The 60,948-nt window shown below is 40.9% G+C and overlaps 1 protein-coding gene and 1 pseudogene across 1 annotated transcript; one reads left to right on the forward strand and one right to left on the reverse strand.

Moving 5' to 3' along the window:
* Positions 1 to 5,396: 5,396 nt before the first annotated feature.
* On the forward strand, positions 5,397 to 5,835 carry LOC114208829 (small ribosomal subunit protein uS8 pseudogene; annotated as a pseudogene).
* Positions 5,836 to 23,559: 17,724 nt separating this feature from the next.
* On the reverse strand, positions 23,560 to 59,668 carry SOCS6 (suppressor of cytokine signaling 6). The gene is made up of 3 exons (XM_088019490.1): positions 59,610 to 59,668; positions 53,627 to 53,816; positions 23,560 to 25,911 (listed from the first exon to the last, which is right to left on the reverse strand). The coding sequence occupies exon 3, from the start codon at positions 25,784 to 25,786 to the stop codon at positions 24,179 to 24,181; it is 1,608 nt and encodes a 535-aa protein (XP_087875616.1). The 5' UTR covers positions 25,787 to 25,911; positions 53,627 to 53,816; positions 59,610 to 59,668; the 3' UTR covers positions 23,560 to 24,178.
* Positions 59,669 to 60,948: the final 1,280 nt, after the last annotated feature.

Consider the following 60,948-nt stretch of genomic DNA (forward strand, 5'->3'; position numbering starts at 1 on the left):
ACATTTCTCAGCTATTACCCAGAACTGTTGCTGCTTTTCATATATACTTTCCCTACAATTTCCTCAAAGAGACTCATGAACTATCAGTCAATTCTGAATCAACAAAGCTTCTACAAAAGGGAAGCCCTAGCAATGTAATGCAATAGCCCTTTCTGTCATTTGTCAAAGGGGACGTTGGAGTTTCACTACTGGTATGAGATTTTAAAATCTAATAGGAGAGGTCAGCCTAATACAAGCCAACAGCTTTCTGACACGTTATTCAGAACTGGCTGATGTGTGAGATCGTGAGTGCCTCCTCTCTGGATGTCTACATGCAGAACCCAGATAAGGTCATCTAGGGATCCTCCAGATGGGAAGTTAGGAAAGGTGACTCCTTTAAGTCTTGTTAACTTGAAAATTCAAATAAGATTTCTAAGACAAAACTTAAATAGGGTCGGGAGAGGGTGGAAGGAAAGAATAAGGAGGGAAAAAGGAGGAAAAGAATGTTCCAATTTGTATTATGGTTGGAAAAGTCTGAATCCGTACTGGGTCCGTTGGCATGGAATGCATGTTACACTTTGGGCGCCTGGGATTTGTGATGCAGTCAGCCTGGGCCACAGCATTTCTCTGGCTCTGTTAAGTACATTGCTGAGCTGCTGTCTCTGACACCATTCAGAGTGTTCCTACAGGGGCGCCTGGGTGGCTCAGTTGTTAAGAGTTTGCCTTCGGCTTGGGTCATGGTCCCAGGGTCCTGGGATCGAGTCCTACATTGGGCTCTCTGGTCCGCGGGAAGCCTGCTTCTCCCTCTCCCACTCCTCCCCTGCTTGTGTTCCCTCTTTCACTGTGTCTCTCTCTGTCAAATAAATAAATAAAATCTTAAAAAAAAAAAAGAGTGTTCCTACAGACCCAGATAGATGGTTGGGTTGGGCACAGCAGAAAAGGGGCCACTGATGACTCAGAAGCTACTCCTCAGCCTGAGGCTCAAAACACCTCCAGGTCTACTCAGCATTGAGGGGCTGGTTCCAAAGGGGAGCTAGGATGCTGGGACCGTGCAGGGAGCACAGCAGTCTTGAAATGAGTCCTAGACCCCTCTAACAATCGAATGAATTTGGCCTTTGCAGAACTCACTTCATCATCCCAATGAACCTTCATTTCCTCATCAAGAAACAAATATATGTAAAATTGTGCACATAAGTTAGAAAACAGAGCAAACACAAATGAGAAGACTATTATCGCTTACTTGCAAAAGAAAAGAAAATGGTGAATTCTTTTTTGATATCTGATCACATTCACCTGCACTTACGATGGCAACAGACATTGAAAGCAATGTCTAACAGGTAGAATCACAGACTCCATCGTTTGCCAATGATGACGGGTGTGGCATAGGTTGCTAGTTGCTTAGATAATATCACTTCCTTATTTCATCCTCCTTAAGAGAATGTCCACTTTTCCATCAATATCAGTGGGTTTGGCTAAGAAACTCTAGTCACCAGACTCCCTTGCAGCTAACAGTGGCTGTGGGACACAGTTCATGGCAACAAGACACACATTTCCTGAGATTTCTGGGAATGTCCCAAGTCCTGATAATAGTCATTTATCCCTCCTTCCTTGTCTTTCTTTGTGTTCCTGGAATGCTGACCTCATTCTTAGATGCTCGGCAGTTCTGCTTGAAGGACAGCAGAGCAGAAAGGCAACATGAGCCTGACCCTGGAGCAGCACCCTGTACCCCAAAAGGACGGCCCCCAAACTCTTTGCTAGAAAAAGTAAACCCTTTATTTCTTTCAACAGTATCAGGGCTTCTCAGCTAAATCCATCCCAAGGAGACAGTATCAATCAAGAAACACCAAAGTTTTCCAAAGTTCTTTGGGCTTTATCTATATCAAGTTGTTCCCTGTGTTTTCAGATCAAGGAGATCATGCTCAGAACAATGTGCTGGTCACCTTCACACATCATTACAACAACCTGACCACACTCAAGGTTTGGGGTCCTGTCATCTTGGTGATAAATTTGACTGTAAAGACAGTCAAACTTTATCTCACTTCTCTTCCAAGGTAAACTGCTGAATTGCACATCTTATTGAATACAATAAAAACAAAGAGACATGTCCATGAAAATGATGCCAGTAGATGTTTTCTATATTCCTGCCAATGAGAAACTCTTCTAGAAATAGTACATAGAGTTGCCTGTATTACACATTGCCTTACTACACAGTCATCTCATGCCATTCTCCAACTATTTAGAACCAAAAACAGACAAATTTTAATATAAATTCTAGGAAATGAAAAAAATAATTTAAAAGGAGAGATCCATCTATTTCAGATGATAAACTCCAACTATCAATGGACGTATGCCAACTGTGTTGTGAACAGAAAACTTACAGTCTAGGCACCTTTGGTCATTCAGAGCCTGGAAATAAAATTGTTCACACCCAGCTCCTAGAATTAGAACTGCTACCCCTTTAACTGTTCATCCTGTATTTATAAAATCAGCAGTATTAATGACTGCATGCTGCCTTCACAAGGCAGTTGTAAGAAACAGACCAACACTCATGCAGTCTTTCTCCTTGATTCCTCAGCTTGCACAAGTCACGGTGCTTTACTGGGTAAACTTCAAAGCAACATAAACAGACCTATTCCATCCACTCATGCACAGAAGCTGATTACCTTTCAAGAATAGTGTAACAAAGTTTGGAGCTCCATCCTTCCATCCTCGATGGGATACAACAGCTGTCATGATGGTAAGTTTGTCAGAGTTCATTCCCAAGACTGGTAGGCTGTTGGCAGGCAATGACTTCTATGAGCAGAATAGAAGGGAAAGAAAGAAAAAGAACTTGTTAGTGGTGACAAACACTTTGGTTGGTCACTCCTCATCCCTTCTCCTTGCCCACCTCCCAATGTAGATATTGAAAAAGCAAAATACACCATTTCCCAGCCACCCTTGCTGCTCAGAGAGGCTATGAGACCCACTTCTGCCCAAATAGATGTGAGATTGAGGGACTTGGGACAGATTTTTCTTCCTGCATAAAAAGAGACAGGTATATGAGAACACCTTTCTCTTGCCATCTTGATAGACCCCCTACTTCTGCACTCATACAACGCCTTGTGAAGACTTGCTGTCAGTATGGCAACCATTTGGTGACCAGGAAGCATCAAACCTAAGGATAAAAACTAAACATGTTAGAGGTTGGAGCAGAAGGAAAGAAAGAGCATGGGACCCACATCATATTGTCCCTAGCCACTCTCAAAACACCTTCCTCTAAACATCTTATTAAATTTACAGTAAAGTCCTTTCTTAAAAGGTAGATTGTTCCACTCTGCTCTAGTATTCTACATCTAAAAGAACACATATGGACTCAGATTAAGCATCAGGACCTATAAAATTATAGGGGTTCTAAAAATATAACACAAAAGTAACTTAAGAACAATGCAATAGTAACAGCCAAGTCTATGAATAACCAGTCTACCACAGCTTGTTAGTTCATGGAAATATTTACCTGGCAGAGTTTGAACCAGCTGGAACAACTCCAGGGCTCCTTAGCCTCCAGGTCAATTTAGAATGAATGCCAGACTTCTTTGGAAGGAATTTCAAAACGCCCCCTTCATTGAGAAAGTGCTTACTTACCCTAACAGGCACAGCCAGAAAGGCCAAGGAAATCATGAGAATTGTTCTCTGTATATATGTGGCAAACACCTCTGGATAGAATGACAATTTCATTTTGTTTTTAATAATAATGAAGTTTTGCCATTTCCTGGTGGGGGGGTGGAGGGATAAAGGATAATTATTGCCGTTTTTTGAAAGGAAAAGCTACAAACAACATGAAATTAAGTGATTACCTATAAACCACAGTCAAAATGTAGCCCCATGTAGAGATAGCCAGTGAGCCGGCAGAGGTCAGAATCCAGAAACTTCAAATCTCAGTCTAGCTTCTGTCCCTCGGGCATCCTCTTTCCTGATGACACAGCAGATGCCGTGGTGAGTCACTCCGTTCCTTGCACCTTCCAGAAGCTGGGCCAGGATACAGAGAGAACACAGATTAAAAAGGCAAATCAAACCAGCCCATTCAAATCATTGTAATTAAAGTACCCTAGTGATTTTTTACTCTCATTTAGAATAAAAAGGACCTGAGGAAAAAATATAAAGAAGGCACCAGTATAAAAGAATATATGAGAACATTAAAAGTCAGGGTGATTTCCAAATAGTGTCTACAAAGTAAGCAAAAATGGAGTAACTAGCAGTAGCAGAGAGAGAAGAAATATTCTAGAAATACATCTATTATTCAAGACTTAACTGGGGCTAAGTCAGCATTTTATTTTCATTTGCTAATAAGGCATGCTATGACTTTTTCAAAATAATGTGAGGTGGCTTGAAATAGTCTGCATAAAGTATAGGGTCTTTAGAATATAAATAATACTGCTTGAGTGCAAACCCTTGCTCAGCCTCATGCTAGCTTTGTGATTTAACCTCTCATTGTCTTGGCCTTGCTGATCAAGTTTACTATGGGAGCAATAACGGCACCAACCTCAAAGCATTCTTACTTCATTTAAGTGGGGAAGCTGAGAGAACACCAAGCAGGATAAATGCCCAAAAAACTACGTTTCATATATCGTTTTCAGATGACAGAAAATCACAAATTAAAAAAAAAAAAAGACTGAAAGAAATTAGAGAAAAAAAACACATTACCTATAGAGGAACAAAGATAAAAATCACATCCATCGTGCCCTCAGAAATCATGCAAGCAAGAATAGAGTGACATGAAATATTTAAAGTGCTGAAAGAAAAAAAAACACCAAACTAGAATTCTGTACCTTGAGAAATTATCCTTCAAAAGTAAAGAACAAATAAAGACTTTCTCAGACAAACAAAAACTGAGGGCATTTGTTGCCAGCAGATCAGCCTTGCAAGAAATGTTAAAATAAGTTCTTTAGAAAGAAGGAAAATGATGTAGGTCAGAAACTCAGATCTATTGAAGAAAGGAAGAGCATCAAAGGAGGAATAAGTGAGGGTAAAATAAAAATTTTCCCTAATTGACCTAACAGATAAAAGTTTGCTCAAAAACACAGCAACGATGTGTTTGACTCTGTGTGCTCTTGTCAATACCTTGTGTACATACGTATGCCTGTATATGCTGAATGAACGACAGCGATGGTTCAAGGGTTAGGAGGGAGGATTAGCATTATTTTGTTGCATAAGGCACTCACACTGCCCAGAAAGCAATAAGCAATTCCGGGTTATTTAAAGGCGAACTTGAGTTGGTTGTAAGAGTACATGGCAAACTCTAGGGCAACCGCTAAAAAAAAGAACAATAAAAATAAAAGTAAAACCACAACTGATGTGTTAAGAATGAAGAGAAAATGGAATTACAGAAAATGCTCAACCAAAACCACAGAAGACAGAAAAAAGAATGGAAGATACTCTTTCCACCATCTTTCCGTGCGGCCATAATGGTGCGCATGAGTGTCCCGACAGATGCTCTCAAGAGCATTAACAATGCTGAAAAGAGAGGCAAACACCAGGTTCTTATCAGGCCGTGCTCCAAAGTCATCGTCCGGTTTCTCACTGTGAGGAAGCATGATTACATTGGCGAATTTGAAATCATTGATGATCACAGAGCAGGGAAAATTGTTGTGAACCTCACAGGCAGGTTAAACAAGTGTGGCATGATCAGTCCCAGATTTGATGTACAACTGAAAGATCTAGAAAAATAGCAGAATAAACTGCTCCTATCCCGTCAGTTTGGTTTCATTGCACTGACAATCTCAGCTGGCATCATGGACCATGAAGAAGCAAGACGAAAACACACAGGAGGGAAAATCCTGGGATTCTTTTTCTGGGGATGTAATACATACGTGCAAATAAAATGCCTCAGTGGAAAAAAAGAAAAAAAGAATGGAGGACAAAAATAGGTATAAAAAAGGGATAACAAATAGAAAACAATAATATGGTAGATATTAATCCAACTATATCAATAATCACTTTGAATGTCAATGGTTTAAACACACCAGTTAAAAAACAAGATTGTCGGGGCGCCTGGGTGGCTCAGTCGGTTAAGCGTCTGACTTTGGCTCAGGTCATGATCCCGGGGTCCTGGGATCGAGCCCCGCATTGGGCTCCCTGCTCGGCAGGAAGCCTGCTTCTCCCTCTCCCACTCCCCCTGCTTGTGCTTTCTCTCTCGCTGTGTCTGTGACAAATAAATAAATAAATATTTTAAAAAATAAAAAACAGATTATCAGAGTAGATCAAAAACAAGACCTAACTATATGTTGTCTACAAGAAACCCACTTTAAATATAAAGATACAGGGGCGCCTGGGTGGCTCAGTTGGTTGGGCGACTGCCTTCGGCTCAGGTCATGATCCTGGAGTCCCAGGATCGAGTCCCACATCGGACTCCCTGCTCAGCAGGGAGTCCGCTTCTCCCTCTGACCCTCTTTCCTCTCGTGCTCTCTATCTCTCAAATAAATAAAAATAAATAAATAAATAAATAAATAAATATAAAGATACATACAGATTAAAAGTAAATGGATGGGGGCGCCTGGGTGGCTCAGTTGGTTAAGCTTCTGCCTTTGGCTTAGGTCATAGTCCCAGAGTCCTGGGATCAAGCCCCACATAGGGTTCCCTGCTGTGCAGAGAGCCTGCTTCTCCCTCTCCCTCTGCCTGCAGCTCCCCCTTCTTGCTCTCTCTCTGTCAAGTAAATGAATAAAAACCTTAAAAAAAAAAGTAAATGGATGAAGAGTTAATTTATCTAAAGTTTATAGGGCAATGCCTCACCCTGAGTAAATGCTATATAATTATTTATTATTATTGAAAGAATTAAATAATATAATTAACAGATTTTTAAAAAATATATTCAATATATATTTATTGAATATAAACATTTGTAAGAGTTAAAGAATTGGTCATATCTTAAGACATTAAGTACATCTCAATAGACTCTAAAAATTATACAATGTAAAACATTCTCTGGCTACAGTGCAATAAGTAACCAATAATTTTTTTTTTAATTGGTAAAATTTAAACATCCTCTCCCCACCACCTAACCCTAATTCTAACCCTAGACATCTTATTTTATGAAGGTGGAGAGCTGGTTGATTATCGGTGATGGTGTTTCTCTTGCCGTGGAAACATGAGAAATTTTCCCTGTTTCTTTTTTAAGCAAGATAGTTGGTCTTAAAGTCCTTGAGTTCTGGGTTTCCCTGATTAGAAATAAGGCTAACTTTGTTTTGTGAGATGCATTCAGGGAAATGAGTTCTGCTTGGAGAGTAATAGAAGAAGGTGACCCTTCTTGGAAAGACTATTTGATTCTATAAATTAAGGCTTGGGGGCTTCTGTAGGACTTGGTTGTGGGCAGGCTCCTTGGCCCTCAGTTAGGAACCAAGCACCATGGGTTTTGGAGTTTCAACCAGGATCTGCAAGACCAAATAAAATGTTGAGGGTGTGGAAGCTACCATTAGAAGTTGCCTTCTAATAAAATATTTTACAGTCATCTATTATTACATAATAAACTATCCCCAAACTTTAAATTGTTGTTGACTTAAGACAAAAATCATTTTATTATATTGCACAATTCTGTGGATCTGGAATGTGAGTAGGGATCAGCTAGGTGATTCTTCTGTTCCATATGGGTTTGACAAAAATGACTCTGGAATTCAGCTGGCAGATGGGCTGGCCTGGAGGGTCCCAGGATGGCTTCATGTGCATGAAGACTCATGCACACATGCCTGGACAAGGATGGCTAAAGAACCAGTATAGCTAGGTGTATTAAGTACAGCACCACGCATGACCTCCCAGCATGTGATGTCAGTGTAACCAGACATCGTACCTGATCGTTCAGGACTCCAGGAGTGAATAAGACAAAAGCAGCATGGTCTTTTATAATCAAAGCCCACATGTCACCTCATGTCACTTCTACTATTGACTGGTAAAAACCATCATAAGCCAGCCCAGATAAAAGCAAAGGGCACATACCCCCATCTCTGACTAGTGCCAACAACTTAACAGCCACTATTTGAAACCACCACAACTACATAGACATGGGCTTAGACCACTGGGAACATCCAAAATGGACTGAAAATCAGGGGCCCTTCTCCAATTTCAGGAACTGCGTAAGCCACCAGAATTCATATATAACATGCCTAATGGAAACAGAGCCAGAAGGAGGCTGACTGTGGCTTAGCTATATGTTTTTAATTACATTAAGAAAATATCAACTCTTATTTTACTAAAGCTTTAAAAATGTTACATATTTAAAACAGATTTATTCACTTAAAAAGTAAAACGTTCTACAAAGCTGAAAAAAAATCTCTTGCTCACTGTATTAGTTTTCTATTGGCTTCTATAACACATACCACAAATTCAGTGGCTTCAAACAACAGGTATTTATTATATTACAGTTCTGTAGGTCAGAGTCCGGCATAGGCCTTGCTAAGCTATCATCTTAATGTCCACAGGGCACTTCCTTTCTGGAGGCTCTAGGGGAGAATCTGTTTCCTTGTTTTTCAGGTTGTTGGCAACATTTAGTCCTTCAGTTTGTAGAACTGAGGTCTCTGTTTCTTTGATGAGGGTTGTTCCTGACTCTTAGAGGCCACCCATGTTCCTAGGGTCATGACCACTCCTGTGGTCACATCTCTCTCTCTCTCCTCTCTGCCCTCAAATGTTCATGTGATTGGATTCACTTAAATAATCCAGGATAATCTTCCAATCTCAAAATCCTTAATTAAATCACATCTGCAAAGTCCCTTTTGCCATGCTACTTAACATAGTCATGTTTTCTGGGGATCAGGACAGGAGCATCTTTGGGAGGTTCTGCCTACCACAATCCCTACTCCCCATCCAATTCCAAAGTCTTTTTTTGTTATATTACCAGCATATAGCATGATTTCTGGATTTTCCTTTTTAATTTAAACCTTAACATTAATATAATGATTTAACTCTTTTATGTGCCCACACATTCACACACACATACATATTCTCCTTCCCTCATTCTCCCCCCCCCAAAAAAGAGTTTTACCACAATTATTGGTTAAATCATTATCCCCCTGTTTACAGTATTATAAGTAAATTTTTTTAAGATTTTTTTTTTTTTTGAGAGAGAGAGAACACAAGCCTGGGGAGATTCAGAGGGAGGAGAAGCAGACTCCCTGCTGAGCAGGGAGCCCAATGTGGGGCTTGATCCCAGGACCCCAAGATCATGACCTAAGCCGAAGGCAGACACTTAAACAACTGAGCCACCCAGGTGCCCCTAAGCAAAGTAAATATTTTTATAACGAAAAACGTGCTATGCTATGATTATTTATTTCCTGCATAATTGCAATGACTATTTGTCACCTTTCTTTCAGTCACTTAATTTTCTATATATTGATCATCTTGGAAGTTTTCATCAGAATTGGAAATCATTTCTCAATACATTTGAACGCAGCAAGAAATCTATCAATTGTTCTCCTTGCTTGAAAACATTCCTCCTTGGCCTATTCCCTTTCGCTGGAACTTGGATTGATTGCTGTCCCATCTATTATAGCTATTGAACTGGAAATATTCTTTTAGTATCCTTCCTTCCCAGGATTGCCTTTTCTTTTCTCCTATGTTGAGGATCACCTGTCTCTTGGTCTCTTCCCTCTTTTTGCTGGAGCGCATGCTCCAGTAACTCTCTGAGAAAAGGTGCATGATTTTTTTTTTTTTTTTTTTTTTTTAGTTTGCATGTCTTAAAATCTTTTTTTATTCTACCCTCACATTTGCTTAATGCTTAGGCTTTGTATAGTATGCTGGGTTGGAAATCTTCCTCCCCCAACTCTAAAATGATGTCAAGATTTGAGTGAGGATGGTGTGGGGAGTGGCCTGTATGGTATCTTATAGCAATGGAATAACAGAGAAGGTCAATTGTGAAGGGGGAGTTAACCAGAATGACATCTCCACCACAAGTATGTTCTCAGGCACATCATTTTTTAAGTGCAGATGATATTTGAGGATCTAAGAAATGGTTCCTTTAATCTACTATGCTTGCATATTTTAGAAAAGTTTTCATGTACTTAACCTCTAGCCTTTCATATACTTAACCAATTTGAACATTTCATATACTTAACCAATTTGAACACTGCTGTTCTAAAGCATCAACTCTTCCTGGAAGAGGGGTACCTAAGGGGTAGAGAGACAAAAAAACACTGGTTGTCTTACTCTCTCCTTCTTTTTCACTTACCATCCCTCAAGACCAGAAACAAAAGCTTTAGAAAAGTTATTTCTTTCTACTGTATCACATCCTCCTTCCACCCTATAAAAGTGGTTCAATGGCCTCTTTGTGATTCTGATGCTCAATAACCTAAATTTCTCTAGAGTCAAGAATACTCAAATAAAATCACCAATAATGACAATTTTCATTTATTTTTCCTTTTAAAATTTATATCAGAAATTTATATGGTCTGCTTTGCAAGATATGAAGAATTTAAGAAACATATACATTATAAATGTTTTTAAAAGACTCATGAGTTTTAAAGATTCAAGACAAGAGAAAAAAGAAGGACTTCGATGATTTTCTAATCACATTTATCATGAACAATTTTGGCCTATGTTTCTACTAATGACAATTGTTATTAATTTTAGTCAAGTTTTAAAGAAAGTAACCAAGTCCCAGACACTGGATATTATGGCAATGTTATAACCTTATTTTCCAGGCTTGTGGAAACCAGAGAGTTTTACAGTGAACAGTTAAGCAGTCTATGATTAATTGCTAAAATGAGAGCTATAAGCATATATCTGACTCAGTATCATGAAAGACCTAGGCTATTAGCAAATGTGCTCCAGAACTTTATCCTGTAATCTACTTAAATAAAAAATAAAAGTTACTAAGCTGTCAGTTGGTGAGAAATGCAATTGAAAAATTCATAGTAAAACTCAAACAGATTATCTTAATATATATTCAACCTCAGGGTCCAAGCATATTCATTTCTACCACAAGTTCTGAATAGAAACAAACATGATGATATTAAAATTGAATTTTTACCCTAAAACTAACATGGAAATGAAAACTGAAAAAAATAAGTACATTTATTTCTTTTACCCAGAGTTTTACTAAGAGTTTTAAGTTATTTGTACATTTAGACCTCTTGCATTTTAACTTCCTCTGAGAACAATAGAAATATATTCCCACCCTGTTACAGCCTTATCACCTAGTTCTATTGAGAAATCCTTTCAACTAAAACAGTTAACAAGGTTAAAATCCAGATTCTATCAATTAATGATGAAGGTTAGCAATTTAGTAGTTGATCAATGTTACATGTTTAATGAACTTAGATGAACACTTTCATGCCTTTGAACTAACAACTCATATTAATTAGTTAAATGCAGAATTCACATTTGATCTCCCTATCACACAGCAAATGTAGACAGCTTGAAAAGCCATAAATGACTAGAAACAATGTAAATGTGCAGGACTTTCAGTATAGAAAAGCAGAAAGGAAAAAAATTCAAGATCTGGTCCAAATTGTTCTAAAAACTAAAGTTCAGATTTCCCTTTCTATTTGGCATTTGCTGAATTTCTGGATTCCACCAATTGTCTTTAAATTCTAAACAGTGAAAAACTGCTTCCTCAGTAGTAGTAGGAAAAAAAAAAAGGAAACTAAATCGCTTTTTAAAGCATTCAAAACCAACCATCAAACATCATTGCTGGGGAAATAAGCAGCCAGTATTTGAGTGAGACCTCAAACTATAAATATGAACTTCTGTAGTCCGTCCATGCCTTGGCTCTACTTCCCAGCTGAAGACTCCTAAAATTACATGGTTTCTAGTAAGTGAATTACATTTATATTTGTCCCATAATCAAAGGATGCAGATCAAAGTTTGATTTCACAATCTTGTTGCTTCCTGAAGAGGTATTCTCTCATGAAAATGAGGCCATTGCCTGGGTAAATTGAGAGACCAGCTCAGAAAGTGATCAAAGCCATGAAAAAACTCATTTTGTAAATTATTTAAGGATGTGCAAGCACATTTTATCGAGAGCCCCAAGGTCACAGCAAAGTACTGATGTATATTTTTGCCTCATGCTTTGCCATATTTTTTTTTTCATTACAATGGTTTCATTTGGAGATCCATAAGGAAGAGCAATGCTGTACCAAAGGAAGGAAAAAGGGGTTGTGCATTTTAACCTTTAATGGAATAATTTCAGCAACTTAAATTTCCTTTTAGCTTTAATCTATTCATATGCTAAGACTGGAGGACATATTTTGGGATTGAATCTCTACCCCCAAAATATCAATTATTGTTTTTGAAAAGGGACTTTTGTTAGATACTGGAAGATCATGTACAAGTGCAAACAGAATTAGTAAAAATGCTATCTCTGGAATAAAAACAAAGGCTAGGTTGGGGTTGAAAGACTTCTGGGAGGGAGTCCACCAGAGCACAGTAAAAGCAAATTAACTACAGGATGTTTTCCATCCAGAGTGGATTCATCTGCTGACAATGAAAGGGGAAAAAGTTCTCTTGGTTATGGATTGGGTTTTTCTAGAATTTTTAAACAACCAAAATACCATTGTAGGGTCATATGCCCGTGAGAAGTATCATTACAACTAAACATTTAAGTAAAGGAGGAAAAAAATTGATTGAAAAAAAAATTGCCCATTAGGCAATACTAAGTTCTTAAAATTGTTATTATAAAAGTTGCTTGTTTAAATAATCCAGTAAGACAATACTTTTCTTTATTTCCATGAATGGGTCAAAAGGTACAAGCAATACCTGATATTGTTCTATAGAGTTAATTATGGGCACAGCAGAATCTTTATATCACTGCAGACAATTTTTTTAGGAAAACAAAATGGGCAATGCAGATGCTATAGGAAATTTTATGTCTAGGGAATCTTGTATCTATTCTGCAATTCATACATCTGAAAATTGCTAGCTATCTAAAGATTGTTAATCAGAGTTGTTCTTAATTAAAATACTTTTGAAGTTTTAAATATGTTTTAATTTAGACAATATTTATTAAAATTTTAATGTAAAAACAGTAACAAAGTTAAGATAATCTCCCCTCTCTCTGTTCCTCATCTTTATGCTCCTTAAAAATCATTGAATTTTTAAATTAAGAATTCCCAATAAGTGTGTTCCCTTTTCTTCTCACTCCCTTGGCCCAAAGAATTAGAAAAGGCTTTATTTTGACATGATTTTTACATTTTCTTTTTTCTCTATCAAACTCATGTGCACTGAGTGATATAATCAACAGATTTACAAAGTTAATAAATGGTAGTTGGAGTTGTAACACAACAATTTCTGACTGGAGGGGAGCTCTTCTCAAAATGAGCACAGAAAGGAAACTTCAAATCAGTACATTTTTCAGCCATTAATGAATCAATAGAGTTTAAAAAATCACATGACACTTAAAAGATTTCAAATGTTTTCACATAATTTTCCAAGAAACAGTCAACAGTGGTATATTTTCTCACATCTCTACATTCCAGGTACTTTATTCCTTGACAAGCCAGATAATTTCACTATTCTACAAAAAAAAACTAATTATGCCTGTAAGTAGGTATCCTTACTCTATTACCTCAGAAAAAAAGAATGTGAAACATACCACAATATTTAAATATGTCTCATATAAAGTGGTCATATTTAATATGAAACCATTAGGGGTAAAGTACCTACATTTTTATACATATGTAAATGTTTTTGTTTTATTAGATTTTCTTTATTCATGAACATATCTACCTAGACTGAAACATTCAGATACCACCTTCCCCACTCTGCATAAAGAGGGAGCAATTCTCGGAACAGACTCCTGTTTCCTGACCACAGGAATAACTGTATGACCCATCATTCTGGCCATAGTGAAGCATGAACATGTGATCCAGTTTAAGCAATTTAGAGTCTTGGCTAGGATCTCTCTGCTGGACCTTAGTGGAAAGAAATTCCAGTTCTCTGCTGATGACAAAACTCTAACAACGTGACCCCAGGGCTGCCAGCCACTAGGTTCCCCACCTCATCGAAAAGCTTGAGAGAATAAAGTTGATGTGCAGACTATAGGCTCGGGACAGCACAAACTTCCAGGTTAGAGTTCCTGAGACCCATCCACCAAGCCACAAAATTAAAATCTATAGTTTGGGAAAGTAAGGGCATTCCTTCTTTAAAGATGGAGTAAACGACATTCTGCTTCCTGATAACCACCACCCCCAACAAAATCAAGTGAGGTCTTGCCGAACCCTATCTTTCCTTGACACTCATCTCCCTTACAATTACTTCTACAGTCCTGGCACATAATAGGAGCTCAATAAATACTTTGAGTGAATGAATGAATGAATGAATCAATGAATTCATTAACACTGAACTGTACCATACAGTTAGTGAAGGTGAATTAGTAAACAGAGGAACACAGTAATTTAGAGCTCATATTGAGAGGTGTCTTTAAATGGCTCTATAAGCATATAGTCTTTTCTGGATACTATATTCAGCTTAAGCACACAACACCCAAAGAAAGTGAGAGTCCCATGGAGAGAGGAGTCTGAGGCTACCCAAATGGGGCAAGAGACTTTGAGTTAAAAAGCTGGAGAAATGGGTCTCCCAGCTACCAAAGGGGATCTGAGCCACCCCAACTGTTATGGACTGAATGTCTGTGTCCCCCTAAAACTCATACGTTGAAACCTTAACCTTACCCAGTGTGAGAGTATTTGGAGGTGAGAATTTGGGGAGGTAAATAGATTTAGATGAGGTCATGAGGGTGGGGCTCCCGTGATGGGATTAGTGTCCTTAAAAGACCCCAAATAACTTGCTTCCTCTCTCTCTACCTGCACATATGGAAGAAAGGCCATGTGAGGACATAGCAAGAAGGTGCTGTGAGCAACCCAACAAGAGAGGCCTTACCAGACATGGATCCTGCTGGCACCTTGATTTTGAACTGTTAGTCTCCAGAACTGTGACAAATAAATGCCTGTTGTTTAAGCCACCCAGTCTATGGTATTTGGTTATAGCAGCCCAAACTAAGACAGATGTTCTTATCAGGATCAGGCCCTGTGTCTCAGAGTCGGCCTCATTATGGAATGTAATGGCTAATTTCAGCTCCCCGCAGAAGACTTAATTTTATTTGAGGCAAGTTTTACTGTGTTTATTGAGGCTATACAAAGCATAATAAAATTTACATTTTTGGGGTGCCTGGGTGGCTCAGTCGGTTAAGCATTTGCCTTCGGCTTAGGTCATGACCCCAGAGTCCTGGGATTGAGCCCCACATTGGGCTTCCTGCTCAGTGGAGAGCCTGCTTCTCCCTCTCCCTCTGCTGCTCCCTCTACTTGTGTTCTCTCTCTCTCTCTGTCAAATAAATAAGTAAAACCTTTTAAAAAAATTTACATTTTATAAAGTGACTACCATTTGTTCACTCTGAATTTTATTTGGCTGCTATTTCTCTGTTAGGTCGAGTTCCATGATTGACTGTTGAATACAGTAAATATTCATTATGTAACTTTTACAATTGGATTCATTCTGGATCAGGGGATATTGGACAAAATGCCTGTCCTCATACAGTTTACATTCTAGTAGGAGGGATGGGGTGGGGGGAAACAGGATAGACAGATAACAAACATGTAAACAAATGAACATGCAGTATGTCAGAGAGTGACCTCCAGTTCTGGCCATGACAAACCATTTCCTATCTGATTAACTATCTCATCAAAAACAACTACAGGAAAACATGAAGAAGGCACTGGAGAACATCCAAGTTTGACAGATTACAATACTCAAAGCAGGAGAACACAGGCGGTCCACATTTACACTGTCACTTTCCCTAAGCACATTTTCCAAAAGGCAGCACATAGGAAAAGTGTCCAAGCTGAATGGCAGTCTCAACCAGGTAAAGAGACAACAGTCAGTATTTGGGGCTGTCAAAGCATTTTGGACTTGAAGGGCAAAAGCAAAGAAAGAAGAAAATCACAGAGAAAAAGCCTAAAGATCTTCATACAAATTCCCCCCAAGTCATTGTTTTCACGGACAGTGTAAGAGAAGAAGAAAAAAGAAGAAGAAAGAAGAAAGAAGAAAGAAGAAAGAAGAAAGAAGAAAGAAGAAAGAAGAAGAAGAAGAAGAAGAAAAAGAAGAAGAAAGAAGAAGAAGAAGAAGAAGAAGAAGAAGAAGAAGAAGAAGAAAGAAAGAAAAAGAAAGAAAGAAAGAAAGAAAGAAAAGAAAGAAAGAAAGAAAGAGAAGGAAGAAAGAGGAAAGAAGAAAAAGAAGAAAGAAAGAAAGAAAGAAAGAAAGAAAGAAAGAAAGAAAGAAAGAAAGAAAGAAAGAAAAAGAAAGAAAGAAAGAAAGAAAAAGGAAGGAAGGAAGGAAGAAAGAAAGGAAGGAAGAAAGAAAAGAAAAGAAAAGAAAAGAAAAGAAAAGAAAAGAAAAGAAAAGAAAAGAAAAGAAAAGAAAAAAGAACGAACGAACCCTGGGGAAAAAACAGCAACAGGATGGCTAAAGACCCACACAGAGCCTTTAGCAGCTAACAGTTACTGGGGAAACAGGTTGGAGTTCAAGAGGGAGTGATCTTGGTAAACATTCAAGCTTGAAGTTGAGATCCTAGAGTGGCTGAGGAGCAGTAGCTATGTCAGAAAACTAAGGAGACAAGCTTCAACAGACCAGACTTAACAATGCTCACAATCAAGTTTCAAAAGAACCAAGACAATATGCCAATTTTCTAGCTGACTTCCAGAAGAAAATTAGCCCTCTTCAGAGGAAGATAGTAACAGTCCAGAGTTCTTAAAATGTTTCATCTACGATGTTCATCATCCAATCAAAAAATTATCAGAAATGCTTAAAAACAACAACAAAAACAGGGCCAAAGGACCCCAAATCAGGCAATATGGAAAAAACAGACAATAGAAATGGACCTGGATAAAAAATCTCAGCTGAAAATGGAATCTACCAAAGGGAACCAAGTCGAGAGTGGAATCAAAATGAATACCATTAAAAATTTACTAGGTAGGCCTAACCACAAACTGGAAATTGCAGATGGGAGGACTAGGTAATTCAAAGATAGATCAATAAAAATGATACAATCTGAAAAGGTGAGAAAATGGTTGAAAAAAGACTTACAGATCCATAAAGTACAGTAAATCCCAAGTAGGATAAATACAAAGAGAACCACACCTCAGCGCATCATTAACTGGACTACTGAAAAATAAAGACACAGAGAAAAACTAAAATATAAAATGAAATAATAAAGAGAAAGGGGAAAATCTTTTTTTTTCCCAGAGGATTACACATAATTTACAGAGAAAGGACAGTGCAAATGGCAGCTGATTTCTCATCCACAACAGGGTCCAGAAGACAATGACATGACATTTTAAAAGCAGTTACAGAGCAAAAGAAAAAGTCAACCTAGAATTTTATACCCAGTGAAAATATCTTTCAAAAATCAGGATAAAATAAAGATAATTCGGTTAAACAAAAGGTGAGAGAATTCATTGGAATTCCACTGGAAACAGTGGAAAATACCATTGGAAACATTGAAATGTGTTTTTTTGTTTTTTTTTTTTTGAGAGAGAGAGAGAGAAAGAGTGTATGAGTGGTGGGAGGGGCAAAAGGAGAGAATCTTCAAGCAGACTCCCCACTGAGCACAGAGGTGGATGCCAGGCTCGATCTCAGGACCCTGAGATCATGACCTGAGCCAAAACCAAGAATCTACACTTAATCATCCGAGCCACCCAGGTGCCCCTGAAATGTGCTTTAAATAGGATTTAGCTACTTTCAATTTCAGTTAATTGTCCTAATTCTCTAAATTTTCCAAGCTAGTCATATGTGCTGATAGGGTTTAGGACAACTATTCAAAGTTTATAACAAAGAGATTATGTTTTAATGATACTGGGCTAGGTAAAATATAAATGGCTATTTCCCAGAAGTGGGGAAGGGAATTTACCTTGAATTCATCCTAACAATTACCATAGGAACAGAGGTAGTGATTTTTTTCTATCCATTTAGGTGCAGGCAAAGAAGCTAGAATGTAGAGTGTAAGTATAGTTAGAACTACTTCCAGAAGGAAGTTCTTGTTCAGGTTGGGCTTACTACAAAATGACAGGAAGTTTAAGAGAACTGGCTGAGCATGGGTATAGGAAATGAGAAGGAAAGGGGGGATGGAGTCTTTTGTCTGCTATAAAGCATGAAAATGTGGCTCCTAGCACAACAGGGCACAATGAATGTCTCAGGCAATCTGATCGAACACATTAGCAATAAAGCAGAAGTAACATTTTCCTTTATGCACCAAACATGTGGAGAAGCCCTCCCAAGAGTTACAATTCAACTCCACCTAATCGTGTTCCCATATTAGTTTATCAGGCACTTTTCTTTTAAGTGAGCCTTTCCAAGGCCACGCAAGGGGAAGCCATGTTCCCTTCCTCAGGATTAAAAGATGAAGCCCATAAGACACACTACAAGTCAGGCCCCATAAATGGTTACCTGCCAGTGCCTAGACAGAACATCTTTTGTTTAAGCTAGAGTAGTACCCTGGAGGAAAAGCAAAAAGCAATTCATTTGCTTAGGCTAAAGTTTCCTCCTGATAATCAGAAATAAAAACTCTAAATAGAAAATACCAAGTAGAGGAAGTATATCATATTGGATGACAGCATGGATTTTGGAACCCAACTACATGAGTGTGTAAGTTGGTTCTGTCACTTATTATCTTTGTGACCTTACAACGTTCACCTTTGCATCTGTTTCCTTTTTATGATGCTCAGGTGCCTGCCTCACAGTGGGCCGTTTTGAGGATATAAAATATATGTTAAGTAAGAGTTAGTGGTATATAGATTAGCAAAATTTAGGTTTGCTATGATTATTAAGAGATGAATGATGTAAAATCCAGCTCTTCAGTTTCACCTCTTGATTCCAGAAGAACCCATGTATTGCAGAGCAATGGATTCTTCTGTATTAAGAGATATACATCCCTTGGTTTTCTAGGCAATTGTTACACCCCACAGCCACTATAAGGATGGTAATTCTCTGGGGCAAATGGTGCTCACCCCTTGCCAGCCACAAGAAAACAAGAATGCCAAGGACCACAGTGAGGAGAGGCAAATGGGCTGTGGCAAAGGCAGTAGGTAAACAGATGGCTTCAGAATGAGTTCTCAGTGGAAGGGGGCAGAGGTGCCATCTCAAAATTGTTAGGGGTGGGGCACCTGGATGGCTCAGGCAGTTAAGTGTCTGACTCTTGATCTCAGCTCAGGATTTGATCTGAGGGTTGTGAATTCTAGCCCTGCTAGAACTGTGGAGCCTACTTAAAAATTGTTAGGGGTAAGGCAGGGCCAGAGAGCAGAATATTTGCACAAGGGAAGAGACTTTCTCTAATAGGATCCTTGGGTAGAATTCCATATATGTGTGGGTGTATATCCCAGATATATATTCCATATATACATATTTTTTTAAGAGAGAGTGCGCATGTGCAAGTGGGAGAGCAGGGGGAGGGGCAGAGGAAGAGAGATCTTAAGCAGACTCCACATTCAGCACAGAGCCCATGGGCTCGATCTCCCAACCCTGACATCATGACCTAAGCTAAAATCAAATCGGTTGCTTAACCCAAGCCACCCAGGCACCCTGAACTCCATGTAATTTAAGAGAACATTTTATAACACTTGTGACCTAGGCCGGGTTTGATGGCCTGAAGTGAACTCTAGGCAAGGCAACTGGCCCTGTTCATAAACCGTATAGAAATAACCCCTGCTCTGGCCAACCTCTTTGGCTTTTACAATCTAAGGGAGTCTTTCCCAAGAGGACTCTCTTCTAACTCCTTAGAGGAGGTGGCAAAGCTGCCTGGTACTAAGTAGGGAAACTGCAGTTGAAGACAAAAAGTATAACCCCAGAAGTTTGGGTGCAAAGTCAAACATGCTCAGAAACAGATACTTACTCAGATGCCACTAGGACTGGGTTCTCTGCCAGTGTCAGGCCCAGGCGTTACCAGGCATGGGCTTTGGGGAGAAGGCTTCAGGGGAGGGACTGTGGGAAGAGAGCAACTGGTGCACATCACCCATTAGCAAGACAAGTCATGCAAAAGAAGAAAACAAGAGTCAAATTTTTTTAAAAGATATTTCAGCAAAACCCTCTTCCAGTGAAGTTTTATTACCATGCTCATTTCTAGTAGTCTTGGTCTAGTAGATGTTCTGCGAGCTCACTCCCACCTCTATGCTGAGAGCGTTTAGGACAGTAGAAACATTAGCTGATTCCTAATTCATTTCATGTCTAACATGAGTAACATAATTTCACTTTTTCCTAACTTTTACTAAATTTGGTGGTTCCTACCCTCTGCCCAGTTTATGGGGCATCCAGAAACTATCTAGTTAACCTGATTTAATTAAAATCAGACTCTGTATCCAGTTTATTAAATAGACTAAAAGGCAGATCTTGTGAACGAAATTTTTATTTACACACTGTATCTAGAAGCAGATACATAAATTCTTATACAATTAATTTCCAAAAATGTGCAAGAAATTACTATAATTTGTTTACAAACCAAAACACATATTAAAATCAATGGACTTTGGATAATTCATTCTGTGGTGTTCTCAGTACAAATGGTACACACCTGATTTGAAACATACAGAAAAAGTGTAAACTACAGCAATCTGGATTGCAATTATTAATTTCATGGCACTCCAACGACTATAAAATTTCTTTAACCCAACATGTATACTTATTACAAAATTCTATAAGAATTCTTCATCATCTCTGGATGTAGAGTTTGGATCTTTTCAGAAACAGCAACTAACACATTTACCATGTTATGACTGATCGATAAAAAGAATGCTTATTAAAAAAACCCTTCTTAAAAGGATTTTAAAAAGTTGTAAAAGGAGCCAAATTTGTGATTACTAACGTACCAATACTTTATTTTGGAATTTATAGTTATTTATGGAACTGGCAACTGTTTCTTATTAGGGTTTTCAGCAAAATGGTCTATTGCTGGTAGTGTGATTTCATTTTCAAATTAAGACTTTACATTTGATGACAAGCCATTAAAATTTAATATATATTATTTTGAATCATTCATGAAGCAAATTATCTCATATAGAATGTGAAATGCACAATGATTAAAAGTGGCGTTTCTGAAAGCATTGTTAAGATATTTAGATTTATAGCACTAGCAGGAACACTGCATATAACCTATTTAAGATTTTAGTAATTTTTATCCTGTTTCATTAATACTGGCTCAGAAATAATGTATATTTTATGTTTATTTCCTATATGCCAATGATTTAGCCTTTTGGCACATGATTTTCTTCAACAGCAAGATGGTTGCCCTTGTAGCCGGTTTCCTTAAAAGCTATTTTTAGTTCTATGATCATTTCCTGTGATATGTTTTGACCTTCTAGATTTTCAGATTATTGCACCAAGTAGAAAGAGAACAGTTTTCCTTAGAAAGAATGAGATATTTTTCAAGTACTTTCTATGCTTTCTTATTATTTATAAAAATGCCTAATAGTGTCCTAGTAAGCCTAGAATTAGCTTCTGGCCTCTATCGTGTTTTGTGATGAAATGCTTGATTTAAAAAAAACGACTCTGATTCATTTACTGTGGCAAAAGGATACAGCTTTCCTGTTTTCTCTTTCTTGCCTTGAGCTCAGATTTTTTAGAAGCACATATTTAAAAATCACTTACAGGTTGTGCCCACGCCATCTAAACTGCCATTCAGTAGAATCCAGAAATTCACCCAAATGGTATCTGCACCAAACTACAGGATGGAGACTTATCTCTTTTCTCCTTTCCATTTTTAAAAAGACTACTTTATTTTAGGATCCTATAAAGCCAGTCTTTCACATTATGTTGTGCTGCCTACGCCAAATGGTTCTCTTTACACAAAAGCAGAAAATATTGCAATACTCCTTTGTTTGTAAATAATTTCTTGGCAAATACTTTTATTTTATCGACACACTATCAGGCCCTAGCAATTTCAAACTGGATTAGAATAGGGCATTTCACCTTAAAGTATTAAAGCACATAAAAAACTGGCTTTCTGAATTAGAACAGCATCAAGACTTGCCCTCCATAAAACACAAAACACAATTTTAAAAACATAGATGAAAATCAAAATAATCTTAACTTGAAACTAAATAGCTAGATCTTGAACACATGGTATCATGAGGAACACGTGGGGAGCAGGCTATGCCCACATGGTAAGACAGGGTTCAGGGCAGTCCAAAGACCTCTGTGCACCATGATCTCACAAAGAGTACATGTAAATGCTTCTAGAAACACAGAGAAGCCATCCCAACATTTATTATTAATACACAGTGACTCTGTGACAATACCTGCCATCTAATATAGATGCACAGGGGCTTTTAACTCACCCTAGATATATTTTAAATTGTTTAAAAATAAATAGTTTTGCAAAAAAATAGTTTAAATGTCTTGCATTAATTTGATAAGTTTACAACTCTGTAATAGTTCTTAATCCAAATAGCTTATAGTGAACACTTAAATTATATTATTACAGTATACTCCATATTCCATCTTATTAGGTGAAAACATATTAGAAAATGAAAGAGGAGTCTTTGTGACAAGGTACAATCAACATTCCACCAAAATTAAGTACCTTTTCCCCTTTAAGTCAAAATACCATAACACGATATTATTGTGCCTTTTCTTGGTATTTCTCAGTTCTGACCCTAAAAAACAGAAACAACAGCAACAGAAAACAGGGATACTGGTGTGTCTGAATGACACAGCCATTAAGGGTGACCTAAGACCTTTACTCTTACTTTTAATTGAGGAGTAAGAGATAGAAAAACTGAGTGGCAAAGGAAGAAATGTCTTAAATTGTATGTTTCATCTGAGATGGAAACATTTTCTAGATGGGGTGCTTCCAAAACACTCACTGAAGCAAATAAACACTGAATTTCAAAAGAACAAAAGTACTGGGGATAATACACTCCTCTCTGTCCCCCAACCCAAGCAACTGAATCAGAGATAAAACGACTAACGATGCTTGCCAATTTACTTAACACTTAGCTAAATTTAAAACAAAACAAAACACCGATTTTTAAATGGCAGTATGTATGGTAGGCAACAAGACTTCCATATATCTGATATGGTTTTAATATTCTTCTGACAGGATGCTCCACAAGTCCCACAATTTTTCAACTAAAGTCATCAGTTTTTTTGTTTTTTTGGTGGAGAGAAGGAAGGGTCAAATCTAGCACATCTTCATAGTGACTACGTAAAAGAAGAATATAAATCCAACTCTAAAATAAGGTTTTCTACTCAAATCAATTTAAAATTTTATATAAACTTAAATGTTGCAAGAGAATCTAGTCCTTTTATGAAAATCAGTTCTACATTAAGTTCACCCAAAGAAAATGGTGGCTAAGCTAAAGAAATCACAGATAAAACACTTTACCGAAGGAAAGTATAATTAACACAACAAAATTTCTATCACAGGAAACTATGATCATCTAGAATCTTTTCAATAATAGTTCTAGTCCCATAGGTCTTTTTATGTTATTCCAATTTGTACCAGAGCTTAATGACAGAAAAGGCAACAATTTCTAAATTGGTGGTATACACTGTTTTATGATTTTTTTTTCATGTAAGGCCATTTATTAAAATAGACAAACCACAAGATGAAAATGAAGGCAACAGAAAAATTCAACTTTTCACAACCAGAAAAAGCACAACCTCAAAAACAATTTAGAAATAAGTGTTGTAAAAGATATGTTGCAGATCTGCATTCCAATACCCAAGATTATGTCAAATCATAGTTCTAAATAAATCTTTCTGAAGTATGAGATTAAAAATCATTTTCAGTGTATGTGTAAATTCTGCGTTTTATCATACGGGTATGTTTATTCAACACGATCTTTGAACACGGGCCATTTAAAGAGACATAACAATATTCATTCTGTAAGTTTCATTCAACTTTACTTAGGGTTGAATACACATGAAATGTGCTTTTAATGCATAAAAATCACAGTGGATAGCAGCAAAGGACTTGGGGGGGGTGGTTAAGGAGAATCTGATAATTCACATTGTGATTATTCTGCACATTTATGAAAGATAATTCACACTTCCAAAACCTCAAGACTTCCCTTTTTAAAGAACCAAAATAAGCCCAAGACACCTTGCTGACACTTCCCCACCCCGAAACAAATTGATTACTTTTACACGTAAAACTGAAATAGTATGGCAGCAAAAGATTTTGATAGCAATGAAAGTTTGTAAACTGTATTTCAATCTCTTTTTCTTATTCCCAAAGTGCAAGATGCAGGGTTCTCATAATCTTTCAGTAGTGCTTCTCTTGTAAGTAATCCTTCATTTTGTTTGGCAAAGGCAGTTTCTGAATCAAGTCTATTCTGGTATACTGACGTATAACAAAGCGACACAGGTACTGCAAAGAACGCACCTGCATGAACCGTGATACGGGATTGGTCAGTCTGACCGGGTAAGTTGCAGATCCAGGCAACCGAGATCTTGAATAACAAAAAGCTCCATTTTCAGAGTCCCTGATTGAATGCTCAATTAGATCAACTATAGATGTATGTCCTTCCACATCCGGCTGTTCATAAAAGCTAAACCTACCATTGGAGTGTTCAATTCTCGTGTGAAGTGTTTTGCCATGGGAGCGAAAGCTCAAGCTCAAAAGGTAACGGTCATCAGAACTATCCCGAACAAGAAAAGAGCCATCTGGCACATTTGCTAGCTTCCCTTCTGCCTCCCAGCGTGTGATGGGTCCCCAGTACCATCCTTGTTTCGCGAGTTTTTTCAGCTCCTCTGTAAGGCTTGTCACCACCATGGGACCACTACTCTGCACGGAGTCATATACTCTTGCAACCCCAGGGGCAGAGTTAGGATCAAAATTCAAATGACAGCGCATACTTTCAGCCACGTGGGCATCTGTGCCGGTGAGCCCACTGAAGTTCCTTTGGATTTGATTGGTCTGCATTGGAGGTAGCAACGGTGAGAGTGGGGGTGCGTCGTCATGACTCGCTCTGGGGCTCTGCAACATGACTCCCGTGGTGCCAATCAACAAGCCATTCACCGCCTGATCCACAAAGATCTCCGGGGCCACCACTAGGTCCTGGTCTACCTGATTCTCATCTTCGGTGAAGGAGCTCCCTCCCACTGGCGGAGGGACCGCAGAGACTTCCATGGGAGAAGAATTGTCCAGACAATAGCTACGTGATCCTTCCAAAGGGTACATCCCCTCATCTAAAGGCACAGTATACTGAATGTAGTCCTGAGGCATAAGTCCGATAACTACAGGCACATGTTCATCAAGGTGAAGATGCAAGTCTCCATTCTGAGATTCCGAACTTTTGAGGGAATTACTCTGGTCCTGGCACACGGTTTCAGACTGCAGGTCGTGAAAATCCTTCCGAACACCATTCAGGGCCGGGCTCGGACTGGAAGAGTGAACCAAGGCTTTGACTCTCACCTCCATTTTGATGCACGTCTCCTCCGAGTTTGTAGGGCGCAGGGGCCACGGCGTGGGGCTGTAGTGATGGCTGCGGAGCGACGTGGACCTGATGGGCCGCTGAGCACGCACATCCTTGAAGACCAGGGGCGCCGAGGACGAGGAAAAGGTGTCGTCGTCGGCAGAGCCCCCGGAGGCCGCGCCGCCCTTGCCCTTCTGCTTCTGTTTCGCAGACAGCCGCCGTTTCAACGTACCCATGAGGCTTTCACTTTTTGATCGGCTTTTTCCACCTTTCTCGTCTTCGTTGTTGATATCACAGCTGGCCATATCTTTTCCATAGCAGCTACCAAATAAGGAATCGTCTTTTCCAAAATCGCTGGTGAGTGACGGTTGCTGGACTACCATGAAATCCGTTTCTTCTTTACTTTTATTCAAGTTGAAAGATTTTCGGAAGGTTTTAAGACTGATTTTCTTCATTATGACTAGTTACCTACTCTAAGAGGATCACGTTCTCTCTGGAATACTCCCCTCACACACCTGGTGAGGCTGCAATGCTGCATCTACGTACTGTTCCAGCTTCATACAACCTTTGGAGCCATTCTCTAAAAAATAAAACATAAAATTAAAAAAAAAGTCACATTACAAAATACTTCCACAGCAGTTTTATTTTATTTATTTGTTTTTAAAGATTTTATTTATTTATTTATTTGAGAGAGCGAGAATGAGAGAGAGAGAGCACATGAGAGGGGGGAGGGTCAGAGGGAGCAGCAGACTCCCCGCTGAGCAGGAAGCCCGATGTGGGACTCGATCCCGGGACTCCAGGATCATGACCTGAGCCGAAGGCAGTCGCTTAACCAACTGAGCCACTCAGGCGCCCTAGCAATTTTATTTTAATCAGTTTCAATCCTTTAGCTTCTGAACAAGGCCACGTGAGTGTGCCCGCAACAAGGTCAGCTCTGTTAGCGCAGGGGCGCGTCCATCCCCCACCCCCCCTACCCCCGGCACAGGAAGAGCTCACAGTCCACTATGTGGTCAGCGTCTGACAAACATCTCATAATGCCTAAAGAACAAACCCTAATCCTCCTCTTTCCTTTTTGCACCTTGCTTTTGAGCAAGAGTCCTGTTCTTGTCCTTCCTAACACAACTCCGCTAGACCGCCGCTCGGCTTCTGCACGAACTCGCGCTGTCCCTGGCCTGTCCCCAGCCGCCAGCCTGCATCACCAACAGCACACACCCAGTGAAGGTGACACCGATTCCAACTGGCAGAATAACCAGTCTGGCTGATGCCTCAACAGTTTATGCACACTTGCAAATATTTAAACATCTGTAAAAATCCATAAGAATCCCATCATCTGGGATAACCCGGAGAAAGTCCAGGGATGGCCTTTTATGCCTGTGAGTTCTGAGAGGAAGACTCTCCGGCTTCGCCCTCCCGGTGCCCGGCACAGCCTGAGACACACTCACCCCAGGGGCACACCCAGTGAAAGCCGGATTCGTCTAAGTGTCGGTCTCTTTTGAAGATGAGGATGAAGCAGATTTCCAGAATGATTATTTCTTCTTTTTTTTTTTTGTAGTTTCCCCTGGCAAATTTTTACTTCTGTATCTAAGAATGTATCTTCTAAACTATCTTGTACAACATTCCATCATTGAAAAGATAGGATTTTAATTCTGCAAAGACTTTCTGAATGTCATTTTATAGGGAAAAATTTTGGCCCCAGAAGTAATACTGACAACAGCTGTAACTGCTTTGCAAAGATCTTCTGTTTAAACTACACATAATGTTTTATTTCCTCTCTGTCCAAGCTCTGCAGTTTCTACAACCATCAAAGTATAATGCCCTAACAGGATGATTAGCTTGACTTGAGCAAAATGCTAATAAAACTAAGAGCAAGCTTCCAATCTCCCCACCCATCAGTTTAGCACCACTCTGTTTCTTGGCAAAAGACTATGGCTGTAAGCTTGATGACGCTCACGAATTCACTAGGCATTTCCTAAGTCCCTGCTACATACCCAGCACTGTATGGTCATATGCAGATTAATAAATCGTTTATGGCCTCATAATTGAGTAGCACAGAGAGATGTATGAATGGATAAATTATAAGACAAACCAATTAGTAATATACTGATGATAACACAGTGGGAACTGAGGGGAGAGATATCTTACAAACATTTACTTTACAGATAGATAGGATTTGGTTACTGTGCACATAAAATCTGCATGAATCATTTTTAATAAAAACCACTCACATCAGACAATCTATCAGGGGATCAGCAATAGCATCTCCATAAAGGAAAAAGGAATTTTAAAAAGTCTTACTGTCATGTACCATGTTTTCGAGCAAGTTGTAAAAAATAAAATGCATATAAGTACTTGGAGCGCCAGTTACTTTTAAACATATTAAGTTGTATATTAGATGAACTCACTATCCAAGTACCATTTTCTTCCACCTAAGCATAAACATGTAATATTTAAGTTATTAACAATTTTAATTTGTTTGACAAAAATATGGCCATTCATAAACATGAAATGGAGAATATAATGACAATACACTTTAGTTGGCAAGTCACCCCTTTTGGCAGACAGTATAGGTTTTGTAGCCAAAGAGAGATTCCAATATGGAATCTCTTCTGATAAGAATAACAATCCACACACTGGGGCTGTGATAGGTACATAAGTATAAAACCACCACGCAGAGGACTTTAGAGATTTTGTTAATATATGATTAAGATGAATTACGACCTGTCATTAGAAAGAGGCTGATATGAAATGCAAGTAAAGTAAAATAAGCTGTTCACTCGGGAATAACAATATGTGTAAAATTATGTTGAAATTTTAAAAGGTCAACAAGAGAAAAAAATCAATAGAAAGGAGCCAATATCCTGCGTGTCATGGAAATAATAAGTAAAAATGAACAAAATGGCTTTCTGGTAAAAATCAGCATAACGTGTTTGCATCACATGAGCCAAATCCATGGGCTTGTGGATGAGCAAGCCCTGGGCCCTGACCATGGCACCCCACACCTCCAACTATGTGACTGCTCCAACTACCACACTTAGCATTTCCATACTAATTATCATATCAACTTGCCTTTCTACAGAAATATTTTAAGGAAGGCAAACGTATGTATCTTCATGAAAATCTGTACATTTCATGTGCACATCCTAATGACAGTGTGAAGTTTTTTAAAAATGCCTTGAAGTCAGGCACCTGGGTGGCTCAGTTGGTTAAGCGACTGCCTTTGGCTCAGGTCATGATCCTGGAGTCCAGGGATCGAATCCCGCATCGGGCTCCCTGCTCGGCGGGGAGTCTGCTTCTCCTTCTGACCCCCCCCCTCATGTGCTCTCTCTCTCTCATTTTCTCTCTCTCAAATAAATAAATAAAATCTTTAAAAGAAAAATGCCTTGCAGTTATACATTCTGCTGCAACTAAATACTACTCCAGAGTAACATAAAATAATTCTGTAATACTACATATGTGAGTGCCATGGAAATATCTCCAGAAACCTTTGCAAAGAAACACTATCACACACAGAAGCAGGTCCGTGCATACATGGAAACCTGACACGTGACAGAAAGCAAACCGATGGCAAAGGACACAATTTAGTCCTCAGCATGAAGACAACTGGTCATACATCTGGAAAAATGAGAAAACTGGATGCCATACCTCACCCCAGCAGTGAAAATAAATTTATAAGTAGATTAAAATCTAACAGCGAAAATCTCATTTTAGTTAAAACAAAATATAAAGTATCTTTAAGACTTTGAGATAGGAATAAAAGGTCTTAATCAAGGCACAAAAAGGATAAAGAATAAAATCAGGGGTGCCTGGCTGGCTCAGTATGAAGAGCATGTGACTCTTGATCTTGGGGTTGTAAGTTTGAGCCCCATGTTGGGTGTAGAGATTACTTTAAAAAATAAAAACTTAAAAAAAAAACAATAAAACTTCAGTTCAAAAGATACCACAAAGGGACTGAGATGTCATCTGTCAAATTCTTTTGTGAAGCTAAGAAAAACAGGACAACCTAAGTATATTGAAAGGTCTATTAACTTCACTGAATCAAAGAGAACTTTTTTTTTTTTTAAGATTTTATTTATCTACTTGACAGAAAGAGCAAGCGGGGGGAGATGCAGGCAGAGGGAGAGGGAGAAGCAGGCTCCCCGCTGAGCAGGTAGACAGATGTGGGGTTCGATCCCAGGATCCCAGGATCCCAGGATCATGACCCCAGCAGAAAGCAGACACCTAATGACTAAGCCACCCAGGTGCCCCCAGAGAGAACTTTTAAGTACAATTCTTCATAGCAGTAGAAATTGCATTTATTTGTCTTAACAGGCTGAAATGGTGACCTGAAGACTAATAAAACCTCCCGTGTTAGTGATAATTTTCTGGCTCACTAGCACAATGAATCCAATTTTGTTCATAAAAGAACTGGGCATCAATTCACACAGAGATTAAGAAAACTTAATTACCAATAGCTATAAAACATAAAACTAAAGGATGCAAACATGAGACAAAACAAACATGTTCAGCCCCAGTAACAGGCATGTTGCAAAGAAAGTACTGTTTGCAATAATTATGGAAAATCAGCAAATTCTTGACAAACTAGGTCAATGGATCAACATCCAGAATGGCTTATATATGGTCTGTCTGGAGTGTCACTCCAATGTCTCTCAAACCCAAAAATGTAAATCACCCTAAAGCCTGACCCATAGGCTCAAGCCCAGTTAATTTTCTAAGAATGGTGTAAAGTGTTAGTTCAGTTTTGATCTTAATAACAAAGGCTTTTGTTTTCCTGCTTCTGTGCCTGCTTACGCTATTCCCTCCTCCTGATAAATGTCCTCTTTCTTTTTCCTAATCCACCTTTCAGATAATTCCTTAAGAAAATATTCTTCCTGAAATCTGTTCTGATCACCCAGCCAGAGGGGAGTTCTCTCTCCCTTCTCTGAACTCCAAATACTCAACCTGCACTTATTTAATAGTATGTCACATAGTGACGTAGAATTGCTTTTGCATATTCTATTCATATCTTATTCCCCAGATTGTAGTGCTTAAAGATAGAGACCATGTCTCATTCATTTTTATATTCCTAACCAGGAACTACCATGACATATTTAATGTATACTGCTTAAATTCTTTGATGCCAAATAAATATTCCTTGACTATTAAGTAAATGATAGGAATGACGGGATAGGGAAATCACACTGTACAAAACTGGCTAAATCTCCTCTTATCAAAATGGAGCAACTGACCTACAAAATCAAAAGTCATTATTACAAATGATGCAGGACTGGCAATTCCATCTAAAAAGGCCACATGGAAAAACACCTGCCGATCAGTGACAAGTTCTACCACACAGAATCTATGCCCACACTTTCACATGGCACGTGTCCCGTGTCCAGGCATGTAAAGGCTACTGAAGAAATTCTACCAAATAAATACTAGTCAAGAGAAAGAAGTAAAAATACTAAATGCCACCCCCCCCATTACTTACTTCCACATAGTTACAGAAGTACATCTAAAAATAAAAAAGTTTTGCTTTCTCAAAGTTCAGCATGGGTGAAAAACAGAGCATCCATGGCATTATCAATATATGAATCATGCTATCATCAGGAAATAAAAGTTGTACAAAGTATCTGAATCTTACAGTAGGTACTACAGACTTCCTTTCTGTTGTAAGCTACTTTTCATAAAGCTCTCTACAATCTTTCCCCCCCTCCATGTGTAAGATACTCTATCAGATCCAAGAGAACTTAAGCTGTTTGATACAAAACTAAGAAATGGTATCTGTGAGCTCCAAGAGAGGTCAAGGAAATGATAGGACAAAGCTGGACAGAGACAGTCCGATACAGTACCCTTTAGCAGTGAACTTTGAACATGACCAACAATTAAAAGCGGTCAGTCAGACTAGACTGTCAACAAAGAGACAGGGGAGGGTATATGGTGACTCCTAACTTAGCTTCCCAGCTGCACCCTAACTGCCTGATGTTAGGGTGTGGGTAAAATCCACAAGCAGGTCTTAGTGGCTCTGAGAAGCCCCTCAACTCAGACCAAACATTTTGTCCTTGTTCTTTTCATCACTGTCATCAGATCCTCAAAGGAGTCTTGACCCACAAAAGTCTGTCTTCAAAGAAAACCTTGTAAGTGGAAAGAACAGCCCCTGGTAGTAACATAGCCCAGTGGCTCATGCCACCACCGTGGTCACTATTTTGGGAGAGGCTGTCTGGGCAGCACAGACAGGAAACAAGTAAACCAAGGAAGACTTGATAATTAGTAACTGTGATAGACACCATGAAGGAAGCAAGCAGAGAATACCGGAGGTTCCTACTCTACATTCCAGAAACACTGAAGACCCCTCCAAGGCCTCTCTGACAAGCCAATATTTAGGCCAAGGCCAGTCATGCAAAGGAAGGCTGAGGGGAAAGAACAATTTTCTGGACTGAGGGAAGGGCAAGCTCTGGGCCGAGGTGGGAAGTGCAGATGCAAACAGAGAAGCCAGTTGTGCCCCAAGCGTATGGTGTGAAGAGGAGTGGGGCATAAGACCGCACATCAAGGTATCTGGGTCTAAGCGCGTTCAGAGGGATGAAAAGGTTTTTGGGGCGCCTGGGTGGCTCAGTCAGTTAAGGGCCTGACTCTTGATTCTGGTTCAGGTCACGATCTCAGGGTTGTGAGACTGAGCCCCAAAGTGCGGCTCCATGCTCAGCAGGAAGTCTGCTTAAGATTCTCTCTCTCCCTCTTTGCCCTCCCCCCACTATGTGTACGTGCATGCACTCTTTCTAAAATGAAAGAAATCTTTTTAAAAAAGAATAAAAAGGTTTCAAATTATCAACATGTTCTAGTTAAAATATGCATTTCCCAGTTTTGAGACCACATATCATCCTCTTCAACATACATACACATACAAGCCCAGCAGGGCTGTAACTTGGATGGCAAAAACAAAGTCAAAAACAAAACCCAGGGGTCTCCAATTTCCTTACCCAAAAATAGATGAGTAGTTTCTTCATAAAATGTAAGATATTAAAACAATCACTTAGAACTACTTGTAGCTCTAGGAGAGGACTATCCAAGTTTCCCCGGTAGACTACACACCTCTTCAATTTTTCAACAATGGTTGGGTTGAGAGAATTTCAGGTTCAACATATGAACACTAGAGAGAGTCAAACATAAATCAACTGCATGCAAAGGTTTTATTAATATCTAATTTCCATTTACAAGTCATTCTTGATAATGTCCCACTTTATGATGTAGTTTTAGTGACAGTAACATTCAACCTCATTAAAAATTGTTAATTGGTTGAAATATGATCTCTGACAGGAAACACTTAGAGCTGCAAATGCTGCTGGGTGCTCAGTTACGAATATACTAGTCATTATGTTAGAAACCTGTGTACGTGCATGCGTGAAGGTGTACAGACACAGATAATACAGTAGAAATACATATAGATTCATCTTGGGGTTGGGTGGAAAACATCGGGAGGACATGCCACATACTGTAAGCCTAAGCTTTAAAGACCCATAATAAGCTAAGTTTTGAAAAGTAGGTACAGAAGCTGAAGAAAGCTCCAGAACATGATGTGGAAAGCAGGCCTGAATAAGAAAGAGCACGGTGGAGGATCAGGGCAGCCTGTATGGAGGCAATATACTTTAATCTGTCCACAGACACTCTGCTCTTTCTGGAATCCAACTGACAAAACTACGAGAAGAGTAAAACCCCAAATGTTTTCCACTTGCCTCCATAAAATGCACAAGTCTTTACAGTGGTAAGGCCCGACATAATGCGACTCTCCCATTCTTACACTTGCCTCTCCTCCACCTGATGCTCTGAGAATACCCCCAATGTGCTGCCATTTAGGGCATTGGTGCTTCTGCAAATACCACACAGCTAACCCCTCACTTCCGTCAAGTCTTTGCTCAGCTGTCACCTTCTCTGAGAGACCTGCCCTGACCAGGCCTGTGAACTGCCATGCAAACCTTCTTGCTGTGTCGTGTTACTTTTTTTTCTAGCATACGATAACATTTCTCATTTATTATGCTGTCTTTCTCCCCCTCCAGGAGTTAAAGAACATAAGCTTCACAAAAGTAGGGATTTTAACTCCGCATTATCCACTGATGCCTCCCAAGAGTCTAGGACCATACCAAGGGTGTAGGAGGTGCTCACTAATTATGAGTAAATCAACTTTAGGCACGCAAACCTCATCAGGTATGGTTATCAGATACCCTGCCCACCTTCACCTCCCACACTCCCTACCTCAAGCCGTAATTTGCCATTATTTACGATAAAGTTACTAAACTCCTGAACATGGTATGGCTGTTCTTTACTTGATTTCTGCTCCAGTCACACTGAAAGCGTTCGTATTCATCATATTCTCACTCAACACAGAACTTTTAACATACTGCCCCTGTGATTTGAAATTTTTTTTTTCATTTTCCTCTCAACTAATTCCTTCACACCTCAGCTTATCCATCAATTCCTCAAGGAACCACATTCTGCTCAGGACCTCAGAATACTGCATACCTCTCCTGCCTAGAATTTTCATCTGGGATGTGTAATCAGATCTGTCTGTATTAACTGTGTGATTAATGACTCTCACCCCAGCAGACTATCTACACTGTACATCAAAGTACATGTCAATTTTTTTTTTGGACATTTTTATTCCCAGCACCTAGTACATACCTGGCCCAAAAAAGGCACTCAATAAAAATGTGCTGAGGGAACACAACAGTGAAATGAAAGAGAAGGCTGCTCCACGGTGAGAGGCAACATGATGTATACAACTGCCTCAGCAGCAGAACTGGTAACTGATTCTGAGGAGATACGTATTCACATTTAAATCAACCTCACTAAACTTAGGGTTCAAATGGCTCTGCTTCCCATTACTGCAACCCTTTTGTAGAAAAATGAGACTGACAACCAGAACAAAAGTACTTGGTAATTATCTACTTGATAATTATTCCATTTTCAACTACCAATCCATATGCAACTCAACATTAACATTAAATAAACAAAAACCAATCCTAGACATTAAAAAACTATAAAAAGTTCTATTAGGCCATATGGCCTTTTATCTCTTCCCTTCATCTTCTAGGAAAAGATCACTCTGGAAGCTTTAAGAGTATCTGTTTTTCTGTTTGCACTTCCAAAAATATATGCCATCTTTTTATAGGATTACCATCTGTCTCATCATGCCTAAGTAAATGTTCTGAATTAGTTTTACTGCTTTTCTAATTGTAAAATTTTAAGTTTATACGTATACTTGAAAATGTGTATAAAGGTTCAAGGGAAAAGGTTTTAGTCATGAACACTTTATTCATATGAAGATAACATCTTCAAACAATTTCCCAGCCTCTTTTTTAAGGAATGATTGGAGACAGTCATGCCTGACATTAAAACACCTAATGAAAACATCCAAAATACAACATCAACTACTTAACATTCAACAAGTCAAACAGCTTTATTATTGCCAGTTTACAAGGGAGGAAACCAGGTCTCAGAGAAATTAAAACTTGCCCAACAAAGTTAAGTAATTTGTCGCAAGGAGAGCACAGATGTGGAATCTGAACGTGGATGCTACACCAAAGCCTAATTTCTTCCCCGGTCACCGGCTGCCATGCAGTCATCCTGCTGCTAAATCAGTGGTTCCCCACTTTCTGGTCTGGGGACCTCTTCATCCTCTTACAAATTACTTAAGACAACCCAAACCTCTGTCTATGTGGGTTTTATCTACCGAAACGTACCCTGCTAGAAATTAAAACTGAGACTTTAAAATATTTCTTTTTTTTAAGACTTTGACACAGAGAGAGAGAGAGAGCGAGAGAGGGAACACAAGCAGCGGGAGTGGGAGAGGGAGAGGCAGGCTTCCCGCTGAGCAGGGAGCCCGATGATGCGGGGCTCCATCCCAGGACACTGGGATCATGACCTGAGCCGAAGACAGACGCTTAACAACTGAGCCACCCAGGCGCCCCTATTTATTCATTTTTCAATGACAATATACTCATTACATGTTAACATAAATAACATTTTCCTGAAAAATAAATATATTTACCCAAACAATAAAAATTCAGTGAGACAAGTGGCACGGTTTTACTTTACTGTAAATCGTTTTTCTGACTAAAGACAGCTGAACTCTCATGTTTCCATCTGCATTCAATCTGTTACAATATGTTTTTTCAGTTAAAGTGTAATGAGAAAATCCAACCTCCTACAGATATATAGCTGGGAAAGGGAGAAATATTTTCTTTAATAATCTTTTCATATAACCGTGGATATTCTTTCCTGTGATACTATACCAAAAATCAACAAGTGATAGTTTCTTAACAAGCTAGTTGCACTGGGAAATCTGAAATCCTTTCGGGAACTTCTTTACTCTATTACATTGAAATCTATTGGTCTAGGGGCGCCTGGGTGGCTCAGACGGTTAAGCAGCTGCCTTCGGCTTAGGTCATGATCCCAGGGTCCTGGGATCGAGCCCCGCATCAGGCTCCCTGCTCAGCGGGGAGCCTGCTTCTCCCTCTCCCTCTGCCTGCTGCTTCCCCTGCTTGTACACTCTCTCTCTGTCAAAAATAAATAAAATCTTTAAAAAAAAAAAAAAGAAATCTATTGGTCTAAGTTTGCATTTTGAATCAATCTTCTAGGTATGTATGATTTTAAAACATCATGTATTAGTGATTTCATTACACAATATCAAAAAATCCCATTTGTTAACATCACCACTGACTGATCCCATCAGGAAAGTCTAAGCACTGGGAGGCAGTAAACTAACAGTGGGAGACACAAATTTTCCACAATTCTAACTTTTGCTTGAAAGCCTGGATTTATCATTGACACCAACGCTGTCAGTGAATTTATGAGATGGTATCTACTGAAAACCAGAAGCTGAAAAACCGTAGTTTGTCAATGGTTCTTTTATTTGTTAAATTTATTTTTTTTTTAAAGTAAGTTCTTTGCCCAATGTGGGGCTTGAACTCAAGGCCCCAAGATCAAGAGTCGCATGCTCTACCGACTGAGCCAGCCAGGCGCCCCTGTCAACAGTTCTTTGAGGTAAAAGTGGTGTTTCATGAAGAGTAGCTACATTTCAGCATCTCCAACAATAGCACAAGCGCTTCCCCTGAGACACCCTTCTTCCATTAGGCTGTGGTAGAAAGCATGCTCTAAACATTTGAATTTCATCACAAGGATTTTGAAAAGATGTGTACTCAGGGTCAAGCTTTAATAAATGTAACAATTTTAACAGCTTCCTCAGTGACATTCTTTTTATTTTTAATTTTTTTAAATTTATTCATGAGAGTCAGAGAGAGAGAGAGAGAGAGGCAGAGGGAGAAGCAGGCTCCTCACTGAGCAGGGGGCCTGATGCAGGGCTTGATCCCAGGATCCTGGGATCATGACCTGAGCCAAAGGCAGATGCTTAACCATCTGAGCCACTCAGGTGCCCCCAGTGACATTCTTAAACATAACTGTGATTTTCTTTTTACTACAAGTGCTTAGAGGTGAAGAAGAGGAGACTGCTATGAAAGTTCAAACCATCACAGCTGGTGCCATGGCCGTGGCCATGGGAGGGCACCACCAATTTTATCCGCCATTGCTTCTGTACCCTCAAAGAATGGGCAAATTACATTTTAGCCTCATTATCAAAGGGGATCCACAGACCATATTTAGAACTACCAGCTTAAACTATCTGTGAAGACAGTTTAAAAGAACAAAGAGAAAGACTTTAAGGCAAAAAGGACATCCACATAAGTTAGCAAGCTAAGGAGTTTCACTATTGTCTCTCTACCCTAAAGATTGCCAGTTTCTTAGCAAGCCACGGTTCATGCCGTTCCATTTCAGTTCCCTAGATTCTATTCCATTGTTCTGAATCTGCCAGTACACTACTTGCCATTAACTTTATAAAAAAGGAAAAATAAAGAACAGATAATAAAATCCTTCCAGAAAGGGAGGAGAGAGGAGGGAAAGTAGATGATATAATACCAAAAAAATAAGGGCAATGGCCAATATTACATGAAATATGACAGAATTTAGGTCCCAATGTTTGTTATGCCAATAAATATGACTGGGATAAACTCAACTATTAGAAAAAAGATTTTCAGGTCTGGTTTTAAAAATCCCGTCATATATGAAACACACTAAAACCAATGGTCTCAGAATACTTCAAAACACCATAAAATCTCTACTAGCCACTATCGAACTATCTTTTTCTTCAGCATTCCTGTGATAATCCTATTCTATCTAGTGAATCATATTTACTTGAATTCTACTTGAGATCAGGAATGTTATCAGTCTTTGTCGCTGGTTATATCCCCATTACATAAAATATGTCCTGGGTATGACTGATGCTCATCCAAACTTTTCTGAATTTAAATTCACTGCATGTTTTAAGCATGCAAACAAATAAATATTTTTTTAAGTTCTTCCTACAAAAATAATTGATTTGCAAACACTAAATAAATGCAAATGGCTAAAAAAATTTTCTGTGGAATTAAGTGTAAACAAAACCAAAGTCTATGAAAACAGTACTTTAAAAAAAATGTAGGCCTTTGTACAAAGATTGCTTTGTATTAACTTCTTTGTATTAACTTCTACTTTAAAGAGTGCCAAATTGGAAATCATATATAAATTATTATTTAAGGACAGACTTCACATAATTCAGACTGATAGAATTCAGTCAATAGATATTTAAAGAAAAGACACTGGTCCTACATATGTTAATTAATGAAAGAGTGCATATTTACTTGTTTCAATTAAAAATGAAATGTTTAAAAATACACGAGTCCATACTTAAGTGAAGTTTTTCAATTAACTAACAAACACCAACCTTAATTGCTTCAGGAAAAATCCTCTAACAGAAATGAATGAAAAAAGTAGTATGATTACTTAACAAGAAAGCTACTGTAAACAATAACAAGATAGTGATACATTTAAGAAAAATGGTCATACAAATAAAAAAGGGCACATTACATAAGGTATAATCTACAAAGAAAATAAAAATGGCAAAAATCTTTACACGCAGGGATGCCTGGATGGCACAGTCTTAGGTTAAGCGTCCAATTCTTGGTTTCGGCTGAGGTCATGATCTCAGGGTCATGAGATTGAGCCGCCCCGAGACAGGCTCCACACACTAAGCGCAGAGTCCCTTGAAATTCTTTCTTTCTCTCCCTCTGCCTCTCCCACTCATGCTCTCTCCCTCTCTTTCTCTCTCTAAAATAAATCTTTAAAAAAAAAAAATCTTTACACATAAAATGGAACATTAAAGTATCTCTTTCAGCCCAAGAAAATAAATGAAAATGAAAAATATAGCAGATTTAAATTACATAACTACTTTATCTATTAAATATATGGATTCTGTACTCTAAAAAGTGAAGATACATCTGCTTTTCAAGAACTCATGGTATAGTTACCAAACGTGACAATATATTAGGCCACAATGAAAATATCAGTAAATCAAAAAATCAAAATATCTCATTAGGGGCACCTGGGTGGCTCAGTCGGTTAGGCGTCAGACTCTTCATTCCAGCTTAGGTCCTGATCTCAGGATGATGAGATTGAGCCCCACATTGGGCTCCACTGGGTGAGGAGCCTGCTTGGGATTCTCTCTCTCTCCCCCTCTGTCCCTCCCCCACTTCTAAAAAAAAAAAAAAAGAAATATCTCCTCAAATGGCCACAAGACAATAAAAACTGAGAAGGAAAACAGAAAAGTAAAAATTACCAAACATCCTCTTGAATCAAAGAGGAAATCTCAAAGAGAACAAAAATGGTATACTCTTTATAAACTAACATAATGGAAATGCGACCAATCAAAAACTATGCGATTCTCCAAGACCCTGTAACTGTGCTCCCAGAAAACTTCAAAACCTTAAAGGTTTACAAAACTAAACAGTAAGGAATTTAAACATAAATAAATAAAAATAAACAGTAAGGAATTAAAAGAAACTAAGTATGCATTCAATTCCAGAAGTCAGCAATGAGAACCCCCCCAAAAAAGGTGAAAACACAAATTAACGAATCAGAAAATAAAAAAAGAGCAGTAGTAAGCATTATTAAGAGTTGATTCTTTGGGGCGCCTGGGTGGCTCAGTTGGTTAAGCGACTGCCTTCGGCTCAGGTCATGATCCTGGAGTCCCGGGATCGAGTCCCACATCGGGCTTCCTGCTCAGCAGGGAGTCTGCTTCTCCCTCTGACCCTCTTCCCTCTCGTGCTTTCTATCTCTCATTCTCTCTCTCTCTCAAATAAATAAATAAAATCTTTAAAAAAAAAAAAAAAGAGTTGATTCTTTGGTCAAACCACAAAAAACTTAATTGATGAACAAATGGCTGTCATAATCAAGAAAAAAGGAAAACCGTATTTATATGAATTAGAAATGAAGTAACTATAGATCCACAAGAAATCAAAATATGTAAGGTACTCTGAAACTCAATAAAAACTTGAAATTTAGATGAAATGGGTAATTTTATGGCAAAAATATATTACCAAAATTTGCCTCATAAGAGGCAGGAATCCAAAAGAGACTAAAAGTTGTCAAAGAACTTGGGAAAGTTCTCAAAGAACTACCATGGCCCTCTCTTCCTTCAGGGAGAAAAAGGGACAAGTCACTAAAAACATGAAATACAATACTCACTCAACTACTTCAGGGCATAGAAAAAGAAACCTCCCAAATTTATTTCTGAAGCCAAAGAACATTGATACCACCAGTGGACAAAGACAACACATTAAAAACAAAACAAAACAACAAAACCCCCACTGATCTTACTAATACTGAAATACAAATCTTAAATATCAGTAAACACCAGAGTGGTGAGGGGAAACAATTCAACTAGGTAAGGTACATCCCAGGATTGCCAGCAGAGCTGATTATTTGTAAGTTTATTATAATTTACCATAGAGCAAAGGAGCAAAATCATATGATCACAGCTATAAATGACAAAAAAGAAATCAGAAAAAAATTAATAACATCAATCCTAACCCTAACCCCCTCAAAAAACTTTGCAAAATAGAAGTAGATGGACATTTCACATGCGATATATAACAAAATTAAGAACCATATGAATAATAAAGAAATGTTGAAAGCCAGCAACAAAGATGCCAATCAAGTATTAATTAGCATTATTTTCAACATAGTAGCTAATTAATTAGACAAGAGTAAGAAGTAAGTATAAATATTGGAAAGAGGGAGACAAACTGTCATTATTTACAGATGACATGAGGGAGTACCTAGAATACAACAGATGCAGCTGAACAACTATTAGGGGAAAAACAAAACAAAACAAAAAACAAAATTCACTCTAGTGACTGCTTACAAAATTTATATGTAAAAATCACTAGTAATTATTTTTTTAAAAGCTGGTAGGCAAATAAAAGACTAGATTCAATTTATAATAGTTTCAAAAAAGGTGAAATAATTTTTTTTAAAGACTTTATTTATTTGAACGGGCGGGGGTGGAGAGAGCACAAGCAGGGGGAGCGGCAGGCAGAAGGAGAAGCAAGCTTCCCGCTGAGCAAGGAGCCCCAACTGGTGCTTGATCCCAGGACCGTGGGATCATGACCTGAGTCAAAGGCAGATGCTTAACGGACTGAGCGACCCAGGTGCCCCAGATGAAATTAATCTTTATAAAATGTCCAGAACTATATGAAAAACTTTAAAACTCCTCAGAAGAGTTAAATAACAGATTTAAATATATAAAAAGACACATCTTTTTTTTTTTTTAAGATTTTATTTATTTGACAGAGAGAGACACAGTGAGAGAGGGAACACAGGCAGGGGGAGTGGGAGAGGGAGAAGCAGGCTTCCCGCGGAGCAGGGAGCCCAATGCGGGGCTCGATCCCAGGACCCTGGGACCATGACCTGAGCCGAAGGCAGACGCTTAACGACTGAGCCACCCAGGCGCCCCAAGACACATCTTATTCTTGATAAAACAATTAAATCCTGTCAAAACATTACTCAAGATCTCAAGAAAATATCAATGATATTGGCAAGAAACCAGATAAAATGATATTGAAATTAACTTGGACATCTAAACAAGGAAAAGAGTAAGAAAAAACCTAAAGGACAACTGAGGGAGAATGAGCTGCACAGGATATTAAAACATGTAGCTTAAAACTGGAGGGGAAAAAAAAGACGGGTTATTCAAGAAATGATGATGAGCGGGTTGGATAACCATTTGGGAGTGGTGGAGAAAGCAAAGCTTTTACTTTCTTATATAAAAATACTGGGCAGAAGGATCAAATATGCAAACATAAAAAAATAAAAGGAGAAAAATCTTTAAAAAATCTTCACACTGCAGAAAGCTTTTCTATACATAACATAAAACCGTGAAGCCACAGAGGAAAAGAATGACAATCTAACAATGCAAAATTTATAAATTTCTGGATAGCCAAAAGAATGGCATAACTAAAGCCAAAAGATAAACTGGAGAAAACTGCACAAACACATGACAAAGGATTAATTTCTATCAACACAGACCGTGCTCTTAGAAATCAGTATGAGAAAGGCACACAATCCTATAAGCAAATGGGCACAATATACAAAAGAACAGTTCACACAGAAAGAATAACGGAAGAAGAGAAAGAAGAAAGAAAGATAAGAAAACAGGAGAAACCAAGCAAGCGAGAGAGGGAGAGAACAAATTCAAGTAGCCAATCATCACCCTCAAAGATTTTCAATTCACTCATAACAAAGAAATTAAAAGGAATCCAGGGTGCCGGGAACTGTTCTATAGCTTGATGGTGGTAGTAGTGACATGACTGAATATATTTGTTAAAACTCAACAGACTGTACACTATAAAGGCTGACTTTCACTGCAGGTATATTCTAAAGATTTGTATTTATTTACTTGAGAGCACGCGCAGGCACGACACCCGCGGGGAGTGGGGAGAGCAGGGGGAGAGGGACAGGCCGACTCCACACTGAGCGCGAGCCCAACACAAAACTCAGTTTCATGACCCTGAGATCATGACCTGAGCCGAAATCAGGGAGTCAGATGCTTAACTGACTGAGCCACCCAGGCGCCCCTCACTGTAGGGTATATTCTATCTCAACTTTAAAAATGCACTAAAAGGCGCCTGGGTGGCTCAGTTGGTTAAACAACTGCCTTCAGCTCAGGTCATGATCCTGGAATCCCGGGATCGACTCCCACATCGGGCTCCCCGCTCAGCAGGGAGTCTGCTTCTCCCTCTGACCCTCTTCCCTCCCATGCTTTCTATCTCTCATTCTCTCTCTCAAATAAATAAAATCTTTAAAAAAAAAATGCACTAAAAAAGGAAAACAAAACGAAAGTATCTCTCACCTATGAGTTTGTAAAAGTTAAATCAATTAACAATGCTGGCAAGGGTATGAAAAACTGAGCACTCATAACTCACTGCTGAAGTATAAACTGGTAAAATTTGTGGAGAATTATTTGAAAATATTTATCAAAATTTTAAATTTACATATGCTTTAACGAAGTAATTATGCGATCAGGAATTTGTATTTTGGATATATACTCATGCGTATGGAAAATTATGTTCCCTACGGCATTAAAAATTTTTAAAGCTACTATTATGTGATCATTTACCTAGTACTGGTACATACAGACCACGCATTAGCCTAATACATGCCAGGCTTTGGTTTAAGCCTTCTGAATATACTGCATCTCATTTAATCCTTAGAACCCTGTGGGTTCAGTACTGCGCAGAAAGCAGTCTAACACAGTGGGAAGCACTCTGGAACCACCAAGCATGAGTTCATGTATTTCCTGGGTCCACAATTTAACAGTTGTGTGATCTTCAAAATAACGGTACCTACCACTCAGGTCAGTTGTGAGGTTTAAATGTGTTAATATATGTGGTGTCCTCACAACATCACAGTGTAGCATGTATTAGGCCGTATGTGTTTGCAGCTAATAGTGGTAGTGAAAACAGTAATATTCCCACTGTATAGATGGGAAAGCTGAGGCAGAGATTAAGGGTGTGCTTAAGATCAAAGAACTGATTCTACAGAATGAGCCCACTTACTCACTACACAGACATTTACTGAATAGTCTATTTTGGCAAAAATGCGGAGTTAACCTAAATATCAGGAAACAAGAATAATATACAACAAAAATCAGTGGACAAGTTTAATAAATTATAATCCACCAATATAATGGGAATATTATGCAGATAAAGAGATTCAAATACATTGTCGGTAAAGGGCAAGCTACAAAACAAAATGCAAGCACGATCCCATTTGTATACGTATTTATATACCTACACATATATAGTAAACGTCTCAAAGAATATCCATTATCGATGATTGCAACTCTAGTGACTAGGGCAAGGAGTCAGGAACCCCAACAGCCTGCTATTTTCTATACAAGTATTGTCTGCTTTTTGAACTGCGCCTTACGCCATGTTACTTTTACAAAAAGACCTATATCAGTACCTGTTTGTGCTGACCAAAAGAAATCCACAGAGGATTTTTGGCTTTTATGGCAAAGGCAAAAGACAGAAACAGCATTCAGTGTTTGTCTGGCAGTGAGCAGGGTGGGAGGCCGCACTCACTCAAACAGCGAGCGCGGCGCCCCCCAGCGCCTTCCCCGGGAACTGCACTCAGCATCTCAGCATCCGGCCCCCAGAGCTTTGAACTGTGTCTGTGAGCATGCGTGCTTTCTCTTGGTTTGTTCTGTGCATCCGTAGGCAAGATGTGTTTTAAGGTATCAGAAAAGCCTAAAATAGGTTATTTTGGGGAGTCTGGAAATACTCAAAACATTTCCCATATAAATTAATGATAACTGCTTCTTCACTTTACATACCATTTTGGCTCATAAAAGGTTTCACAGGAACACCCGGCTTTCCGATAGTGGGGGAATCCTGTGTTAGATCTTCCTGTAACCCGTGAGCACATTTCACTTTACTACAAAACCACCACCCCACCGCACCCTGAGGAAAGAAAACAGGCAGTCTAGGTAAAACATATCTTTGTGTGTTTCAGTCACCTCTTATCCAGAAAAGCAGGACTCTGATACCCTCAGGGTCAAAGGTCTCAAGAAGTTTTCCTAAATCCGTCTCTCCCTAAACCTTCTCCAACTGTTCCCAATTCTCCCTCGCATCGTCTCAGGATGATGAGTGCGCCCCATCTCAGGATGCAAACTTTTCTCCTTCGTGCCCTGTGCCATTCCAGGCACTTCACTCTCATACTTCAGTCTCCTGCTTCCCTGTTCACAAGGGGGACTCTTCTGGTGGCTCTGTTCCTTATGTGCACCAGGAATGAACACCTTATCCAACCCAAATCCCTGACCTCGCCAACCTGGGCTCCCTAGGGTTTGCCCCATATAGCAAGTGCTTCTCATCATTCACTATGATTTCTCTAGGTTTCCTTAACCACTCTGTGGCCCCCTCTCCTGCCTTATTTATCATTCCAGGCGACATCCTTGTCCTGACACTGGTAAGACACTGTACTTCCTTGAAAAGTAGGAGATGCTTCCAGCCCTGCACAGAGATGAAAAAGACCTTACCCTCAAGGACCTTAGATTCCAGTACAGACTATAAGCAAGCAGACATTTCCAGAAGACTGAGGGAAGGGCTGCAAAGGCACAGAGTTTGGATGCTATCCCCAGAGGAGAGATACCCAGGAGGAAGAAGGAGGGGTCCTGCCACCACTGTTACTACCTCTGCCCCCCATGCGACTTCTATTACCAACACCAGCACAACCACTGCCCATTGAGAGGTGACTACATCCTGAAAAATGTACATTAATCTTAATCCTCGTAAGAACGCTACTGGAAGGTACTATCTTTATATCTTTATCTCCATTTAATAGAAGAGGAAGCTAAACCTTAGAAAGCTTATCAATCTGGGACACCTGGGGGCTCAGCCGGTTAAGTGTCTGACTCTTCGTTTCGGCTCAGATCATGATCTCAGGGTCCTGAGTTCGAGCCCCACATCAGGCTCTGTGCTCAGGGCAGAGTCGGCTTGAGATCCTTTCGCTCTCCCTCTCCCCTTCCCCAATCAAGTGCATGCTCTTTCTCTTTCTCTCTCTAAAATAAATAAATAAATAAAATCTTTTTTTAAAAAAAAAGGAAAGAAAGTTTAACAGTCTGCCCAAAGTCACAAGGGAAGGGGCCAAGTAATAGACACAAGTGCTGACCCGTGGTGCATGATCTAGAAACTACCACCTTTTCCGACTGTATTAGAATGGGAAAGCAGAGCCTAGTGACTAAGATCACAGATCCTAGAACCACGCTACCTGAGTTCAAATCACAGCCAGCATTTCCTAATGACTGTGCACATCCATGCCTCAGTTTTGTCATCTAAAAATAGACATCAAACAAGTATCTGCCCAGGGGAACTCACTTTTGGCACGGTGGCCTGAGAAGGCTGATAAATCCCCTCTGCAAAAGGCAACCATAAAGTTGGGTCAAACTGTAGAAAGCAACCATTTCAGCACTTTGGAGATAAACTTAACAGCACGCAAGAACTGAGGAACTTGGGCGCCTGGGTGGCTCAGTCGTTAGGCGTCTGCCTTCGGCTCGGGTCATGATCCCAGGATCCTGGGATCGAGCCCCACATCGGGCTCCCTGCTCCGCGGGAAGCCCGCTTCTCCCTCTCCCACTCCCCCTGCTTGTGTTCCCTCTCTCGCTGTCTCTCTCTCTGTCAAACAAATAAATAAATAAATCTTAAAAAAAAAAAGAACTGAGGAACTTATTCGTGAAAACCACTCAACTTTAGGACTTCATTAAAATTACAAACTTTATGCTCCAAAACACGTCAAGAGAGAGCAAGTCACAGACTAGGAAAAAATATTTGTATATCACATATCTGATATAACACCTTTAAGCAGAACAAATAAAAAACTCTTACAACTGAATTAACACAACATAATTTTTTTAAATGGGCAAAGGACATGGGTAGATCTTTTACCAAAGACGACAGAATGCGTGCAAATGGCTAACAAGCACATGAAAAGGTGCTTAATGTTACTGGTCATTAAGAAAATATAAATTAGGGGCACCTGGGTGTCTCAGTCATTAAGCGCCTGCCTTTGGCTCAGGTCATGATCCCAGGGTCCTAGGATCGAGCCCCGCATGGGGCTCCCTGCTCAGCAGGAAGCCTGCTTCTCCCTCTCCCACTTCCCCCTGCTTGTGTTCCCTCTCTCGCTGTATCTCTTTGCCAAATAAATAAATAAAATCTTTAAAAAAAAAAGAAAATATAAATTAAAGCCACAATGATACACCACTACACACCCATCTGAATGACCAGACCCAGTGTTAACAAGTACGTAGAGAAACTAGAACCTTCCTATGTTGCCGGTGGGAATGCAGAACAGCCTGACTTTTAAACATTTCTCTGCTATCCTTACTGTGAGAAAAATGTTAAAATGCGTGGCTAAATATATAGAACAAAAAGATTTAAGATAGAGCAGGTACACTTTAGACTCCTAGAACTCAGTGCATATCAGTTCATATGGATCATCTACTTTCTTTTTCCTACAGCTGTAGAGTACTTGTATATTGACTTTTTTTGTGGCACCTTGAGGAAGTTTCTCATTTTATTTTAGTTGACTTTGTCAGTCTTCTTTTATTGTTTGCTCCTTCTGTTGTCTTAAGAAATCCTGCCGATACTGAAGTCACATACTCTTCCATATTTCCTATAAAACTATTGAAGTTTTGCTTCTCACGTGTAAGTCCTTGATTAACCTAGTATTGATTTATATAAGGTAAGGATTAATTTACATTCTTCCACATGGACAACCAACTGGCTCAACACATTCACGAAAAAAAATACTGACCCTGAGGCTCCTGGGTGGCTCAGTCGGTTAAGCCTCCAACTCTTGGTTTGGTTTCAGTTCAGGTCATGATCTCATGGGCCAGAAGAACTATGGGCCAGAAGATCTAGTCCTACATGAGGCTCTCCAGCTCAGTGGGGAGCCTGCTTGAAAGATTCTTGCCCTCTGCCCCTCCCCTGACTCATGGGAGCACTCTCCTCTCCCTCTCCCCAGTCTCTAAAATAAATAAGTAAATCTAAAAAAAATACTGACCCTGATAAGAATCAAAGAAACGAAATTAAAATAGAAATGACTTTTCACAACTCAAATTAGCAAAGATTTTTCTGAATGATGATATTCATTACTTGAAAATGTCTTAATATAGTTGTTAAAAAAAAAAAGCTTAGTTCTATGCAACTGTTCACAAAACTTGGTTCTATGCAACTCTTAAAAAAATATTCATACTCTCTGACCCAATAATGCTGTTTTTAATAACTCTTAAAGAAATAACATGAAACCAAAGCATAACAATGTCCCCTACATTATTACATATGATAAAAAATAGATTTTAAGAATCAGAAACATTCTAATTTCCAACAGTCTGAGAATTGTAAACAAAATTCTAGAACATCTACACAATGGAACTTTAGGGAACCACTAAAATTGATATTTATACAGGGTTATAAATAACATGAGGGAAAAGTTCATATTGTTCATTTGTTAAGTGCAAAAACACAGGAAACAAAATTATATGTACAGTGTGGTCTTGATTATGTAGAAAGAATAGGGAGGCACACCAGACCAGAAAGAAATACAGCAGAACTGCCATCTGGACCACAGAATGCTCTGTAAATACTGTTTTCAATACTTTATTTTCTAAATATTCTATAAATATGGAGTTTTTATAAGAAAAAGGTCTGTGAGTTTGTTTGTTAAGTTACTTTTCTAAAGGGAATGGCTGAGTAAATCCCTCAAGTTAAAGCAAAATACAAGGCCTTTTCTTGGCTTTCAGTTTTACCACGACTGAACAAAAATATATATCAATAGATAAGGATATTGTATTTTTTTTAATGAGAACCGAGGCAGCCTTCTCTTTCTCTTCAACCCACCCAAAACAAGTTTTTGCCACTGTGACATTTAATTTTGATTTATGTATATATAGTCAGGTCTGACCTGATATTCAGTCTGAGTATTATATCAATACAGAGTTAATTAATATAGACTTAATATATAAATATCAACTCTAAAAGAATAAACTCGCCAGTTTTTCAGTGATCCTCTTAAGTCCTTACTCAGTTTACATTCCACACTCAATCATAATCATTCCCTAGCATGTACCCTCAATTCCCTTTCCCCCTTTACTCTGAAACACTCTCTTGGCAAAGCGACAACATTGCTTCAATCCACTCTGCCCACGCCATGCCTGCACCCTTACCGGAAAATGTGGCTGGAGAAACACATAACCACTCTGCCTGGTCTCACTTAACGTCATGACCGTGAACCTCTGCTGGAACCTTAATGCTCCCTGACCCATTCAGTCTCTCCCCTTGCTTGTCAACCAACCCACATCTTTCTTCGCACCTGTTAACACTTGCTCCCCCATCTTTAATCTCAGCTGATGGCCCGGCTCCCTATTCCACTGAGATAATTAGGACATGAGAAGAAAATTTCGGACAAAACCATCCTGTTACTTTACCGATCCACGCACCTCTCTAAAGGCCCTCCCATCCCAACAAGTTCCCCCTGTACTGGATCGCTCCTAAAAACATCATTTCTCATATAGACAAACTTGCCTTTATCCTGTCTTCCCCGCCAACTATGGTTCCAGCTCTTTAATCCCCTTCGCAACAAAACACCTTGGGAAAAGCATCCATACCAGAGGCCTACGAACCCTTTTCTCCCGTTTTCCCTCCACCCACACCAGAGACCCTCTCTATCCCATCAAACAGAAACTGCTCTGGTCAAGGTCACCAGTGATGTCCCCACTGCAGATCCAGCATCAGTGCTCAGTTCTTACCCGAGATGCTCTGTCCACAGCACCTGACACGGCTGCTCCGTCATTCTCAGACTACTGTGCCTCCAATCTCTTCACGCTGGATACCCCAGCACTCACGTTGCGTCACTCTTTCTCCATCTACACTCACGACCCAGGGACTTCACTCACTCTCACGCCTGAAATAGCACTGATGTGTCCTCCACTCCCAAATCCACATCTTTAATTAGCCTAGTTTCAGTCAACTCCCTTCTTGACACCGCCATTCACTGTCTTAGGGATATCCGAGACTGCACATGTTCAAAACTAAACCCTGGATCTTTCCCATCCCAGCCCCACACCTACTCTACTCGCAGCCTTTCCCACTTCGGTCTATGGTTACTCCATTCTTCCAACTGTTCAGATCAATACCTCCACAATCACCCGTGGTTCCCCTTTCTCTCACTTACCACATCCAGGGTCATGGCTCAACTACTTTCAAAGTAGATGCAGAATCCAATCACTTGCTGCCACCACTGCCCCACACTACTGTGCTTGCTATCTTGGCCACGTTACTTAACTGCCTCCTAATTTGTCTCCTCGCTTTCTCCTCCGGCCCCTACGTTCTCTCCTCAACACGGACTGTGTTCGGGGAACTGGCACAAATGCTCACAGTGCCCTGAGTAATGAAGTCCTTTACCTCTGACCCAGGAGCCTCATGTCTTCTGGCAGCAACCAGGAAACTGCCAGGCCTAGGCGACAGCTTGAGCAGAGGGTGTGACCTCCTACCCCTCCCAGTTCTTGACAACTACATCCAAATAAAAATAAATGGAAAATAGTCAATGTAATAGAATCACTTTGACTTCTTTTAGGGCCTTCAGATCTTACACAATAAGCTTTATTTTTAAAAAAGTAGTGTGAGGGGCACCTGGGTGGCTCAGTCGTTAAGCGTCTGCCTTCGGCTCAGGTCATGATCCCAGGGTCCTGGGATCAAACCCCATATCAGGCTCCTGGCTCAGCAGGGAGCCTGCTTCTCCCTCTCCCTCTGCCTCTCGCCTTCCTCATGCTCTCTCCCTCTCTCTGTATCTCTGTCTCAAATGAATAAATAAAATCTTTAAAAAAAAAAAAAAAGAATAAATTTAGGGGCACCGGAGTGGTTCAGTTGGTTAAACATCTGCCTTCGGCTCAGACCATGATCCCGGGGTCCTGGGATCGAGTCCCGCATCGGGCTCCCTGCTCAGCGGGGAGTCTGCTTCCCCCTCTCCCTCCCCCCCCGCCCCCCGCCCAAGTTCTCGCTCTCTCTAATAAATAAATAAATAAAATCTTAAAAAAAAGAATAAATTTATAATTACAGAAAAAGCCCTAATAAATTTTCAACAGATTCTCTCCCACTCTGTAGGCTACTGACACAAAAATATAGGGTAGCACTAGTTTGCTGTGTGACACTAAGTGAATCTCTCCTTGGTGAGTCTGTTTCCCACATAAAATAAAGAGGCTGATCTCTAAAGCATGTCCAATTCTGAAAGAATCCGATTCAGGGGAAATAAAAATATGCAGACTTAGAAATTTAACAGGCAGAGAACAAAATTTTACATGAGCATTTCTAAGCATCTTTTTAACTGTGTTCAATACATCTCAACATATTAAGTTAAATATGAAAATGTTCACAAATCCAATTATTTAAAATGTTAAGGGAGCTGGCTTAAATAAGAATTGATTAATGAAATAAATTCACTCAATTTTTTAATTCAGACTTTAACATTTAAAAATTTAAAAAGTAGGGTGCCTGGGTGGCTCAGTTGGTTAAGCGACTGCCTTCGGCTCAGGTCATGATCCTGGAGTCCCGGGATCGAGTCCCGCATCGGGCTCCCTGCTCAGCGGGGAGTCTGCTTCTCCCTCTGACCCTCTTCCCTCTCGTGCTATCTCTCATTCTCTCTCTCAAATAAATAAATTCTTTAAAAAAAAAATAAAAATAAAAATTTAAAAAGTAGATTTAGAAAGTAGAACACTTGGGGTGACTAGCTGGCTCAGTCGGTGGAGCATGCAACTCTTGATCTTAGGTCGTGAGGTCAAGCACCACACTGGGTGTAGACGTTACTTAAAAAATAAAATATTTAAAGAAAAAAAGGGTAGCACATCTATACACCAGTACATCACTATCTATGAGGTGTATACATATTAAATGCTTAATGTATACATTTTTATACCTGTCTAGACACTTACCAATGTACTACATCAGCAAGTTCCCTAAACAATTTCACCGCTTTCACTGCCTATGACAAACTATAGCCTCACTGGTTAAAGTACCCAGTAGATAAGACCCTTAGAGAATTTTTTTTACAACCTAGTAACAATTAAGTAAGGCCCAAAGATCTATGTTTGTTGCTTTTCTTTTTATTCTGGCTTTAAAAGTTTCAGGTAAAACTAAAAAAAATTAAGATACTGATCCACAAGGTCCAACATCTGAAGAAGAGCTCCAGTCAAGAAAAGAAAATGAAAGGGAAGAAATTACAAAGCAAACTCTGAAAATTTTCCTGTAACTGAACAACATAAGCTTACAGACTGAAAGGATCCATGGAATGCTCAGTGCAAAGAAGAAAAATAAGCAGGCACACCATGATGAAATTCTTGGGAGATAATAAAACAAAACTAAAAGCCTCCCCAAAAAAGAGGGGGAAAGAAAGACATACAAATGACTGGGAAACAGACAGCAACTAACTTAGTAATGCTGGAAGTTGGTGGTGCAACATCTTCAAATTTCTAAGAGAAAGCCACCACTTCTGGTAAATGGACTGTGAGGAAAGTGACAGGTGTCACTTCGGGGTAAAATATTTCAGTGCCCGTGTATGGCCCGTCAGCTCTCCCTTGCACCTGCTGTGGTAGCCCAGAGCCATGGGGTGATATGACGGGGAACTTCAGGGGAAAGCACACTGCATCCAGGGGAAGACACAAGAAGAGCCCCAGGCCCAGCGCAGACTTGGGGAAAGAAATAACCTCTATTTACACACTGAAATTTATCTGTCACTGCAACATCACCTCTTCCATCCTGACTAAAACAATAACTTAGGGGCGCCTGGGTGGCTCAGTCATTAAGCATCTGCCTTCGGCTCAGGTCATGATCCCAGGGTCCTGGGACTGAGCCCCACATCGGGCTCCTTGCTCAGCAGGGAGCCTGCTTCTCCCTCTGCCTGCCATTCCTCCAGCTTGTGTGTGCACGCGTGCTCTCTGTGACAGATAATACAACCTTTAAAAAAATAAATAAAACAATAACCTAGAATACTATACACAGCCAGACTGTAAATTAGATATTTGGAATATACATGTTTTCTGACAAGGTCTAAACAAAACAAAACAAAAAACACAACAACCCCACCACCTTTCTCAGGAAGTTACTAGGAGAATGAGCTCCACTAAATCAAGGAAGTAAAGTTAGAAACAGAATACATGTAACCTCACTTAGGAAAGAGAAAAGAATCTCTAGGCTAGGGGTGGCTGGGTGGCTCAGTCGTTAAGCGTCTGCCTTCGGATCGGGTCGTGGTCCTAGGGTTCTGGGATTGAGCCCCGTGTCAGGCTCCCTGTTCGGCAGGAAGCCTGCTTGTGTTCCCTCTCTCACTGTGCCTCTCTCTGTCAGATAAACAAAATCTTTAAAAAAGAAAGAAAAAAAAAGAATCTCTAGGTTAATATTATAGCTCCTGCTGTTTGGCCTGTTTGAGATACTGTCCCTGCTGCTTATGGCTCTTCCCAAACACAAGTCACCCTCCAAGAGCCAGCTCAACTGTGACCTCCTCCATGAAGACACAAATCGAAATTCCCCACCTCCCAGGAGTAAATGAAAACATCCTGCATCCACAAGAAGAGTTGCACACATCAGACTCCACTCTAAAATCTGCTAGTACTGTGGTATATGACTTTGGGCCGATTACTTAACCACCCTTAGTCTCACTTTCCCCATTATCTATGTAAGGATGAAGCTGGTCAATAATCAGAAGCTTCCTTCTAATTCTAAAATGCAGTAATTCTCTAAACGCACAAAACTACTAAAATCCTAAAATAATTCTATGTGTGTTACATGTTTACATATTCCAACAGTCTGTGACATTTGGTAATAATAATATTCCCTAAGTATATTTTTTTCACTTTTTCAAAAGCAATTACCAACAGATAAAAATGACTATTGTCATAGGGATGATATTTCCTTTAAAACCAAAATTAAGCTCTAATGAGAAAGATCTCATTACTATAAACACCAAAACAAAATTCACAAAAGGAAAATCATACAAAGTTAACAGCATACAAGTGAGAATTCATCTTACTTTACTGGTGTATTAACCCTGTTGCTTCAACCATCCAGTGTTACTGGGGTACTCAAAATAACACCTATCACTATAAGAACAACCATTAGCAGCTCCAAATAATAGGCTATCTAGAGCACGTGAATACACCTTTTCTAAATCGTTCTAAAGAATAACATCTCAAATTCTTAAAATTGTTTTTGATGAACATCTTTCCCACTGGGAGCCATATATTCCTCTGTTCTCTTAAAAGGGAAACCTTAAACACAAACGTGTATATCAAATATAATCTCATGCTGTCACTGAAGTGCTATATATAGATAGATGCCTCTTGAGACGACCACATTTACCTGTTGGAAAACTTCAGGATGGCATAGTGACATCTTCAGGTTCACTGACGCTCAGATAATGGTTTGTGTCCCAGGCCTTCAGAGATCCGCCGTCTTCTCTTTCTTTCTTCTCTATTACTCAACAGTCTGCTCCCAAGGACAATGAGACAGCCACTGCTCCCCAAACATAGTTGCCTCCAAGTGTGATGCCCTTTTAATAATTTTAAGAAAACATTTCAGTGTGATGGCTGTTAACAGTGATTAAAAATATATATATTACAACAGTATGAAAACAAGAGCCTGGAGCTTTGCAGAAGCCCAAGTGCAGTACCTTTTTTCTTCTACATCTCCCACCAACTGACTGCAGTGACCCAGTGCCAAGCAACTCAATAGCTGCTCACATCTGTAACCCTCACGATCCTAGTAGCTGGCACCATTAATACTTCTGTGAGCTCCCACTGTCTTTCCTCTTTTATTTTCATTTTTCTTGTCCCTTTGGTCTTACACCCTTTCCCCACACAGGGCTTCCTTAAGAAAAACCAGGGGCGCCTGGGTGGCTCAGTCGTTAAGCATCTGCCTTCGGCTCAGGTCATGGTCCCAGGGTCCTGGGATCGAGCCCCCGCATCGGGCTCCCTGCTCCGCGGGAAGCCTGCTTCTCCCTCCCCCACTCCCCCTGCTTGTGTTCCCTCTCTCACTGTGTCTCTCTCTGTCAAATAAATAAAATCTTAAAAAAAAAAAAGAAAGAAAGAAAAACCAAGTCTTGGGGCGCCTGGGTGGCTCAGTTGGTTAAGTGTCTGCCTTCGGCTCAGGTCATGATCTCACAGTCCTGGGATGGAGCCCTGCATCGGGCTCCCTGCTCAGCAGGGAGCCTGCTTCTCCCTCTCCTTCTGCAGCTCCACCTGCTTGTGCTCTCTCTCTCTCACACACACACTCTCTCAAATAAATAAAATCTTAAAAAAAAAAAAGAAAGAAAAACCAAGTCTTACATACATGTTACTGATTACCCAGAATGCTCTTTTTAACCAATCACAGTATATTTTAAACTGATTATATTTTTTCAAGATTTTATTTATTTATTTGACAGAGAGAGAAGCACAAGAAGGGGGAGCAGCAGAGGGAGAAGCAGGCTCCCCAATGAGCAGGGAGCCTGACACAGGTTCAATCCCAGGACCCTGGGATCATGACCTGAGCTGAGGGCAGAAGCTTAACCAACTGAGCCACCCAGATGCCCCTAAACTGAGTATTAATATTAGCATTTGTTATATTCCAGGCACTGAATCCACACATTTATGTACATTTTCTTGTTTAATTTCCACAACAATGCTGAGAAAGCCACTATTACATTTTACAGATAAAGCAAATAAGACAGAATTTATTTTAAAAACCTACCCTATAAAGTCACAGAGCTGAAATTCAAACCTAGATCCGCATCCCTATGAAAGCCCGCCTTCATCAGCCAGTTAGCTATCTAGGCCTCCCACTTGTCTGATTCCAAATGAGGTTTTTCCCTCCTGCTGAATTCCGCATCACATAACTGAGAATGCCAGGGCTTACAGATAACGAAGGGTTTCCCTTATCAAGCTATGTGAGCTAACATCAAGGAAGTGTGCTTTGGAGTTGTTACTCTCCACACACTATAGATAACTACACTTCCAGAAGTGATGAAGGCCTGTGCATCTTCGTGACTGGACAGTTGGACACCTGAATGAACTCAGACCCACATTATGGCTCTACAGGTAAAGACAGTTCCTGGGGTACCTGCCTGGCTCAGTCAGTAGAGCATGTAACTCTTGATCTTGGGGTTATGAGTTTGGGACCCATGTTGGGAGTAGAACTGACTTAAAAAAAAAAACAAAACAAAACAGCTCTCCCTGTGTAGGGTGACTTGGGCCCTAAAGTTACAAGAATGTTGGCCTTATTAGGGCTATGACTTATTCAGCTGAAGAGATCACCTCAGATGGGAATAAGCAACACAAAAAAAACCAACAGATTTCTACCATCTACACAGCACATCCTTGCCTTTAGTGTGTACATAACCATGTAAAAACTACAAGCACTTTCTGTACGCCATGTCCCCACGGGATGTGTTAGGGAGACACAGAACCACAGACCACATTCTGCCCACGTGGGACTTGGAAGAGGAGAAAGACCAAAAGAAATAAACAAAATGGTTATACACTGCAATAAACATTATGATGAAAACATACAAACTGATAAGATGGGGCTCCTGAAGGAGCTATAGGAGTAGTCAGGAAAGCCTTTCCTGATGCAGTGAACCTGGCATTAAGATGGGACAATGAACTAAGCATAAGAAAAAAACTCTAGGCAAACATCGACATGTCAAAGGTGAGGAGGTCAGAAGCAGCCTGGAATGTGAGTGAATAGAAAGGCTAGAGGGTAACTCTGTGGTGAGGAAGACAGGGCTGTTCAAGATGAATGGAAGAACTGGGCAGAAATCTTGTAGCCCAGGGTGGAGAGTTTGGATTTTACTTTAAACAAAACATATATTCACAATAAATCGGTCAGGTGGATTTATTAACCTCACTTGAGCCCCACAGAAGGAGTAAGACTCGGAGGGAATATAAAATGTGTTCAAGGAGCACCTGGGTGGCTCAGTCGTTAAGCATCTGCCTTCGGCTCGGGTCATGATCCCAGGGTCCTGGGTTCGAGCCCCGCATCGGGCTCCCTGCTCAGCAGGAAGCCTGCTTCTCCCTCTCCCACTCCCCCTGCTTGGGTTCCCTCTGTGTGTCTCTCTCTGTCAAATAAATAAAATCTTAAAAAAAAAAAAGGGTTCAAGGTCACAAAGCTAGCAATGTATACTAAAGATCAAACACCTCCAAAAGGTCCTCAGTATGCAACACGAGAATCCAAATCTTAAACGACTTTATCTGAGTACATCCATTCTTGAAACATCAATGAGACCAACGGCCACCTAAAAATAATTGCCCCATTCAGTAAAATTTAATGTTTGTATGCATCATCACAGACCCTGAAGTCAGTTTAAAGTAAAATGTGCCCTTAGTTCCAAAGCCTTCACTACTCATTAGCTAAACCAACCTACTGTACAGAATAACAGATTAACCACAAAAACATTAATGACAATCTCATTGTCAATACAATTTAAAACATGGCCCAATGCTGTTTCGTTTTTACTATCTGAACTACTCTTTCGATCAATCTCGTCATACAAGAAAGTTCCCCTTTTTACGACATACACTAGTTTTCATAAATTTCTCCCTTGTAAGAGGAGTAATTTTACAGAAATACTCAGGCACCACAGATGTGCCATTTCCAAAACTGGAAAAAGATTAGGGATGAGGACCAAGAACTGAAATAATCTTCACTTCCCATAAAAGATGCAACAAACAAAATAGCAAACAGTGATATTAGCTTAGGTCATTTACTTACCTACCTACCGCTACTGAGTATTAAAATGCACACACATTACATTAAAAAACACACACACATAAAATTAAAATGCACACACAACCATTAGTTAAACTATATATAAATAACATGGGGTTATCTGACCTCATAGTCAACACAGTTGTGTATCAACCCATTCCACATGACTGCATATTTTTGAGAGAACAGTAATTGGCACAAATTCAGAAATGTACATATTTCCTTTTTTCAGACTATATTGTGACTCTTAAATAAGATCACACAATTACTTCTACGAGAAAAATAAAAGATACTTGCTTTTTTTTAAGATTTTATTTGTTTATTTGACACACAGAAAGAGAAAGAGTGAGAGAGAGAGAGAGAGCACAAGCAGGAGAAGCTGTAGGCAGAGGGGAGGGAGAAGCAGGCTCCCCGCTGAGCAAGAAGCCCCATGCGGGGCTCAATCCCAGCACCCCGGGACCATGACCTGAGCCGAAGGCGGCCACCCAACCTACTGGGGCGCCGCCACCCAGGCGCCCCAAAGATACTTGCTGTTAATAACACAGAAGTTTCCTGAAAACTGATGACAACGGAGAACACTACCAGCGTTTTCTCTGGGGAGTGAAGTTACATAACAAGACATAAGCAGACACTTGCTTCTGTTCCCCAAAAAGAGGGCGGTTAAAAGGAATAGTCAATCGGATGGCAAACTGGGTAGGAATCCAGTCAGCACAGCAGAGCTTTTCCTCCCAGGTCATGGCACAGCCCACGTAGGCTACTGACGTCCCAGGTCAAGGTCACCCAAACCCCTTCTCCACCACTGCCTGCAAGGGGCTGCGTTGGTGGGGTGCCAGAGGGTGTGCCCCTGGGTCCTGGGGAGGCTGTTTAAGGCCGGCCCTGGGACAGGGCCAGGTACCTCCCACCAATGTAGAAGGCATTTAAAGATCACAATAAAGGGAAAAAGTATTTCAAAAGAGATGCTGAACAGAGACCTAAAAAGGGTAAAGGCTCATCCTTAACCAGATCAACAGTGCCAAGCACCTGCCGCACTCCAGGTAGTTAAGTTCTTCTGAGAATCGTTACCCAGCGGACGGTCGGTGAGCCAGCTTCCGCAACGGCAAGGAGAAACCACCCGGGAAGGTCCCGGCACCAAGGGGTCGCGGTGACACACTGTGTTTAGGGCGGGGGTTCTGAAAGTTACCGCATCCACACAGATGATACAGCAGCGAAGAAAAACCAGAAGGCACACAGGACACGAGAACTCTCGCAGGCTACGTTTTCCTGCTTTATCTGCGAAACTTGGGGAACAATACCACTGATGTTTTTAAATAACGACGATTCTCGACAGCACCAAGTATTCGACTTAAAATCCATTCATTCAAATAAGCTAAGTGGATTTCGTGTTGTTATTTGTGGGGGTTTTTAAAAGTCTCAACCACCTCCTTTGGTTGACAACACCGCAGACATTTCGTCTTGAAGTAGATGGCGGCTGACTTTTGTTTGATTACACATGTATCTGTACTCCGAGTAACAGCGGCAATTAAAAACGTCTCGGGGAAACGTGTGGCGTCTCATTCACATTTTTATTGCGACTACCACGTTCTCCGTCCTCACACACAGCCGCCTGTTGCCTCCTCCAGGCTCCACGTCTAGTTCAAGAAACATCTGCTGAACTGAAGTCAACGCTACATATTTCGTTACCGGAAGCCTGAGTTCTATCACATATCCCCACCTGGCCCTTAATTCCAAAAAGCGGGGACGGGAACCCCAAATAGCACATTCCGACTAAAGGTGAAGCTGGCAGCCAGCCTGCTGCACACATTCCAAGTTTTGTGCCAGGACCTGCCACCGAGAAATGTCAATAGTTGTGCTACAAAATGAGCCACAATGGTGCCCCTGAAGTTGCCAACTCCTGAAGCAAATTGAAAACCAAGGCCTGCCTCGGTTCCAGGGCCGGGGTAAAAGCCCACCGCCCCCACATCCGCCTGAGTAAATCACATCCAGCGGCTCCGTCACGCGCGGCGCACACTGGGGGCCCGGCGCGACCTCCCGGCGGCGGCGGCGGCGGCGGCACCGACGCGGCCTGGGCCCTCCCGAGCCCGCCCGCCCTCTGGCCCCTGGACCGCAGCCCGAGCCCGAGCCCGAGCCCAAGGACCGGCCGACGGGGCCGAGCGGCGGGGTGCGAGCCGCGCAGGCCCCGCGCCGCCGCCCCAGGCCTCGCCGAGCCCCGGCCTCTCCCCGGCGGGGCTGCGGGCAACAAAGGCGGAGGCCTGGCCCGGCGCGCCGCGGCCGGGAGGGCCGAGGGGTCGGGCCGGCGCCCGGCGGAAGCAGGCCGCGGCCCTCCCCGGCGCGGCTCCCCGCCCGGGCCGGCTTCGCGGACGCCGCTCCCCGCCGGCCGGCCCCCGCCCGCGGACCCGCCGAGGCGGCCGGGGCCTCGCGCCGCCGGGACCCCCGGCTGCAGGCGCGCCGGGCGGCCTCGCCAGCCCAGCGCGCGCCGGATCCGCCCCCGCCGCCCCGAGGGGAGCAGCAGCCCCCGCGGCCAGTTTCCCGGGTTACGGAGGAGCGGGAGCAGAAAGCAAAGCCCAGACCCAGCCCCCGGCTCGGCTCCGCAGACGCTCACCCGGCGGCGGCCCGCTCTGCTTCCTCGCCCAGCGCCGGCGCGACTGCCGCGCTCGTCCCTCCTCTCCCGCAACTCCTCCTCCCGCCTCCTTCCTCCTCCTCCTTCCTCCTCCTCCTCCTCCTCCAGGAGGGGCGCGCCGCGGCGCCAGGGCCCGAGCGCCCAGCCCGAGCTGAGGAGCCAGCCGAGCGGGGCCGCCCCGCGGCCTCTACTCGGCCCGCGGCGCAGGCGGGCGTCCCGGCGCGGGGGGCGGGCCGGGCGGGGGGCGTCCGGGGCTGGGGGGCGGGGACGCGCGGGGTCGCGGGCGCCCGGGGCGGGGGAGCCGGGGCGCGCCGGGGGCGCCGGGGTCCGGGGACGTCCGGGCACGCGAGGGGCGCCTGAGGGACGGGGGCGCGCTGGCTCTGAGAGCGAGCCGGAGTCGTGGGGTGGGGCTGGGGGGCTGCGGGTCACGGAGGGGCGCTCGGGGGCTGGAGGCGGGGAGTCCGAGCCGCGGCCGGCCCGGCGTCCCGCTAGCCCGTGCGGGCTGCTGCGGCCGCTCCTCCCGTGCTAGCTCTCCGGGTGGCTAGCGCAGAAAAGAAAATCTTCTTGGCCCTGGGGCGCCGGCCCTCCCTTCGCCCCTGCGGCGGGGTGGCGGCCTCCGCACGGTCGAGGTGCGCCCACCTGGAGCGGCGACCCGGGTCTGGTCTGCGCCGGGAGGGAGGGCCCGAGGGCGGCCGAGCACGCCTGCCGGGGCCGGGCCGCGAGAGGGAAGCCCTGCCCCACCCCTTCTCGGGCTTCGTCGTCAGATTTGTTTCCTAGCGCACCCTTACTGCTTGTTTTAAGCCATCTACTTTCCCACTTAGTACTTTTACTGTTTTATACCATAGTTCACTATTGTTTGGGCCGCTGAATTTCACGGTAGGGTGATATGAGAAGTTGCGTGTTGGTAACTTGACTCATTTCTTTGGAAATCGGCTGAATGTGCCACTAACGTATAGCAATAACAGGAAATTTTATTTTTGTCAATGAGAAGCCACAGGAAAAAAATTCATTTGTTTTTGATGAAAACCTATTAAAGATAGGTGTCATTAAAAGAAGTATTGTTGACTTTAAAAGTTGTGTTTCTTTTTTTTTTAAGATTTTATTTCTTTATTTGACAGAGAGAGACAGCGAGAGAGGGAACACAAGCAGGGGGAGCGGGAGAGGGAGAAGCAGGCTTCCCGCCGAGCAGGGAGCCCGATGCGGGGCTCGATCCCAGGACCCGGGGACCATGACCTGAGCCGAAGGCAGACGCTTAACGACTGAGCCACCCAGGTGCCCCAAAAGTTGTGTTTTTTTTAACAGGACCCTTTAAAAAAGAAAC

The sequence above is a fragment of the Eumetopias jubatus genome, unplaced genomic scaffold (genome assembly GCF_037043125.1).
Source record: "Eumetopias jubatus isolate StellerSeaLion01/CBP00866 unplaced genomic scaffold, mEumJub1_p1.0 scaffold_16, whole genome shotgun sequence".
NCBI classification, from domain to species: Eukaryota; Metazoa; Chordata; class Mammalia; order Carnivora; family Otariidae; genus Eumetopias; species Eumetopias jubatus.

Coding starts and splice junctions, on each gene's coding strand:
- SOCS6 (XM_088019490.1), bottom strand. CDS start 25,786: ATGAAGAAAATCAGTCTTAAAACCTTCCGAAAATCTTTCAACTTGAAT.